This window comes from Nicotiana tomentosiformis, chromosome 6 (genome assembly GCF_000390325.3).
Source record: "Nicotiana tomentosiformis chromosome 6, ASM39032v3, whole genome shotgun sequence".
Lineage (NCBI taxonomy): Eukaryota > Viridiplantae > Streptophyta > Magnoliopsida > Solanales > Solanaceae > Nicotiana > Nicotiana tomentosiformis.
Genome location: NC_090817.1, coordinates 85,649,761 through 85,721,849, shown reverse-complemented (window position 1 = coordinate 85,721,849; position 72,089 = coordinate 85,649,761). Strand labels below are relative to the sequence as shown.

At 36.1% G+C, this 72,089-nt stretch overlaps 4 protein-coding genes, 1 long non-coding RNA gene and 1 pseudogene across 6 annotated transcripts; 2 read left to right on the top strand and 4 right to left on the bottom strand.

Moving 5' to 3' along the window:
- Positions 1-5,033: 5,033 nt before the first annotated feature.
- On the top strand, positions 5,034-15,999 carry LOC104100820 (V-type proton ATPase subunit a1-like). The gene is made up of 18 exons (XM_009608150.4): positions 5,034-5,384; positions 6,413-6,457; positions 7,491-7,613; positions 7,750-7,857; positions 8,148-8,258; positions 8,363-8,536; positions 8,826-8,963; positions 9,369-9,476; positions 9,606-9,713; positions 9,819-9,967; positions 10,518-10,671; positions 10,778-10,938; positions 11,917-12,123; positions 12,206-12,389; positions 13,013-13,096; positions 14,842-15,035; positions 15,134-15,193; positions 15,378-15,999. Exons 1-18 carry the CDS (start codon positions 5,244-5,246, stop codon positions 15,580-15,582), a joined length of 2,454 nt encoding a protein of 817 aa, XP_009606445.1. The 5' UTR covers positions 5,034-5,243; the 3' UTR covers positions 15,583-15,999.
- A 17,321-nt stretch (positions 16,000-33,320) lies between these two features.
- On the bottom strand, positions 33,321-33,995 carry LOC138894349 (uncharacterized). The gene has a single exon (XM_070179041.1). The coding sequence runs from the start codon at positions 33,993-33,995 to the stop codon at positions 33,321-33,323; it is 675 nt and encodes a 224-aa protein (XP_070035142.1).
- Positions 33,996-46,834: 12,839 nt separating this feature from the next.
- Positions 46,835-50,096, bottom strand: LOC104100821 (uncharacterized). The gene is made up of 3 exons (XR_011408718.1): positions 49,561-50,096; positions 49,358-49,461; positions 46,835-49,229 (listed from the first exon to the last, which is right to left on the bottom strand). It is a non-coding gene; the product is annotated as an uncharacterized lncRNA (long non-coding RNA).
- A 486-nt stretch (positions 50,097-50,582) lies between these two features.
- LOC104100823 (uncharacterized) lies at positions 50,583-60,875 on the top strand. Its single transcript, XM_009608153.4, has 11 exons — positions 50,583-50,875; positions 51,427-51,636; positions 51,751-51,956; positions 52,076-52,158; positions 52,278-52,438; positions 52,669-52,799; positions 53,055-53,324; positions 53,445-55,864; positions 55,974-56,082; positions 56,589-56,669; positions 60,481-60,875. The coding sequence occupies exons 1-11, from the start codon at positions 50,749-50,751 to the stop codon at positions 60,553-60,555; spliced, it is 3,873 nt and encodes a 1,290-aa protein (XP_009606448.1). The 5' UTR covers positions 50,583-50,748; the 3' UTR covers positions 60,556-60,875.
- On the bottom strand, positions 60,862-62,868 carry LOC104100822 (protein NRT1/ PTR FAMILY 2.3-like; annotated as a pseudogene).
- Positions 62,869-64,687: 1,819 nt separating this feature from the next.
- Positions 64,688-69,731, bottom strand: LOC104100824 (protein NRT1/ PTR FAMILY 2.4-like). 2 transcript variants are annotated; one of them, XM_009608154.4, is made up of 4 exons: positions 69,520-69,731; positions 69,041-69,258; positions 65,993-66,537; positions 64,688-65,626 (listed from the first exon to the last, which is right to left on the bottom strand). In XM_009608154.4, the coding sequence occupies exons 1-4, from the start codon at positions 69,626-69,628 to the stop codon at positions 64,789-64,791; spliced, it is 1,710 nt and encodes a 569-aa protein (XP_009606449.1). In that variant the 5' UTR covers positions 69,629-69,731; the 3' UTR covers positions 64,688-64,788. The 2 variants fall into 2 exon arrangements, with proteins under 2 accessions (XP_009606449.1, XP_009606450.1); XM_009608155.4 differs by having other exon boundaries at positions 69,547-69,731.
- Between the last annotated feature and the right edge of the window lie 2,358 nt (positions 69,732-72,089).

The following is a 72,089-nucleotide window of genomic DNA, read 5'->3' as shown; positions in this document are numbered from 1 at the left end:
GCAAATCTCGCCCATTAATGAAGGCCTTTACCATGTCAAAAATATTATTTCCAATTATATCCCAACATGAGTGAAAAAATGTACCTGTGAAATCATCTGGACCCCTGCACTCTCACCATTCAAACCAAATACAGCTTGTTTAACCTCCTCCTTCATAGGCTACCTCACCAGCTCTTCATTTTGTTCAGTACCAACCATCATAGGAACATGATCAATGATGCCAAATGAATCTGGCACTCTGTCTTCATAAAACTGTGCCTTAAAGAAGTTGACTGCCTCCTCAACTATGGCTTCCTTGTCTTCAAGCCAATTACCATATATATTTTGAATTCTTTTAAGTTGTAATCTCTTTCTTCTTCCATTAACTAGAGCATGAAAAAATTTAGTATTCTGGTATGTAGGGTGCCTCTCAAATTGAGCTTCATGCACTAACACCACTTCCTCTAGACTTGAAATCTTCTGAAAGATATCCCCATAAGTTGCTCTACTCCAAGTTGATAAAGCCTTCTTCAGTCTCTTTAACTTGTGATTGAAAATAATAAAAGGATCCCCAGCAAAATCAGCTTGCCAGTTCTCCTTAACTACATCAATGAACGTAGGATACTTTGTCCAAAAGTTGAGAAATCTAAAAGCCTTCTTGACTGGTTCTGTAGCAGTGTTACATGACAACATCATAGGGCTGTAATCTGACCCTATTTTTGATAAGTCTGTGATCTCTATACCAGGTAGCATCTGCTGAAACTCCATATTAGCCAGGAATCGATCCAGTCTTTTAAAGATGCAATCCTCTTCAACTCTCCCATTCCACCAAGTGAATATACTTCCTTTAAAACCTAGATTAGTCAGATTACATGTGTTGATGCAATGTCTAAAATCATTAACCTCATTCAGAGATACAGGAAGTCCACCAAACTTTTCCTCTTCATCCTAAATAATATTAAAGTCACCCCTAACAAGCCAAGGCAGTGACATATCTTTGGCCAGATTATACATGTTGTCCCATAATTCAATACGTTAGATGGCATCATATTTAGCATAAAAAAAGTGACAACGAATGAGATTTGAGTATCCATATTTATCATCTTCAAAGTCATATGTTGCTCCATATTAATCAGTACATCTACTTCATGATCATCATCTACAAATACCCATATCTTATTTGAAACATTGGCAAAAGCTTGTACCAATCCAATCATCCTTCTATATCTTTCTAATTTTCTTGACTTCTGCATTGGTTCCATGATCCCTATGAAATGAAAGTGATATTGTCTCTGCATGTTGACAAGCCTCTCAAAGGCTTTCTTTGTATTAACAAACCTCATATTCCAAATGATCGCATTCATAATTAATTGTGAGATTTAGATAGGGTCCTTCTTGTTTGAACCCTAGGAACTAAACTTTGAGACTCTTTTGCTTGCTTTTTCTTTTCCCTTCCAGCTGATTTCCCTCTATCCATGTGCCTAGGTAAAATATCACCTTGCCTTGCCACAATCCTGAAATTTTGTGTTGTAGATTCTTCATCAAAATCTCTTCCTCTGCCATAAGTTTTCTCCTCATCCCCAATATTTTCCTTTTGAGCTGCCAGCTGATTTTGAATATACTTAGGAACCAAATCTGTATTCCCTCTCAGTTGAACTGGTTGGCCTTTGGTTGCACTATGTTTTGTGTGTTTGATTAATTTTGTTTCCCCAGTGGGACTGGATTATATAAGATGTGTGACACCAACATTGGTCTTCACAATCCCATCCTCTTTACTTTCAGTTATTGCCTGGACTCCAACAGCTTCGACAGTAGCATCAGTACCACCAGTACCACTAGTAGGTTTTACAACAGCTATATTTGGCTTAACTGGGGGTAACACATTGCTAGGATTAGGACTCATAATTTGCTTGCTTCCACCATCTTTTGAAGTTATGAGATTCCTTTCACCTTGAGTATTTTCTTCCTCACTGATCCTGATATTTCCCATTGTCTTTTGATCTTTGGCCTTATCATTCACACTTTGTTTTTCAGGATCATTCTCTTCATCAGTTGAATCTTCCTCACCACTGGCACCATCTGGAAATTCCCCCTCTTCTGAATCTTCTTCAACTTGTTTACTCCACAACTTACCTCCACTTAGTTGTAACCTTTCATCACCCTTGGACACCCCATCTGCTGCAGTAATATCCACTGATTGCGAAAGGATCTCCTGGCAGGACTGGTTGGTTGCAACATTACCAACAAAAGTTCCACTTACCCATCGGGCAGTTGACTCTTTAGGTACACCTTGATCAGTTGCTACTCTATCTCCATCCCCAGTCACAGAAGTATTAGTATTGTTACCTCTTTTCGAAGATGCAATCCTAGTAGAATTAGGATTAAAAGCTGCAGCCGCTGGATTCAATTTCCCAGCTTCCTTAGGATTAGGTACAAGATTTTTCTGAACAGCAGTTTCCTCCACTAATGCCAACTGATTGGATTCATTAACCTCACCATCTTCCTCCTCCAAAACAACAAATTTATTAGTTGTCTGAACCTGTTGAGCTGCAGCTTTATCAATTGCAACAATCTCCTATCCAGTTGCAACATTATCATCAGATTGTTTGCCTTTGTTCTGCACAAGATTGTCCCTAACTTCCTTCCATTGTGCACCTACATTCCCAACTACCTTTCCACTTGTAAGGATCATCAAAGGCTCCTTATTCTGCTCCTTGTTATTAACAGTAGCATCTTCAACCTGCTTTCCTTTATCATGAACCATCAATTCTGGATGCAAACACCAACATTCAATCTCCTCATGTCTTTGTAATCTACACTGCTTGCAGTACTTAGGTAGCATGTTATATTGGATTTTAACCCACTCAGTCCTTATCTCCCCAGTATCCTCATTCTCAATATCCATTCTAATTTTCTTAGGAAGATCAGCTAACAAATCAACAAGTACTTTAACCCTTGCACAACTTGGTCGAGTCTTATTAATCGTAGCCATATCAAGATGAAGAGGTTTCCCAATAGCTGAAGCAAGAGAAAATAAACACTCATTAACAAAAAATGTAGGTAATAAACCTGAAAAAGAAATCCATGCCATCGCCATAGGTATCTCTTCCCCAGCGTTAAACTTGGCATCATAGATGAGAGGTCATAACTGATATTCATAGCCAGCTTTATCCTTGACATAATAGGCACCTTTCGATGTAAAATCAATGAAGTCTTCCCATAAAGTCAGTCGAATGAGAACATGCTTATCTCTAAGAAAACCAATACTACATTCTCCCTTGATTCCACATTGAGAAGGTACAATGCGACGTATTTCTTGCAAATATGGCCATCCATACGCAAATTTTCCAACCACAGCATATTGTAATCCTTCTATAACGTTCATTCGATCCACTTCTGCCTCAGTAAACTTAACTAACGGTTGCCCATTCAAAAACGAAACTCGCCTCATAGGAATAGGCTCAACATTGGACGCACGTTCATGCATGGCAGCATTAATGGTGCTAGGTTTTAGTATTTTCGAGTAGTGTAGGGGCTGGGCAGTGGTGTTTGTTGCAGTAGGGATTGGGACAAGGTAGGGAGGAGGCTGACCAGCCAGTAGGGATGGCTGGCCGTCGGCCGGAACGGCCATGTCAGCTTTCAAAATAAAAATCTCCCAGTGATCGCCTCTTGTGTCGCCAGAGCGTCTCTCTCGCTAGAAAGGGTGTTGAATGAAATTGTGTATTAACTTATTTTGTTTACTAACAGACTGATTTAGTTTACCAATAGACTTGGTATAAGGTTTAATGGGTAGGGCAAATATAACGATGTAGTACAACAAATTTAAATTTTCATATATCAGAATCCGAAAAAATAATTTTGACAATTCACAGAAACCAAACAACAAATTTTAGAGGAAAAATCATCACAACAAATACACCCTTTAATTAAAATAGAAAATAAGTCATTAAATCATACCAAAATAAGTACTAGATCATGCAGTGGGACACGTGAATCAATGGTCTATTCACAAAATTAGGTATTTTATATACATATTTTTTAAAATTGGTATAATATTAATTATTGGCACTCATGCTCTAAGAAAGTTGAATGGTCCGCTTGGTTGAAGGTTGAGTTATTTATCGAGGGGAATATGGATCAACTCTACTAGAATTCATATGCACATAATATATAATTAATTTTTTCCTAAATTGTTCCTTTTTTCCCACTGCTTTTTCCTTTTTCAAAATTACTTAGGGGTTGTTTGGTAGCCGGTTAGAGAGGAGTTATCCATGTATTAAAATTAGGATAATTTTATACATTGTTTGGTTAAAAGAAGGGGAAAAATAATCTCCACATAGAAGCTAGCATAAGTTATACAATGTTTGATTGTTTTTTCCTCTTTTCCACATAAAATGTAGCATTGCTAATACAATGTTTGGTTCATGTTTTTCTTTTCCGCATAACTAATACATGTATAAGTTATATGGGAATCTGTGTATTATTTATGTAGGGTAGAAGATGGAATAACTTATACATGTAGTAGTAATACTTGTATTAAAGCACAAAATGACAAGAATACCCTTTATTCAAACTTGTATTTTTTTGTTTAAAAATATATATTTAAACTATACTAATAATTTTAATTAAATAAAGTAAGCTAATAATAAATAACACTCACATTACATTTATATTACTAATCCTTATATAACTACCGCATAACTAATCCCCGCATAACTAATTCATGCATAACTAATCCCAACATAACTCAACCTTGCCTAACTTATCTCTGCATAACTAATCTATGCACTACTTATTCCTACATAACTAATACATACATAACTAATATATGTATAACTAATATATATATATAATTAATATTTATATAACTAATATATATATATAACTAATAGTTACGTTACTCTGACCGGCAACGAAATGATGCCTAAATATCATACCTTAACCATAGACTTTCTCTTTTTGGCCTTTTCCGTTACCTTAGCCATAGACCCAGGTTCATAAGTCAGCGTGTACTTGAATTATATATTATCTATATCTACCTTTAATCTTTATCCCTATGAAAAGTAAGTAAAAGAAAAAAACTGCGAAAGATGCGAGATACCGACCGAATTCATTCCCATGGCAGTTACCTTTGCCGACTGTTAACGAAACTGGAAATGAAGTAAATACACGAGTGCGAGGTGCGAGAAGTGTGAGAGAGCCGAGAGCGCGTGTGTTCCTTTTCTCAGAGAGCAGATCTGAATATAGATCTCTCTCTGTCTACAATGGAGTACATAGACAACATGCCGCCAATGGATCTGATGCGCTCGGAGAAGATGACTTTCGTTCAGCTTATTATTCCCTTTGAGTCCGCTCATCGTGCTGTCACTTACCTTGGCCAACTTGGACTTCTCCAATTCCGTGATGTACTCCTCTCTCTCTCTCTCTCTCTCTCTCTCTCTCTCTCTCTCTCTCTCTTTGTGAATATGATTTTTTTTCGTTGTTTGATTATTGAAATTGATTGATTGGCATGATTTTGACTCGAAACTAATGCTTCAAGAGTGATTTTGGTTATGGTAGACTCAATGTAACAGGAAATTGTTGTTTTTAAAGTAAGTTACAATTCTCTAGTTTTACTAGTCTATGTTTGAAGGACTTCGAAGTTTGATTTTACTTGATGATTCCAGAAGCAATCAAATCGAGTCAGAATCCTTTCCTTAGTCTAGTTGGTTTATTGTTGAGAAATCCCTTTTCAAGGAAGGGCATAATAAGAGCTTATTCTTGAAGTGCCAAAGAGTATCTAAATTGAGCGGACCTTAATTCTATTCGCCTATTATTGTTGTTCCAATAATGAACAAGGGTATGGCCTAGTGGTCAATTAAGTGGGTGAGAACTATGAGGTTTCGGCTTCAAATTCCAGTAGAGGCAAAAAGACACTAAGTGATTTTTCACATATATATGCCCAAGTCTTAGTAGGTAGAGTTACCCGATACCAGTACTGGTGGGAGGTAGCCAGAGGAATAGTCGAGGTTTCAAAAGCTCGCCTGGACACCACCGTCATAAAAAAATATTGTTGTTATAATAATTCATTGTAGTATTTGTGCAAATTGAGGTGAGGTTTCAAAGACATCTAATTTCCTGTGCTGGTTCTTTCTTTTTGGGTCGGGGTGAGGCCGTAAGGGTGGGCAAATCTTGCCACGTTCTTGAAGACGAGATGCTATCAGTTTTTTCATGATTATAATATTGTTGTCTCTTTCATGATTTTGAATTATACTTGTAACTATTTTGCCATCTTGTAGGTGATGTGTCTAACTTTAAGTATTAACATCCTTTTATGAAACATATATTTTAATAGTATTATCTTTTATGATCTCGCTATCCTGACTTTATCTACACTTAACCTGCTTTATTTTTCATTATCAAGCAAATGTACTGACTAACTTATTTTGTGCAGCTAAATGCCGAAAAGAGCCCTTTCCAGAGAACATTTGTAAACCAGGTATCCATGAATATTTGTGAATACAGAAAATCCATCTTCAAAATTCTTATATTGTTACTTAGGTAAAAAAAATGTTGTTACTTATTGGAATTGTCACTTTAGCTTATATTGTTGCCAAGTTTTGGTAATGTGCTTCTATTATTGACAAACCACTATTATTGCTAACTTTTGCTGAAAATGTGCCCTCTGATAGTAAATGAAAGCTAGTTGCTCTAGACAAGTGAAGGTTGCTCTGGTGCAAAAGCATTCCACTTCCGACCAAGAGCTTGGAATTTAATTCAGCAAGGGCGTTAAGTGGGAAAACCACTATTGTTAACTCCTAAGTTTGGGGGGTGGTTTACCATATAAAAGAAGAAGAATGAAAAACTAAAGCTTGTTGCTGTATTCAAGATAGGTACTTTTTTTGATAGGTAAAGTAAGGTATTTTATTGATGGAAATCCTTTATTAAGAGAATGCAGGGAGCGAGTACACAAGATAAGTACTTTTATCCAAGTTTATTATCAATTAGAATTGTAAGATTATGTATAGGATTGTTGTTGGACTTCTAAGGACTAAATAGTTACTAACGAGTTCCTGCGGTGCTTTCACGATTAGATTGGTCTCGATCTCTTAATAAATGCCCCCTTTTTTCATAAATAAAATAGACGTGCACATTTAGTGATATTTTCAATCATACTCTGAAGTAAATGTTAAATGTATTAAATTTCTGATCTGCTGAAACTTCTGTGAAATGGAGAAGAGCATAAGACTTTCTATGTGTTCTTATCTATTAAGTTGGACTAGTATCTCTACGGAGTAAGAAGTAAAATTTTAACACACTAACTTGTCCTTAAGGTCTTAAAACATATTTGCACCATGTTCCTGCTGCTAATTTCAATATCCGATGGCTAAAATTGAAGCTTGTAACATAAGATGATATCGGTTTAACTGTCTTGATCTCTTAGATATACTCCAACTTGACCTTCTATTTTAAGCCTATTATTTTCTTCTTTTTATTGGTTTTAATCTTGTTTTTGGATGATCATTTTGTAGGTAAAACGATGCGCGGAGATGTCAAGAAAACTAAGATATTTCAAAGATCAGATACACAAAGCCGGTCTATTGCCTCCTCCTCTTCCTGCTTCCCAACCTGATATTGAATTAGAAGAATTGGAGGTCTCTTTCTAGTTGATTTGCTTTACTTGCTGATAAATGAACTCTCCTCTGTTTTCTTGTTCAATTTGCATTTATTCTAAAGCTTTTCCACTTCAAGAAAAGCTCATATGGACAATGTGGTTCTTCTGAGTTTCAGATACAACTGGCAGAGCATGAACATGAGTTGATTGAAATGAATGCTAATAGTGAAAAATTGCGGCAATCATATAATGAGCTGCTTGAGTTTAAGATGGTATTGCAAAAGGTACATTTCTACCTTGATTTCTGGCCATTTTATTAATCTGCAGGCATTCCAGGTAAGAAATGAACTTCTGAGTAATTGCTTTGGCTTTATTATCACTGGACATGCTTACCTGGGTGCTCATCATCACATTCTCTTCCAAATTTGAACTTTTCAACTGAAATTTAGGAAGCATTTCAGATCATCTTTTTAGCAGAATTTTATCCGTAGGCCTAATTTTTTTTCTGGGTTCAAATATAATTGTTCCTGTCAGAGATACTCATTTTTTTGGTAATATCACGGTACAATTCCAGGCTAGTGGCTTCCTTGTTTCAAGTAGTCATACCACTGATCAGGAAACAGAATTGGATGAAAATGTGTACTCCAATGATAACCATGCGGATACAGCATCATTACTTGAGCAGGTAACTGAGCAAATAGCAGTATTCTCTTGCAGAGTAGCTATATATCATTAATTATATGATCAAGTTCTTTAACATTTTTCAGCAAAGTTCTTTTCAATCTTCAGGAGATGCGTTCAGAACTGTCAAATCAGTCTGGAGTTAGATTTATTAGTGGCATTATCTGCAAGTCCAAGGTTGTTCAATTTGAAAGAATGCTGTTTCGTGCTACAAGGGGTAATATGCTTTTCAATCAGGCAGTTGCTGATGATGAAATACTGGATCCTTCCTCAAACGAAATGGTCATCTTCTTTCTTTTAAAACTTCTCATGTAATTGAACTCACACAATGATGTTTTGATTGGACATTCCCGCTGCCACCCTTCTAAATGTGGGTCAACACAAAAGGAACTAGTTCACTAAGAAAACATGTGCTCATGAAGAGCTTAACTCATGAAGAAATAAGCTCTAATTTTCTCTGTGTATGCAATGTGGTTACTTATTATTATTATTTCGTTGTTGGCGCCTTGCTGTAAGGCAACGCCTGAATATAAAGTTTATCTTATGGTTAACAGAGATTTTGCTTCTGCAGGTTGAGAAAGTAGTCTTTGTAGTATTCTTTTCAGGTGAGCAGGCAAGAACAAAAATACTGAAAATATGTGAGGCATTTGGTGCAAATTGCTATCCTGTTCCTGAAGACACGACAAAGAGAAGGCAGATAACTCAAGAAGTATGTCTCTAATGGAAACGAGTTTCATTGGCATTATGATTGAATTTTGTCGGGCATTTATTATCATCGCATAAGTTGTTGAAAAAATTGCGAGCTGGAAATGGATAATTTTTATGTTGTTTCTGCATAGTAAGCAAGCTAAGTTTCAGTAGCCTGCATTTTATGTGTTGATTGACATTCAAGCTCATAATATACATGGAAAAATAATGTTCTGTTTTGTTTTCCCCTTAACAGCACTTGTGCTATGTCTGGCTGCCTTCACATTTATTCCACAATCACCTTAGCTTAATGTGCCACATTTGCCGCTTCAAAGTGCTAACCCCAAATCTATTTAGGCATATTATGATGTACATGTAGTATTTTGTTTGTGATCATACATTATCGAGATAAACTTCTTAATTGCAGGTTTTGTCTCGGCTATCTGAATTAGAGACCACTCTGGATGCTGGACTGCGCCATAGAGATAAGGCTTTGACCTCCATAGGTTATCACCTTACAAAATGGATAAACATGGTAAGAGACTAAGAGTGAACAGAATAGTTGGAGTTATTGCTTTATACTGCAGATTGTTATTGTCTGATTCGATTAAGTGGACCTTGTAGTCTTGACAAATGAGTTAATTGCTCCAACTCCATTTTATAGGCTAAAACACAAAAGGCAGTGTATGACACGTTAAATATGCTAAATTTCGATGTTACAAAGAAGTGCCTTGTGGGTGAGGGCTGGTGTCCAATATTTGCTAAAACCAAGGTACGTTTCTCTTTTGTCTTCTCTTTTAAGCAGTTTAATATATGGAGCTTCAACTTGTACTGTTTTATGATACTGTTACCAAGTATTGACTCGTGAAAATTTTAGATACAAGAGGCTTTGCAGCGTGCAACATTTGATAGCAGTTCACAAGTGGGGATTATATTTCATGTGATGGATGCTGTGGAGTCACCTCCAACATACTTTAGGACAAACAGTTTCACAAATGCATTTCAAGAAATTGTTGATGCATATGGGTAAGTTAAACACGCAGTAGCATTTCGTTATGTGAAGAAATGATGTAGACATGATTTATATCCCTTGATCTAGTTTGGCGCCTTAATTCCTTTCCATCACTCTCTCTGATTCTATTGATAGCAGCAACGTTCATTTGAAATTACTTCAACATAATTTAAGTTGGTCTCATATGAAGATGTAAAGGGGAGATGCCGGTAATTGTTGAAGTTTCTTTTAGATAGTATAGTAACTTTATTTGCATTTACTTTTTCATTTTAAGGGTTCATCCATTTTTGCAGTAAGACCTTTACTTTTAAAAAAAAAATGTTTTTCGTATGCATGAAGCCTCTATAAGCAAAATGAAACCTTAATAAAGGAGAGTCTACTTTTCAACATAGGCATGCCATGATTTTGGGTCTTTCTTGAGGATGTTGTAAATTAGTAATGCTTCATCCCTTCAGATAAATTTCAAATTCATTTTCTCTAAATAATATCTGAAAATGAATATCCACGTCTTGTGCACATGCTGGGCCAAACAGAAAGCACTTATACTGTTGTTTTCGCTGGCAGTGTTGCTAAATACCAGGAGGCAAATCCAGCTGTTTATACCATTGTTACATTTCCTTTCCTTTTTGCTGTGATGTTTGGGGACTGGGGTCATGGAATCTGCTTGCTGTTGGGAGCATTAGTTCTTATCGCAAGGGAAAGCAAACTTAGCTCTCAGGTTAGTACTCCTATTGATTTAAACTGCTTCTTTGGGGGGTTGAAATAAAAATAATTATACAATTTATATGTTTCTTTTGTGAATCAAGTATCTTTTTTTCTGACAGAAACTAGGCAGCTTCATGGAGATGCTCTTTGGGGGTCGCTATGTACTCGTGTTGATGTCAATATTTTCAATTTACTGTGGCTTGCTATATAATGAATTCTTCTCAGTTCCCTTTCACATATTTGGTGAATCAGCGTACAAATGCCGAGATGCTACATGCAGGTATAAAAATACTTACCGTGCTACGATTCTTTAATAGAAATAAACTGCTCTTTCTGATATGACAAAAGAAAATCTTTCTACTATTTTTTTCGTAGTTTTGGAATACAATGAAATGCTGATGATAAGAGTGAAAATATGGCTGCTTTGTTGCATTTTGAATCTTGTTATTCCTCATGGATGAGAAGTTGATGTGTCTTCATTATCTTCTTAGAAAATTTGGGGTTGGGATGGTGTTTATTTTCCTTTTCTGCACAGATTTGTATCTGTTTTACTTGGTTGTTAAGGTTGCAGTATCATACGACGTAACAGGTTATCTTAAAACACTTGACTACTTTTTGGGTATTTTACAATGATTTGATATCAGGTACTCGCAGAGGCGGACCTAGGATTTAAGTTTTATGGGTTCAAGTTTTAAAGTTTTTAGCATTGAAACCATTGTATTTTTAAAGTTATGGGTTCATATTGCTATATATTGCAATATTAATTTAATTTTACACATAAATTTATGCTCAGCGCCAAAAGTACTGGTTCAGTTGAACCCGGTGCCGGTACATTGCATCCGCGTCTGGGCACTGGTGCTGCAATTGTTGACAATGTGGTATAGACTTTGTCAGGTTGCTTTTATAATTGTATAATTTCTGGTGAAGTTGGCCAAGTTTCTCTTAGATTTTATATATATTTTTCCAATTAGCAACCATTCTTATGCTCTCAAACATTAGATAGTGTAGCCACACTACTTACTAGGTAATCATTATCTTCTCTCTATTTCTTGAACAATTTAAGATACTGCCGAAATAGTGTTTATGGTGGTCTGGGTTTCTCTTAATTTTTTCGCATTTGTGCTTTTACTATTGCCTCCCTATCTCCGAGTGCATGTAGATCATGAATGAACCTCTAATGCACACTCTCCAGGTACCTATTTTAATCACTTGTTATCTTTTTACAACTATCTTGACATTACTGTATGTACCTTTACAGTGATGCACGGACAGTTGGTTTAGTAAAATACAAGGATCCATATCCATTTGGCGTGGACCCAAGCTGGAGAGGCAGCCGTTCAGAACTTCCTTTCTTGAATTCTCTTAAGATGAAGATGTCTATTTTGTTGGGTGTGGCCCAGATGAACCTCGGAATTATTTTAAGTTATTTCAATGCACATTTCTTCAGCAGCTCAATTGATATTAAGTGTGTAATCATTTCCTTTTCTCTCCGTTTCATGGTTTGCCTGTAAATAGTTATTTATTCTGTTATTGATTTTTTTTTTCAGGTATCAGTTTATTCCACAAGTGATCTTTCTCAACAGCCTCTTTGGATACCTTTCGCTTCTCATTCTTGTCAAATGGTGCACTGGTTCTCAAGCAGATCTATATCATGTTATGATTTATATGTTCTTAAGTCCTTTTGAGGCTCTTGGTGAAAATAGGTTGTTCTGGGGCCAGAGTGTGCTTCAGGTATGAGGTACCCTTCTCTTTCTGCAACATGTGCTCTTAGAGTTTGTTTGGTTCCTAAATGGGCTAAGGTAGGTTTGTACTACCGCTAAATTATATTGAGAATATTGTAAAAAATGAAGTATAAATGGGTTTCTAATACCTGCATCCCACGTTTGGTATTTTTGGAGGCGAGGGGTCTAAATTCTTTTGATAAAGGACTTTGGCATAATTTTATTAAATATCTTACAATGGTTAGTTCGAGATAATTCTAACCAAGAGTTATAGTCAGGCATGGGAGTGAGTTTCTATATATATATATATATTGAAGGCTAGATATAAAACAAATAAAAAGAACAGGTAACAAAATAAGGAAATATGAAAAACAAAAGTATTAAAGAGGTCGGTGGATGTGCATGGGGAGAGGGTAGAGAGGAATGGGTGAAGGGTTAAGTCCCCCTTGATTCCATATTTATCCCATGATGAAGGGATTATAATCTCTTTCATTATCCAATTCCATACTTAATAAAAACCTAAATTATGAAGTGTGTTTCTCCTTGTCCCTCACATAATCCAATACCAAACAACCCTAAGAATAGTAGAATGCATCTACTTCCTGGTACCTCTGTTAACAATTACTGTTGCAGGTAATATTGCTGCTTTTGGCACTTGTTGCTGTTCCATGGATGCTCTTCCCAAAACCTTTTATTTTGAAAAGACTTCATATGGAGGTATTATGCCTGTTTCATTCTCATCTTTCTTACTGATGATTGAATACTATGTTGACTTTTCTGATTCAGAGAAGATGAAAGTAGTGGAAATAGCTTTTGTTTTTGCTTAAGGGACATTTTAGTGGCATAGAATGGAGATTCATTTTTTGTTTTTTTATTTTTAATTTTATGCATTTTTTTTTTTTGAAGAAGGAGGGGTCTTAAGCTAGTAACAACCAAGGAGGATCTAATCAAATATATTATTTATTGAAATTAGATATGATTAGGAATGACGTTATTCGCGACAAGGTGGACCCTATTGAGGACAAGATACGGGAAGCGAGGCTTAGGTGGTTTGGACATGTGAGGACTGAGGAGGAGGAGCACAGATGCCCTGGTGAGGAGGTGTGAGAGGCTGACATTGGAGGGCCTACGGAGAGGTAGAGGTAGGCCGAAGAAGAAGTGGGGAGAGGTGATTAGGCAAGACATGGCGCAACTTCAGCTGACCGAGGACATGACCCTTGATAGTAAGGTGTGGAGGTCGAGGATTAGGGTAGTAGTGGGGTAGGTGGTCTAGATTGTTCATACCGGTAGTATTAGTACGCACTCTCGCATTCTGCCGGTAGTACATTTCTTTGACTACCCTTCGTTTTCTTTCATTTTGATCATCTCATTATCGCATTGTTTATGCTGCTTTTATATGGCTTTTTGGTGTTGTCCCTCCTTGTCTATCTTTTAATTAATGCGGTGCTTATGTTTTCCTGAGCCGAGGGTCTATTGAAAACAGCCTCTCTTACCCTCCCTAGACCCCACGATGTGGGATAATACTGGGTATGTTGTTGTTGTTGAAGATATCATTGACGTCTCCTCTTTAAGCATATCTTCACTCTTGATATGTTGCTAGAATGGACTTCTAAATCTATCTTTCCATTATTCCTGGGTTAAATTAGTTAGCCTGTCAATTTTCGAGAGTATATTTTTCATCAAAAAATAGTGGTGAAAAAGGAATAACCAAAACTATAAGTTTGATATACTTGTGGACGTATTATTGCTTTCAGTAAGTAATATGTGAAGAGATATTAGGCTTCTTAAAAATAGAGGTTTGTGTCATTGAGCCTCTCGTGTCCGAAGATGAAACTACTTGGTGGAAACTTTTAGTGTGGAATATGAGCTGTGTACGTAGGATGACTTCTCTATTTTAGCTGCTTGTGCCTTTAGGTGACTGCCTGGAATTGCAATCCCTTTTCCAAATGTTTTATTTTCTTCAGTTGTTCGTTATTGCGAGAAAAGTTGGGATACCTAATTGCTCGTTATTCAGAAAATCCTTTTCTAGTGTACTTTTTAGGACCCTCTCCCCTGTTCCTCAGTCTAGCAATCCTATTCCAATCAGACTTTGCATTTTTTGCTTTTATTTTCTCCCATGTTTTTTCTCAAACATGAAAATTGGTCAAAGTTTTTATTCAGTCGACATCCTACCTAAAATGAAAAGCAGAGGTTCATTCTCTACACCAAACGGTAAATTCCTGTATAGAAGCTGTTAAGGTGTCTACTGATGTTACTTGAATTAGCAATTTGGTTTTATATCTTCTTTTCTTTTTTCTTTTTTCCTTTTTCTTTTTTGGGGGGTTGGGGGTGGGGGTGAGTGGAGAGAGCCTTATGCTTTATTTATTTGGTATTTAAATCTGACAATGTCATGTACAGCCTATCAATAGATAGACTTAGTAGTTTGAAGGCTTGATTTCTCTTGCACCTTTGACGATTCTCAGAGATTTCAAGGTCGTACATACGGGATACTTGGAACCTCCGAGATGGGTATTGACGAAGAACCAGGCTCTGCCAGGCAGCATGCTGAGGAGTTTAACTTTAGTGAGGTTTTTGTGCACCAAATGATACACTCTATTGAATTTGTACTTGGTGCTGTTTCTAACACTGCATCGTATCTTCGGCTTTGGGCTTTGAGGTACATCCATTAGTTACTTATTTTTTGTTATCAAGATGTATGTTCCTTCAAAAGTTGCTATATGCATATATACACATGCATTGTTGGTGTTGGTGCAGTTTGGCTCACTCTGAATTATCTACTGTGTTCTATGAGAAAGTTCTCCTCCTTGCCTGGGGGTAAGTTTTCATGTGACCTTTAGCTATTTCATTTTCTTCTTGCTGGTTGTTCAACTTTCTCCAGTTTGTAGCTATGGTTTCTCAGAAAAGATAGATAAATAATTATGATTTGTTGTAAAAGTTGATTTCGTTCATAATTTACTCTTAGCATTCTCGGTGTTGAATTTATTCATTCTAAGTTCAGGTATGATAACATCGTCATACGGCTAGTGGGGCTGGCAGTTTTTGCCTTTGCGACAACTTTTATACTACTTATGATGGAGACTCTTAGTGCATTCCTTCATGCATTGCGTCTTCATTGGGTGGAATTCCAGAACAAGTTTTATCATGGGGATGGTTATAAGTTCAAGCCATTCTCCTTTGCCTTGTTAGCAGATGATGACGATTAGTACATAGCTTTTCTTTCTCTCTTTTTTCTTTTGGGGAATTCTGTGGAGAAGAAGAGTTTTCCATCTGGAGAAGAAGCCTGACAAAAATTTCGAAAGGACCCAATTTTGACTGACTGGCACTTTGTACACTCTTTATTTGGATCAGCTGGATTATGTAGGATAGAATTGTAAAGTTACAGCACAGAATCTTTTGGTATAGCAGTATGAAAAGGGCTCTGAGGTCGTAGTTAGCTGTTGAGGAAGAGATCTGTAAAGTATTCTCATTCGTATATTTTTATCGTATTCTCCCAAACAGGGATTCAGTCATAGTGATTTGTGAAGATGGAATGTTTTATACCACTGTATCTTCAGAGTTGCACATCTTTTTGTTGCTGAATCTAAAACTATACGTATAACTCATATACGTTTTTGTGGGTAGTTGTCCTTCCAGTTTTGTAATAATAAAGCCTCTTTTACGGTCTAATGCTTCTGACCTGACTCCAGATGTTTCATCTCCGTTAAATTTCCTAATTGAAATCGTTGGCAAGTGCTCCGGAACAAACAGTCAACTTTTATAGTTAACAATTGGAGGTCTCCTATCTTAATTGCCTCAAACATCCTGGCATCATAACTGAGCTGGAGTAAGGTTCTCAAAAACTAATGAAACCCATCAAGAAGTCATAGGTTTAATACGTAGCAATTTATTTACATTTAAGTTGAGAATTTCTTTTTGGTATTCCATGAAAAGTTCAGTGGTTTTGAACTGAAAGAGGGAGTAGGTGGACATGAGTTTATAGTTGACAGCGCCAGAAAATAACGAGGAATATGTTTTACTTACAAGTGTATCTACCAGGAACGTACGCTGTTTCTCCTTAACTTTTCCCCTTACACATAATGCAAAATACAGTTTCTTCCGGCCTGTAATACTTGCTGCGCCTAAAGTAAAACAAAGGCCAGACCTCGTACTAGATAAAGGTTACATGTCTCAAATAGCAATCATGCTAATAGTAAAACAAAAGAAACAAACTATAGGCTGAGTATTAGAAGTCTGTTTTCTAGTAATAAAAGAAGAAAACATACACTACCATATAGTATATTATATGCCGTGCATTCCTATCAATAGTAAAAATTGCACAGGGCGCCCTATTTGGTCGCCCCCATTTAACCTATACCCATTTTAAAAAAAAGTTTTAACTTGTACACGCTTTTTAAACAACTTCAGGCTTCTTTCTCCTCCTCCTCCTCCTCCTCCTCCTACGTTTTCTTCTTCTCCTTCTTCTTCTTCTTCTTCGGGTGACAATGATTTTATATGATGGTTGTGAACATATTTTAACATAGTTTATGATGTTTTACAATGGTGAGCTGTTATGACGCTTTATTTTTTGCTATTGCTTAGGGTTTCTTCTTCTTCTTTTTCTTAATTGCAAAATGGGTTCATTAGATTTATTGTTGTTTTGACAAATTGATGATTGAGATTTGTTCTTGATGATATTTGGAGGTTATGTTTCAAATTTGAGCTCATTTGGAGTTGATTTAGGTATTAAAATTGCTATAATTCGAAGAACAAATTTCTGTTTCTGAACAATTTGCACTTCAGGCCTATTTGGCCTTAAGTGCATAAAAACGTTGGTTGTACTTTCAGATCTTTTGGCCTTAAGTGCATCTGAAGTGCAATTTTTCACTTCAGACTTATTGGCATTAAGCGTAGCAAAATGTTTGTTGCAGTTCACACCTTTTGGCCTTAAGTGCATTTGAAGTGTAATTTTTCACTTCAAACTTATTGGCCTTAAGTGTAGCAAAACGTTTGTTGCACTTCAGACCTTTTGGCCTTAAGTGCATCTGAAGTGCAATTTTTCACTTCAGACTATTGGTCTTAAGTGCATCTGAAGTGCAATTTTTCACTTCAGACTTATTAGCCTTAAGTGCATGAAACCATTGGTTGCACTTCAGACCTATTTGGCCTTAAGTGCATTTGAGGTGCAATTTTTTCACCTCAGACTAATTTTTTGTAACTTCAGACCCGATAAATCTGAAGTTGATCGTAAAGTAAGTACGCTTGTAAACTTTTTTGCAAAATGGGTATATGTTCAATTGTGACCCCAAAATCGATTACAGATGGAAAAGCCCTCTATCAATACGAGCATCCCATGAAATTATCCGATCATTGTGGCTCCTTTTGATCAAACAACTTAAGACTGTCCAACACGAGATCTTGGGAACCTTGGCCTTAAGAGTGAACCAGAGACATTTATTGCGTAAATCTATCACTTGTACACTGATCCCACATTCAATTGAAAATTCTTTATGATCCAATAGTTAATTAAGAAAAACATATCGGTAGAGTAGAGACATAGTAGCTCTATTAGAAAAGGAAGTTGATAAGGGTTTTCCAAATTTCGACCAAACCAAGATATAATCTTTTTAAAAATATACTATACCCTAGGTTAAGAGTATGAACGTCAAACTAATTAATTTTGTCTTAATTTGAATATCAGTTGTCTAACAGCTTGTTTGGATGGTTGTTACAGATCGTTTTATAATGTATCGTATCGTATCGTATCGTATCGTATCGTATTGTATTGTATTGTATCATTTGATGGACACAATGTTTGGATACATTGTATCGTTTGCTGTTATTTCATGATATCACGCAACAACAATATGAAGAATGAACTTAATATTATAAAGAAAAATTATGATATGGGATAAATTTATTATATAAAAAGGTAGGGTAAATGATAAAATAAAATTATTTAATAATAATGAAGGGTGAGATGAGAAAAAAAAGATAAGATAACGACGCAACCACACCAAATCGGTTGTTGCATAAAGTGGCACATTTCGTAACAACAGATTTAACGATACGATACAATAAATTTAAGTAACAACCAAAACAAACACCATATTTAAAGTAACAATACGATACAACAACCATCCAAACAAGCTGTAATTCTTTTAAAATTAAATTTTCATACTTTGAAATTATATAAATAAAACTACTATTATAAGTTACTGAATTTTATAATTTAAAATCAGTAAAAATATATTTTTTAAAATAAAAAGTGTTTACTTTCAAATAATAGTTCTGTTCCATTTTAAGAGCCTATTTGGCCAAGCTTTTAGGAGACCAAAAGTACTTTTTTTGGTCAAAAAAGTACTTTTCTGAATATTTAAGGTGTTTGACAAAAGTAAAAAAGTATTTTTGAGCAGCAACAGAAGCAGTTTTTCTGCTTTTGAAGAGAAACTACAAATTCTAGCTTCTTCCAAGAAGCAGAAGTAGAAAATTAATTTATTCAAGACAAAAAGAACCTTATGATAAATTTATATTTTCTAAATTATCTCTCATTAATTTAACATTTGTCTTTTTCTTTTCCTTTTTCTTTTTATTTCTAATGTACATTTCTTCTTTTTTTTTATTTTAATCATATTTTTATTCTCTTTCTTCTATTCCTAAAAGTAGATTTTAAATTTATATTGAATGATGTATTTTGACATATTTAAATTATCATGTACATAATAGGTAATACCAAACACTCAATGTTATTGCTTTGGAATAACTAACATTGATTGAAATTTTAATTTATATTTTTACTTTACGTTTTATATTTAATTGAATTCTTTTATAATAAATATTTAAATTTTTTTCTTTCTAAATAATACTAATCATAAATTGAATATTTATTATCTTTTTTTGTAGTTTGATACTTAAAAGTGCTTTTTGAAGAGATTGGTCAAGCACAATGAGCTTACAAAAAGCACCACTCAAACGAATTGGCCAAACACAAACTGTTATTTTGCAAAAGTACTTTTTCAAAAAATACTTTTGAACAAAAGTAATTTTTAAAATAAATAATTTTTGACAGTTTGACCAAACGGACTTTAGGTGTCCTTGTTGCCGTTTTATCCGAAACAAATATTATTTTAACAAACAAAAGGCATTAATTATTCTTTTCAAATTTACCTTTTCCCTATAAATAATTTACAAAACTTTTTAGAATGTCTTTTCATGCTTAACGAGAGATACAAGGTAATTCAATTAAATAATTCTTACAATTAATGTTATCAACTTTTATGATTATGTATAGGAGAAAGGGAAAAAGAGGAGAAACGAGAAAAAAATTTACAAAGTGGGCGCTTACCAACAAAGTAAAAATTTAGGCAGAATACATACACAAATACTTTAACTATTACAGAAATTCCACTTGAACACCTCAACTAAACCATTTTTCATCGGAGCACTTTTACTATATATTTACTGCATCATTTTAACACTCCGACTGGCATGGCAAATAACGTGAACATCACTACTTTTGAGCGCGTGAACATTAAAAATATGCTAACAAAAACTATTTTAATGGTACAATACAAACGGTAAAATATGCCATTTTCCTATTATATAATTAAACCCTCATCCCTTTTTACCAGTCTCGTTCTTCACCCTTCCCTTAAATCCAACCTATTTCTTCACCCTTTTCTTGATTTTCTGGTTTAAAATTTTTATTCGTCTTCCCAAATTGAAAGTAGTCTCGTCGTTTGTGTTCAAATTTTGGCTTAAGCTCTCAATTATGTCTCTCACACCAAGAGTCGATTCATGCTGATGTGGTCATGAATGTCAATTGAAAACTTCATGGTCTCCATCTAATCCTGGAAGGAGGTTCTATGGATGCAAATTTAAAAATGTAAGTGATAATTAACTACAATTAATTATTTTTACTATGTTATCCTCGATTTTAGTTTGAATCATATATTTTTTTGAAGGACACAAGTGGATGTAATTATTTTAGGTGGGTTGACGATGAGTTTCCTAGCCAAGCGGATAGGGTTATTTGGGGTTTATTGAAAAGGGTCAAAACTTTCGAAGAAGAAAGGACTCGAGCAAGAACATAGAGGAAGAAATTGGCTTTTATTATAGTAATAATGCTAATTATTTGGGTTTGAGTTTTTTACTGTGTCGACGATCGTTGAAGTTGTTGTGATTTTGCTGGTGGTTGGAGTAGCTGTTGTATTTTGTGTTTTAGCTATTGTACTTTGTGTTTGTAATGGTTGTTGATATATTTTGGGTGTATCTAGTTTTCTTGAATGTAATTGTGGCATGTGGCCTTATTTCAATGAAATGAAGAATTTTTCTGCAATTGCCTTTTATGTATTGGTTCAAATGTGGAATTCAAAGTACTAAAATATTGAAGTTGTAACATGAACTCAACCGATAAGTCTTAACAAACAACCATCGCAGCCTACCATCCTCCAGATTTACCAAGCATATACAGTCCAACTTATGCAAAAAAAAAATACTGCAATTGCATTCATAACTGATGCAAAAGGTTGCTGATGCTACCGACTGAATGCTTTAAATTGAATGCTTTAAACTGAATGCTCCATAAAAGAACATATATGAATGCTTTAAATTGAGGCTACCAATATCATTTAAATTACATTCACAACTAAAGTGTTTACAACACCAGTCACAATTTCAAATAACTAAAGTGTTTACAACTTAAAGTAGTGCCAACTAGTGACCCAAAAAAGACACAATAATCAATTCAAGTCTGGATACTTAGCAAAATACATAAACTCAAACTCAAAATAGCACAATCCTAACACAACTATGGTGCTGGAGGGGCTGGACTTGCAACTGAATAGGTAGTTGATGAAGATCCAATTTGGTTTCTCCTGTTTGCACTTAGTTGTTATAGCTGGGAAGTTGTTATAGTATTTTTGCCTTTAAACTTAAGGCCAGGAGATTTAAAACCAAGATCAATATTGACTGCACTAGTATCCTTCACAACCTTAGTCCCATATGATACAACTCTTTCACCTAAACTACCAGGCTAAAATTGACATAAAAGCATATAGATTAGTCATTAAAAAAATGGTAGTAATAACAAGTTGAAGTTATGAATAGGCAGTCCTTACATTAATGACAGTTATTCCAGTTGTAAGATTGGTGTTGATGTTTTAACTTCAATACCACACGGAGGGGGGGGGGGCGAGAGTGATTTGTGTGGTGTCTATTTTTTTGCTTAAACTGATTGTGGAAGGACGTGGTTCTTCTAAGTGTTCCTTAACCTACTATTGCTGAAATAGTAAATGTGAAAAGTAAAGAACACAAGTATTTTACGTGAAAAACACCTGGCTCAAAAGGTGAAAAAAACACGACCTACTTCTCAGTAGGATTTTTCCAAACTTTTCACTAAATCACTGAGCCAAAAACTGTATTTACAAAATACTTTTGTAAACCTAGGATTAATTCTAACCCCGTTGTGGCAACCAGCCTCTAACTGCTGCGACAACTTCAAGTTAACTCTAACTTGAATACTCTGTGTACCTATTACAATTGCCTCTAGATAAAGCTGAAAGGTACAATATGAAAACACCTTCTACAATTGAACGAGAATAAAAACCAGACACTTGGAACTGGTCCTTCTATCTGGTTCATGTAGCTTCAGGTTAGCACACTTGAATCACACACGAATTACTTGCAAAATACCTTGCTATTTTGCTCTCAATTCACGTTTAACTTCTTGTTTTGTGCATCCCTGTAGAATGAGAACATCCTGCAATATATAGAGTTAGTAGATGAAGAAATAACTAGAGTTCTAATGCTACTCTTCCTTGGTGGAAGAGTTCTAGTTGATCTCAACTTCTAACTCCTCCCTTATCTTGGATAGTGTTCTCTTTCAGTAATGAGTCCTTCTCCTTATCAATTATGCAACCTTTTCAATCAGGAGTTATCAATTATACTAAGTTAAGCTTATCTCCTTCACGTGCATCCCACATGCTCAAATCTGCTTGTGTCTATGTACATAAGGGATGGACCTGGTTCATGCCTGAGCTTCATTTGTCAATATTCAAAACTAACCTTCACTTGGGCCAATAAATTCCCCCTTTTTGATGATGACAAACCATGTGCTTTTCATAAGCTTAGGCCCTATTTCAACTTAGCTCAACATCAATACAATGTTAGAAACATTTTTCCTTTTAATCACTTATCATCAAAGATCAGGTACATTAGGTTATAAACATCACTGTTCAAAGTGTAAAGCACAACTTTTTTTTCCCTTTTGGCATCATCGAAAAGTTGCATAAATAAGTAAGATAACCAGATTTTAAAACTTACTCATGGCCACTGGGGCTACTTCAAATGCAATCATGGGTTAATCATCATAGATCAAGCTATGAATTTTAACCATCAAAGAAATATAAACAAACAGTTAGAGCAAAAGACAGTAAATTTCATTGATGATTGATAAGATTCTACCACAAATCATAAGAAGAAATAAAAACACTGAAAACATGAGCAAAAGAAACAAAAAATCCCGAACTAGGTCACTGGTTGATCTACACTATGCTAGGAGGCTGGGAAGAACTAGATGCTTAGTTTTTGGCTTGGAGAAGTTTCAGTATATCCTGAAGAATGCCATCATTCTTCTCCTTTTCTCTTGCCAGTTCAGTTCTGAGAACATCTCTCTCAGTCTCCATCTCTGCCAACCTCTTCTTCAGCCTCTCAATCTCAGCATCCTTAACTTCACTTTCTTGCACCAAGGCTCGCACCTTGCTATTCACTGGTACCTTCTTGGATGAACCAGGTTCTTTAGGAGTGGCATGGACTTCATAGTCACAAGCAATCAGAGTATTTGCCCTAAAATGATCCTTACTTGTACCAACCTCCCACTTCTTCATAGGTACCTTGAAATGTGCAAGCACATCTGTGAGAATGAAGCCATAGGGAATAACATGAGTCTTAGTGCCATTTAGAACCCTATCAAGAAGCTGGATTATAAATCCAGGCCAATTAATCTGCCTCCAACTATCTAAACACTCCATAAGGACCAAGACCATGAAGTTTGCAATGTGCCTCCTTTCCTGCCTTGGCAGAACACATTTGTTGACAAATTCGAACATCACCTTGTAGGGTGGCTTCATCTCACTTTTGCACACAACCTTAGGCTCAACTTCCTCCTCATTGTCACCGAATTTTCTGGTAATGGTAAGGGCAGTATGAAGATTTTCTAGGCTTGGCCACTTAAGCTTTGTATAGTCATTTTACCCCTCAGCAGGTATACCTAGAATTTCTCCCAACTCCTTCACATCGAAGGAGACTTGCACTCCTTTCACTATACTGGTAACCCTTCCATCTTTCACCTCACCATTTTCCATAAACTCAACAATTTTATTCCTAGACAACTTGCCATCTATCTGAAGGACCATGTCCTTCTAGCCTTGCAACTCCAACTTATCCAAAAGCAACACCAATTCTTGCTCCTCCAAGTCCCCGAGGAGTCTGCCCTTCAAAATTGTCCTCTTCCCAAACTTGGCCATCTTGTCTTTCTCAGTGTCAGAATCATCTTCTTCATCTCCACTCCATTCCTTTTCTTCAACATTTTTTGCTTGTTTTGACTTCACAACAGACCTTGTTCTTTTTGCCAAGGTGGATGGTTTAGCAGACTTTGACTCTGAAACAAACTTCTTAGTGGAAGTCTTGGCTTTCTTAGCTTTGGGAGTCAGAACCTCCACTTCTTTAGTCTCATCTTCATCTCGAAGGACCAGGTCCATCTCATCAATGTCAACAGCCTCAACAGGCTCATCCACCTTCTTTTTCCCTTAGCAACTGCTTTTCTTCTACTTTCTTCTAAGGCTTTCTGCAGTTCTGCCTTATTCTGCTTTAGCTGACTTCTTGTGGCTCTTCCTCTTGTGGGAGGAATTTCAACAGTAACAAAAGGGGCAACCTTCCTTTTCTTGTTAGCCCTAGCAGTGCCAGGGATTTTAGCCTTTGAACTTCCTTTCTTCTTTGGATTATAACTCTCAGTCACTCTTTTTAGTAGGTCTGCGAAGGTTTCCTATTCAGATGAAACAGGTTCATCCCTATTTTTCCCAAGTTGAACCAGCCCTTCAGCAGCTTTGCCAGACCCACTTCCCCCTGTTTTCTTTACACTCTCCTCTACTTCAGCAGATTTCTCTCCCCAAACAACCATTGCACCTGTGTCTTTGGTTAAACTAACAGGAGTGGGTAAAGAATCAACCACTCTTTTACCCTTTCCCCTCACAATACTCCTAACTCCCTTGCTCTCTTTTTCTTTTCCCTTTTTATTTTTACTACCAACTTCTCCAGACTCTGTAGTTTCAACACTTGCTATAGACCCTACCAGCACAAACCTATTTTTCAAATTTGTATCAACTTCAGAAATTGTCTCAGGAGTAGCTTTAGGGCTAGAAGATACCTGTTCAGTTTTAGAAGAAGCCGTTTCTTCCCCCTCAGTAGCAGATTTAAATGAGTCTTCAGATTTTTGAAGTTCTTGGACCTGGCTATCCTTCAACTGTTTATCTAATTTCTTGGATAATGCGCTCCCTGCTACAGTCTAGTGAGCAAGCATCTTAGTTCTTCCTTTCTTAGACAGAGGTGTGGTTGAAGGTGTGATAGATGGTGTGGGTGTGATTTTCTTGGGTGGGGATGAAGGATTTTCAGGAGTGTTAGCCATTTCTGTGCTTGGGTATGGGAGAGAAGAGAATTGGATTGTGTTTGGAAGATGAGAGAAGATGGAGAGTATTTGACGGCTTGAAAAATATGGAGTGAAGAAAACAATAATGCTGATCAATTTAAAGAGGAGTAATTAATGGGGTAACGACAACTTTTCAGACTTTTAGAAGTCTAATCAAATTGAATTTCAGTTTTGAAAAGACTTTGGAGTGTATCCCTAGAATCTAGGTACTTCAATTCGGTTAGGAGTCTTTTGAACGGAACTGGTTCACTTGTAACAGATAAGTCCAAAAGAGTTTGGAATTAAGTAGAACTCTGCTCATGGTCCAAATATTATTATTTCAAATTATGTAGAGTAGAGAAAATATACCGAGTAATCTTGATGAACCAGGTTCTTCACTGAGAATTGTCTTGTACAAGTCTAAATTTTCCAAAATAGAAAAAATATCATTAGAGATTAATGAATCATTTTATCATATGGTACAAGAGTATACTATTGAAAGTATGAGACTGAGCAAAATCTAATCTAATTATATACAAAATTTACAGATTTTCTAACCAAATATTTTTTTTAATTTTTTTTTTCATTGTGAATTTTTGAACTGGTCCTTTTAGGTGATCTTAATCATCCCTAATTCTAACTTGTTCCTTTCAAAGTGATCTCTACTTAGAGCTTTTGTGAATATGTCAGCTATTTGCTTGTCAGTAGCACAAAATTTCATAGTTATCAAACCCTTTTCATTGTTATCCCTCAAAAAGTGATGCCTAACATCTATGTGCTTAGTTATCTTGTGATGAACCGAGTTTTTGGTCATACTAATAGCACTAGTGTTATCACAAAAAATGGGGATACAACCAACATCAATTCCAAAGTCCATTAATTATTGTTTGATCTATAATAATTGAGCACAACATGAAGCAGCAACAATATACTTAGCTTCAGCAATAGATAAGGCCACTGAATTTTATTTTTTAGTAGCCCAAGACACAAGACATGAGCCAATAAAGTGTGCCATACCTGAGGTGATCTTTCTATCCACAAGAAAACCTACATAATCAACATCAACATATCCCACTAGATTGAAATTACTACCTTTTGGATACCATAGACAAAGATCAGTGGTGCCTTTTAGATATCTCAAAATTCTCTTGACAGTAGTCAAGTGAGACTCCTTTGGATTTGCATGAAATCTTGCACAAAGGTCTACACTGAAAACAATGTCAGGTCTACTAGCAGTGAGATACAACAATGAGCCAATCATTCCCTATACAACTTCTGATCAATAGATGAACCGAGTTCATCTATATCCAACTTTGTAGCTGTTGCAATATGAGTGTCAATTTTTTTTGAAATCTTCCATTTTAAACCTTTTAAGAAACTCTTTTACACACTTCTGCTGATGGATCATAGTTCCATTTGAATTTTGTTTAATTTGTAAGCTTAAAAATAAATTAAGCTCACCCATCATGCTCATTTCAAATTCACTCCCTATTAGTTTAGCAAATTCTTTACTTAACTTATCAGTAGTTGCTCCAAAGATTATATCATCAACATATATCTGAACTACCAAGAGATCTTTACCTTTTTCTTTCAAGAACAAAGTATTGTCAATTTTACCTCTCTTGTAGTCATGATCAAGCAAAAACTTTGATAATTTTTCATACCATGCTCTTGGAGCTTGCTTGAGCCCATAAAGTGCTTTGTCAAGTTTGTACACATGATCAAGACTCTCAGTGCTTTCAAACCCCGGAGGTTGCTTGAAAACACTTCTTCCTTTAGATAGCCATTGAGGAAGGCACTCTTGACATCCATCTGGTGAAAGGTGAATTCCATGTAAGCAACAAAGGTTATGAGGAGTCTTATTACTTCCAACCTTGCAACTGGAGCAAAGGTTTTATCATAGTCTATGCCCTCCTTTTGGCTATATCCTTGAACCACCAATCTTGCCTTGTTCCTTGTAATTGTTCCATCTTCATCAAGTTTGTTTCTGAAGACCCATTTTGTGCCAACTACTGATCTATCCTTGGGTCTTGATACCAGATGCCAAACTTGACTCCTTTCAAATTGGTTGAGTTCATCTTGCATTGCATTTACCCAGTCTGCGTCCTGCAAAGCCTCAGCAATATTTTTAGGTTCAATAAGAGATAAGAAAGCATCAAAAGCACAAAATTTTTTTAATGAAGATCTGGTTTTGATTCCAGAGGTTGGATCAGTAATTATGTTCTCAATGGGATGAGAACTTTGATACTTGTAAGATTTCACAACCAACTGGTTTTCCCTTGATGTTCCTTCAGTATTTTGTTGTTGTGGAACAGGTTCATGGACAGGTTCCATTGAGGTTTGGGGATAATTTCCTCTTTGTTATATTCCCCTTGTCATGTTGCTCTAGGTGGAAGAACCCGTTCCATCACATGTTCCTTCTTCCAATGCAGCTTCAGTCTGGGCTGTGGTTTCATTTAAGTTTCTTACCAGCCCAATTGCCTCATCATCACGTTCCTGTCTCTCAGAAAGAATGTTAGTTTCATCAAAAATCACATGAACACTTTCTTCAATACACATAGTTCTTTTGTTATAGACCTTATAAGTTTTGCTATGTGAAGAATATCCCAAGAATACTCCCTCATCACTTCTGGGATCAAACTTACCTAGGGAGTCTTTACTATTATTGTGCACAAAGCACTTGTATCCAAATGTCCTAAGATGGGATGTATTTGGTTTTCTCCTTTTAAGTAACTCATAGGGAGTCTTCTCTATAAGAGGTCTAGTCATGCACCTATTTATGATATAGCATGCAGTATTTACAGCTTCTGCCCAGAAGCTATGGGGCAGTTTACTAGAAAGAAGCATAGTCCTAGCCATATCTTCAAGTGTCCTATTCTTTCTTTTAACTACTCCATTTTGCTGTGGAGTCCTAGGAACAGAGAAATTATGATATATGCCATGCTCATCATAAAATTCAGCAAATTTAGCATTCTCAAATTCAGTGCCATGATCAGACCTAATTGATGCAAGTTGATTACCTAGTTGTTTCTGTGTTTTTCTAACAAAAGAAGTGAACATGTCAAATGCTTCATCTTTAGATGTTAAAAACAATGTCCAAGTAAACCTAGAGTAATCATCAACAAGCACCATCACATATCTTTTACCACATCTGCTTAATGTTCTCATTGGACCACAGAGATCCATATAGACCAATTTCATCGTCCTGGTGGTGCTTACCACTTTCTTGTATTTAAAAGAGGATCTTACCTGCTTCCCCCTTATACAAGCCTCACACACTTTGTCTTCCTTGAACTTGATGTTAGGCAACCCTATCACTAGGTCCTTGGAGACTAATTTGTTAAGTTGATTCAGACTTGCATGTCCAAGTCTCTTGTGCCAAAGGAGGGGATCATTGTCCAATACACTTAAGCAAGTGAGTTTATTTTCTGAAAGTGCGGACAGATCTACAATATATATATGTATATATATTGTCCACACTTTTTTCCTACAAAACAATCTTGTCAGTGGTAAGATTAATCACAAAACATTTGGTAGAGGTGAATGCTACCAAGTTACCTCTATCACACAATTGTGATACACTGATTAGACTGTATTTTAGGCCATTTATCAAGTAGATATTCTCAATAGAGTGAGGATCAGTCTTACCTACCTTTCCAACCCCAATGATCTCACCTTTCTTCCCATTTCCAAAGGAGACATTATCTCCTTTGAGATCCTCAAGTGAAATGAATTGGTTCTTTCTTCCTGTCATGTGCTTTGAGCAGCCACTATCCATGTACCATATTTGGCTGCTCCCCTTCACTTGGACCTGCAAAAGGAAATCAGGGGTTAGACTTAGGAACCCAGACTAGTTTGGGTCCCTTTCTATAGGCAAAATGATGAATCAGATTCTTTTTAGCGCAACTTGGTAGCCTATTCTTCCCTTGAACAAATTCTTTGTTCTTTTGGCTTGCCTTTTCTGTTGCATTGCATTCACTTTTATAGTGACATGTTTTACCACAGTGAGTACAAATCTTGTTCTCAGGAAGTGTAAGGTACTTGCTTTTGGGATCCCATTTAGGTGGCATATTCCCAAAGCCAAGTCCTCTTCTATTGCTACTATGATGTTTCTTTAGCCATGAAAGTGCATCGGAGGACCTGTTCCATTTACAAGTTCTGTCTAGTTCATGCTTGACTTTGCCTAGATCCTCTTTTAAAATTCTAACATGCTCATCCTTCTTATACAACTCATCTTTTAGTTTACCTATATTTTCTTCTAGAGTGAGTTGTGTGCAATCAGTTGTCTTCTTACTTGTTCCTAATTCCAGTTTTAGGTTTTCAAATCTAAGTTCTAGGATATTTGATTCAAATGCATGAACCTGGTTCTTTAATGCAGTATTTTCACTTATAGTCTCACTAACCCTAAGTTCCAGGTTCTTACATTTTCTTTCAAAATCACACATTCCTTAGACAGCTGTTTGTTTTCATTGTTTACATCCTCAGATTCATCAATGAAATCTAGAAGTAATTCAGATAGCCTTTCTTTAGATAAAAATTTAATCTTGTCTTTGAGATGAATTACACTTACCTCAGATTTCTCATCAGATTCTCCAATGGCCATAAGTGCTTGTTCATCTCCATCTTCATCATCTGAGCTTTCATCTGAGCTTTCTCCCCAAGCAGCAACCATAGCCTTTGTTGATCCTTTGTTCTTCTTGGGTTAAACATGTTCCTTCTTCCTGTTTCTTCGTTCATCTTTTTCCTTCTTCCATTCAATTTCCCATTGAAGGCAGTTCTTGATGTGACGATCAGTCTTACAACACTTGTAGCATCCCTCATTGGTTTGCCTTTCAGGAGCCTTTGGTTTGCTATAGCTTCCACTTCTTGAAGGACCCTTTCCTCTCTTTAAGTACTTCTTGAAGTCTTTTGTGATCATAACTATTTCATCATCTTCTAGATCAGAACCTTCAGTGATTCTGAGTGCCAGGCTCCTTTCCTTCTTGGGTACATCCAACTTCATGGTTTGCCTTCTAAGTTCATAAGCAATGAGATTTCCAATTAGCTCATCCAACTTAAGAGTGGCAATGTTCTTTGATTCCTGAATGGCAATGATTTTGCTCTCCCAAGTAACTAGTAGAACCCTTGTCAAAATCTTCTCAACTCTGTCTTCTTCAGAAATAATCCTTCCAAGAGACTTAAGTTCATTTGTCAGTGTGGTGAACCTTGTATACATCTCTTGGATGGTTTCCCCTTCCTTAATGGTGAAATTCTCATATTGAGAATATAGTAGTGTTCCTCTGGACCTCTTCACTTGAGGTGTTCCTTCATGGGCCATTTGCAAAGTGTCCTAGATTTCCTTAGCAGTGGTACAACTTTGGTTTCTATTGTACTCATCTGGACCGAGTCCACAAATAAGCCATTTCTTGGCTTTAGTATTCTTCTCCCATTTTCTCAAATTGTCAGCAGTGCAGCCAGCTCTTGTCTTTACCACCTCTTCTCCTTCGGCATTTATCTTCATGGTAGCCAATAGGCCATCTGTGACAATGTCCCATAGCTCATAGTCTTCTCCTATGATGTGATCTCTCATCCTGCTTTTCCACCAAGAGTAATACTGGCCGTTGAAGAGTGATGGCCTAGCAGTGGATTGCCCTTCCTAATTTTCAGGTGGTGCACTCATCTTGATCTTCTCCTAAGGTGTTAGCCTATTCAAGGATAACCTGGCTCTGATACCAATTGATGTTTTAACTTTAATACCACACAAGAGGGGGGGGTGATTTGTGTGGTGTCCAATTTTTTGCTTAAATTGATTATGGAAAGACCTGGTTCTTCTAAGTGTTCCTTAACCTACTATTGCCGAAATAGTAAATGCGGAAAGTAAAAAACATAAGTATTTTACGTGAAAAATACCTGGCTCAAAAGGTGAAAAAACCACGACCTACTTCTTAGTAGGATTTTCCCAAACTCTCCACTAGATCATTGAGCCAAAAACTGTATTTACAGAAACACTTTTGTAAACCTAGGATTAACTCTAACCCCATTGTGGCAACCAGCCTCTAACTGTTGCGACAACTTCAAGTTAACTCTAACTTGAATACTCTGAGTACCTATTATAATTGCCTCTAGATAAAGCTAAAAGGTACAATATGAAAACACCTACTACAAATGAACTAGAATAAAAGACAGACACTTGGAACTGGTTCTTCTATCTGGTTCATGTAGCTTCAGGTTTGCACACTTGAATCACACATGAATTGCTTACAAAATGCCTTGCTATTTTTGCTCTCAATTCACGTTTAACTTCTGCTTTTGTGTTTCCCTGTAGAATGAGAACATCCCGTAATATATAGAGTTAGTAGATGAAGAAATAACTAGAGTTCTAATGCTACTCTTCCTTGGTGGAAGAGTTCTGGTTGATCTCAACTTCTAACTCCTCCCTTATCTTGGATAGTATTCTTTTTGACTAAGGAGTCCTTCTCCTTATCAATTATGCAACCTTTTCGATCAGGAGATATCAATTATATCAAGTTAAGATTATCTCCTTCACGTGCATCTCACGTGCTCGAATCTGTCCGTGTCTATGTAAATAAGGGATGGACCTGGTTCATGTCTGAGCTTCCTTTGTCAATCTTCAAAACTAACCTTCACTTGGGCAAACAGGTGTAACATCCAAAACCAATATTTCTTGGCCTCTTCTGTCCATCAGATGGTTGTGCAGATTTAGCACTTCTTCCCCTTTTGCTTTTAACCCCAACAGTAAGTTTTCTAGGAGCAGTTGTTGGAGGTGCATTTTGCCAAATCTAGTGTTGTTTCCCCTTCCTCTGCCACTGGTTGTGCTTGTATTAGTTGCTGGAGGTGCATTTTGAAATGCACCCCTGCCAAATCTAGTGATGTTTCCCCTTCATCTGCCACTGCTTGTATTAGTTGCTGCAGATTCTTGAGTTGCTTGACTTCCTTGGCTTTGTTGAGTTGCTTGAGTTGACTATCTACTTGTAGACTCTCCCATTCCACCCAAAACAAATTCCAATTATAACACATATATAAGTCAACATTTGAAGTGAATAAAAAGGTGAAAAATATTACAATTTACCCTTGATTGGCAGGTAGACTTGTTATGGCCTGCTTGATGATATTTTGAATGTGCCATCTTAACTCCTTACTTAGAGAGCTTGCCATACTTCTATTTCTTAGGCTCATTCTTAGCCTTTCTTCTTATTTTTGGGGGCCTGCCTGACATTGGCTTTTGTGCATGAGGCACAATTACCATGTTATTAGTGTCAGGCCATATCTTTATATTGGGGATTGGTTCAATAAAGTATTGATATGCCTTGAGAAATGTCTCATTTCTATACCAGTGATCCACATAATTGTATGGTTCTTCTTCTTGGTGATAGATTTCACATATTGCATGTGCACAAGGGTTCCCTCTTAACTGCCAGGATCTACAAATATATGTTCTTCTCCTAAAGTTCACTATATATCTGTATTCATACTCATCAACCTCAAACCCATCAGTTCCAAACCACAAAACTTTGCATTTCCTAGAAAACTCCTTATTTTTTTTCTAGAATCACCCTTGCCATAGGACAAATGTCTGTAATCCAAGTATCTCCAAACATTATCATATCAACATGTCTTCTAACTACTTTATGTCTAATGTCCTCTAACATGGTAATAATAGACTTGCACCTAGGTACCAATATCCAAGAATTAAAGGTCTCACACATATTATATTCTACAATATCACATTTGGAGTGTTCAAGGAAAAAAGCTCTACACCAATACTCTTGGTTATACTTCAATAAGCTTTCACATATACCTTTTCCAAGCTTTCCCAAAGCAGCCAGTTCTTCTTTCAACTTCACCTCAAAACTAGCCTTAGTATACCTCCAAAATTGCTTTCTCATCTCCTCACCTCTCCAAGATTTTGACCAGTTAGATCATATGTGCCTAGCATACATTCGATGCTCACAATTTGGTAGTAACACTTGAATGCTTGGTACTAATCCCTACAAAATATAAATGAATCAAATAGAAACCCAAAAAGTTGAGATGAAGTAGAAATTTAAAACAGAAAGTAGAGATGACTTAGAAAGTTAAAACAGAAAGTTGAGATGAAGTAGAAAGTTAAAATAGAAAGTAGAGATGAAGTAGAACTTTAAAATAGAAAGTAGAGATGAAGTAAAATACCTTTTGCATATCAGACATAACTGTTAATTCAGCTCCATCTCCTAACTCCAAATCAGATATTAAGTTGTTTATAAACCAATTCCAAGATGCTTTTGACTCATTGTCTATCACAGCCTATGCAATAGGATATATTTGTTGATCTCCATTTTCCCCAATAGCTACCAACAATTCACTCTTACATGTTCCCTTTAGAAAACACCCATCAAATCCAATGATCTTCCTGCATCCTTCCAACCAACCTTTCTTCAATGCATTAAAGTAGACATAGAAATATTTAAACAGATTCTTTCCAGGCTCTGAATTTCTGTTAATTTTGACCAAGGAAGTGCTACCAGGATTGGTTTGTGTAATAATATCAGCATATTCACATAATCTAGCAAACTCCAACTTCCAATCCCCCATAAACTTCCTAAGAACTATCTGGTTTGCCCTGTAACAGATGGTTCTACTAACATATAAACCCAATTTATTTCTAACCAATTCTTGTATTTCCCAGATCCTAATATAGGGCTGAGAAGTGATCCTATCTTTGAATTTGTTAGCAATATACTTAGAATTATAAAGCTTGTTCTTGTTCATTAGAGTGCACTTGTGAATAGGATGATACTTCTTAACTATAAAATTTGAATCCCTGTCAAGACTTGCAAACATCTCCCACTGGCAAATCTTAGATTTACATTTCACCCTCACCCTAGATGGCTCATTAGGTTTGAGTTTTAACTGTCCATGGTATTCAATAGCATAGTCAGTCACTGCCTTCCTAAATTGATTGACATTCTCAAATATCATGCCAAGTTAAAAAATAGCCACAACACAATCTGGATCATATCTTAACTTTGTACTCTTCCTTCTTCTTAGCAAATCAACACCAATTTCAGCTTCCACATCTAGCTCATCATCAGAATCATCACTACCTATATCAAAACTATCAACATAGTCCTCATCCCCCCCTAATTTTCCAGCATATTTTTCTGCCTTGTTCTTGCCAATGTCTTCAAAACCTCTATCTATTTTTCCTTCTCCTAGAGGTACTTCTACATGAACAATTAGTTTTTTCCTTCTTCTCGCCTTTAGCTTTGTTCTCTTTTCATTCCTGACAGCTTTTAATTCTTAATCAGCATCATTAATTCATTATCATCTTCTTCTAGTACAACATCAAAATCTGAGTCACTACTACTCTCCTGATCTGAAATAGCACCATCAAGATCTGTAACATCACCTTCTATAACCTCTTCCCTCCCCACACCACTTAAATCAGCAGAAATATCTTCCCTAACAACCTCCTCCCTTCGCACACCATTTAAATCAGCAACAACATCTTCCCTAACAACCTACTCCCTCCTCACACCATTTACATCATCAGCAATATCTTCACTTACTTCATTTTTAGCCATAACATCTTCCCTCACTTTATTTTCAGCAGAAACATCTTCCTTCTCTTCTATGTTTGTTTCCCCAGATGCACCATTCACTTCAGTTACACCTATTTTTGGACCACCAACAAGTCCAGTAGGTGCCACATCATCCACTAACCCAGGGTCTAGAATAATATGCTAAATATATAAATATTTCTCATCTCCATTTTCTAGGTTACACACCATATTAAATAATTGTGCATCATTATCCACATAGACAAAATTCTTATTTTCTAGGTCTTGGTGATAGAAGTCACCCACTTTAGCATATCCCATTTTTTAGTGTAATATAATAGTTTCGGAATTGAAAAGTGATCTTTGTCAATATAAGCTATTAACACCTCCTTTTCTCCCACATATTTTGAGTTATGGTCAAGGGTAAAGTTACACCATGGTGAAAATTAATAGCAATAAAGTTTGACATTATTGTTTTTAATAAAAACCCTAATTGTGGCCCCAAATCAGTCCCAACTCGCACGGAAGCCCACCACTAAAATGATTACAATACAAAACACTAAAAAAACTTACCCTTTTAGCACTTCAATGATAAGTATCAAGCGGTACTTCAATATTTCAACACTTCGATTGATGATGGTTCTTCAAGCACATAAGGTAAATCGAACAAATATCAACTTATAACACTGGTTACCACTGAATATCGAATGAAAATGAAGTAGAATCAATGGATATGCATCGCTTTGGACGGATTTTACTTGAATCGAATTTGGGACTTAGTTTTTTCTTTTGGTAGTTTGTCTTTAGGAATGTGTAAAATGAGTGGGTTATTAGGAAGAAGATAATTTGTCACGACCCAAAATCCCACCACAAACGTCGTGATGGCACCTAGTCTCTAAGACTAGGTAAGCCAATTTCAATTACATTTTTGAATCCATTTTTTTTTAAAAAGTAATCAAAACTAATAGCGGAACAAATATAAATATACAACCTCCCAAGACTGGTAGTACTGAGTCACGAACTCTAACTGAATACATGGAATGATCACGAGGACCGAATATACAATACTGTTTGATTACAAATTAACAGTACAATGAAATGAAAAGACTCTAAGGGACTGCGACGGCCAAGCAGCTCTACCTTCAATCCTTACGATCCCGCTTTAACTCTGCTCAAGGCCGATATCTCCTATACCTGGTTCTGCACAAAGATGTGCAGAAGTGTAGTATGAGTACACCACAGTCGGTACCCAGTAAGTATCAAGACTAACCTCAGTGGAGTAGTGACGAGGTACAGTCAAGACATTCACTAGCCTAATAACCTGTGTAGTATAGCATACAAAAATAATAGAAAATAAATAACAATGATGGCAATAATAATCAACCAGAAATATAAACAGCAGGGCGACAAGAACACCATAAATATTGTGCAACAAATAATGAATACAAGTACAACCAATTAATCAAGTCATTCCAATTTAAATCTTTCGCCTATATTTTTTTCAAATAGAAATCTTGAGGATATAATACTTTCAAATAAAATTCTTTCAAATAAATATCTTTCAATAAAAGTCACCCTGTGACACAACATTTCAAAATCATAAAATATGGGTCTCAACCCACCTTCATATTTTCACGACACCTCATGCCAATTTCTCTATCACAACCGCACGGGCAATTTATTTTCAATAAAGTAAGTTTATATTTTTTAAACCAAGTGAGAAATCATCAAGAAATGAGTTTATTTTTGAACTCGTTTGGGTGAAGAAAATGACATTTCAATTAAAATGAAGCATCTGATGACTACTAATTTGGATATAAAATTTATTAAATTAAAACATAATAGCAATTTCTCTTATTCGAAACAACTCAATTCTCGAAAACCAGTAAAAATCATAAACACAAATCTGCACAATCTTGTACAAAGAGCCAAAGCCAACACAATACAACAAGGAATACAGAACATATAATAAAATCAAATAATATATCACGGAAGAACACAAGAATTTACATATCACGAAAAAATAAAATAACCAAAGGCAAGTGCATCCATAGAAAAATATCAACAAAAGGGCACTCCCGAGGTACCGCCTCGTAGTCCCAAAAGTAAATATGCAAGATATGGGGATCTCCCGGAATACCATTCTGTAGTCCCAAAGTAAATATACAGGGTAAGAGGATCTCCCGGAATACCGTTCCGTAGTCCCAGAGTAAATACGCATGGCAGGGGGATCTCCCGGAATAATCTTAACAAAAATATCCGGGAGTGAACAACTCAACAAAATAATATTTCACATAAATTCAAGATGGCAATCACACCAAATCATCATATAAAAGCAACTTCAACAAACAAGGATCTAGGCATGACAAATAGAGGATTTAATAAGTACCAATAATTTCCAACTTAATACATAAGGGCATCTAAGAATTTTAACCAATGTAATTTACACATATAAACCAAGTACGTACTCGTCACCTCGCGTACATGGTTTTTAATTGCACAATTTACACATAAGACTTAATGCCTAAGGGGTAATTTCTCCCACTCAAGGTTAGGAAAGATACTTACCTTTTTGAATTTATGCCAATATTCCATAATCGCCTTCTTGCTTGAATTGACCTCCAAACACTTCGAATCTAGCCACAAATAATTTGATTCAATCAATAAAATTTATTAGAATTAATTCCATAAAAAATACTAATTTTTCAACAAAAATCCGAAATTATCTCAAAAATATCTGTGGGGCCCATATCTCGGAATCCGACAAAAGTTACAAAATTCGAAAGCCCATTCAACCACGAGTCTAACCATACAAATTTTACCAAAATCCAACCTCAACTCGACCTCCAAAACTTCAAATCTTATTTTTAAATCTCTAAGTTCAAACCCCCGATTTACACCTCAAAAACATGTAATCTAGTCGGATTAGTCGATGATAATTCAATATTATGGAGTAGAAATGATCACAAATGACTTACCTTAAGTTTTCCTTGAATTCTCTCCCCAAATCGCCCCAAAAACCGTGCTTGAAGGACCAAAAATGGCAAAACTCGGAACCCTCTGTTTTTAACATTCTGTCCAGGATTTTCGCACCCGCGGTGATTTCTTTGCACCTGCAGTCTTCGCACCCGCTGTGATTTCTTCGCACCCGCGGTGATTTCTTCGCGCATGCGGTCTTCGCACCCGCAATGATTTCTTCGCGCCTGCAGTCTTCGCACCCGCGGTGCCTGGCCAGCCCATACATTTTTGCTTCTACGAATCATTCCTCGCATCCGTGAGCTCGCACCTGCGGCCCTTTTTCACGCAGGTGCGATCACACCAGATGCCCGGCTGCTTTAGCTCCTCCTCCAAATCGAAATTCGATCCGTTAAGCATCCAAAACTCACCTGAGGCCCTCGGGACCCCGTCCGAACATACCAACAAGTTCCATAACATAACACGGACCTAATAGAGGCCTCAAATCATATCAAACAACATCAAAACGAGAATCGCACCTCAAATCAAAATCAATGAACTTTGAACTTTCAAATTCTATATCTTATGCCGAAACATATCAAATCAATCCAGAATGACTTCAAATTTTGCATACAAGTCATAAATGACATAGCGAAGCTATTCAAATTTTCAGAATCAAATTTCGGCCCCGATATCGAAAAGTCAACCCCCCGGTCAAACTTTTCAAAATTTAACTTTCGCCATTTCAAGCTTACTCCCACTACGGACCTCCAAATAATTTTCTAGACACGCTCGTCCAAAATTACCATACGGAGCTATTGACATCATCAAAATTCCATTCATGAGTCGTTTACTCAAAAGTCAACTCTCCGGTCAACTCTTTCCATTTAAACTTCTAAATAAGGATTGTTCTTTTAATTAAATTTCGAATCTTCAGTAAATCAAACTCGACCACACCCGCGGGTCATGATACATATTGCAAAGCTACTCGAGACTTTAAGTTACTGAACGGAGCGTAAATTCTTAAAACGTCAAGTCGGGTCGTTACATTCTCCACCTTTTAAACAAACGTTCATCCTCGAACGTGCTAAGAATCTTTCTGAGGACTTTAAATTACTAAGTATATTCTTGCACACGTACTTGTGGGTGATTCTACATCCCCGCAATTTAACACGGGTCCGACAACACCATCTCAATTGAGATTATTTCTTTTCTCCATTCTTATAAGCTTTAGAGTTTGATCCCTAACTCTCCAATCATTTCCAAAATGACTGATTTTCACTTCGACGCACGGTATTAGTCTCAACTGGCTATAGCAACTCGTGCCTATGCACACATCAACTTTCTTGATAGTGTTGAAGTACTTTAAAAAAATTTTGAGGTATTTCATTCTTCCCCGCCTAGGATCATTTGCCCTCAAACACACAACATAACTTATCTCTTCTTTTGCACATCTCAATCCCCCAAATTTTACTAACTCCCAAATTTTTTTCAGAAAATTGCGGCAGAGTCTCCCCTGTAATTGGGCCTAACCACCTGTCAAAGTAACACCAAAATAACTCCTACAACACATCCTCAACCCAACAAAACACCACAAGGTATATATCAATAACACTAATCTCATCATTGCATTATCATAATGATATTAGGACATGAAACACATCATATGTATGCTCATCACCATATCTCTGATCTTAAAAGATGTTCATAATTAATTTCAGCATTATCAATTAATCTCATATTAACCACCACCTCATTTTGAATTTTTACAACACTGACAACAGAATGTGAGGCATGAAGACCTCATGATTATTTACTCGGATTAATGAGTCACTTTTAACGCCACCTAGGCACTCACCTCATAGGCTAAAACTCAATGTTTACAACACGAAATGGCTGAATATGAACAGAAAATATAAAAGAATTATCAAATAAGCCTAACAGGCATGACTCCCTATTAATATTATTGTACAAATTAAATTTCACAAAGGAAGAATTTTAAACTCATAAATATTTCACCACAAGGACCTCGTCCTTATATAACTTTCACCGCGGCTTGTAGCCCGATTTAAATATTTCACATCATATAAAAATGCGAGGATCTCGTCCTCAACTCCGAATCACAAGTATTTTGCACATTGAGCCAACTGAAATTTTCAATTTCCTTTCTTTTCTTCTGTTCAATATATTTCATAAATAGTTTTCACAACACATAATGAACCCTCATATCGGTAGGGTATATAATTCATAAAAATTAGAATCAATTATTCCGAAACACATTAAACCCGTTGTGATGAATAATAAAAAATACTTTTGGACTTATAGCCCTCAATGGTGCACAAAAAAATAAAAATGACAGACACAGGCTCACATCCTCAATTCTCCCAACAGGGATAACATATAAGTGGGTCACAAAATTACGAAGCTTACCCATAAGCAGAGCATAATAAGAGGACCCACCTCAATATTCAGAACCGAATCAAATTAAGGGAAAATATCCTTTTATAACAAAATCAGGATCGTACTTGTAACGACACCATTTAGTGTATTGGCCTCAGCCAAATCATAGCAATTATATCAACGGGTCGGGCCTCCACCTCTTAGGCTCCCACTACCCGTCTGTCCTCTACCTCTAACTGACTGTGCATGTGAAGTATTAACTGGAATAAAGCTTGTAGTTGGAGTGTTCTGATGAAATCCACCCCTCCCAAGTCTGGGACAAATTTCTCTTGATGTGTCTAGTATCACCACACTCATAACAACCCCTCTGCAGGTTCGGCTGCTCACAGAGTCTGGGCCGGATAACTGTAATAACCATTATAGGAACCCCGTGCCGGTGGTGTATTAAAAGAACTTACTGGAACACCCCGAGTATTCTGAAATTGTTTCCATGACCCCGTTGATACTGAAATGTAGAATTATTAACGACGCGGGAATACCGCAAGTCCCAGTATCATCCCATACAAATCTCAGCTCTTAATCATATACAAGTTTCGGAGAACCTTTCAATACCACATAAATACATCTCAGGCCAAAACTCATATAGCACATGACCCCGCAATCTGATCGTTGATAGTGGGCTCCCTCACTTGGCACGAATCCATAGGACACATTTCGATGATCCACAATACTAATCTTCATCGCTCGTAGGACACCGGTCATAAGACACCTCAAGCCATTTATTTAGCGCATGTCATCCTCGTGACAGTTAAACTCGCTTCCTCCAGTGCCTTCGTTGCGTATATACCCTTTGCTAAATAGAAATCCCATATGAACTACATAGTCTTTAATACCACCAACTATTTAAGATCTACATCCACCTCGTGACCCTACCACAATTGTGATAATTAGGCAATAAATTAAACCTTCTTAATATCATACTTATAAACCAAATGTCAGAACCTGATGTACCTCAATGTGCACAACTGAATAATCACTCAATACTTCCGCATCCTCGATCTGGACGACACATTGTAATAATGGTTGAGCAACCCTGGCCCCCTTATAACCCCTCTATAGTATCATGAACTGTTAGCACATAGTTGATACCGAGTGCGTAATTTCATACACCAGTGGATGCAAAAGAACATAAGATATATGCTTCAAGCTGAATAAATGCCGCGCGATAAGGAATGAAAGAAGTGAAATTTCCTAACAGTTCTGTAGCCTCTCGAAGATAAGTACAGACGTCTCTGTACCGATCCGCAAGACTCTACTAGACTTGTTCGTGACTCGTAGAACCTATGAACCTAGTGCTCTGATACCAATTTGTTACGACCCAAAATCCCACCACAAGCGTCGTGATGGCACCTAGTCTCTAAGACTAGGTAAGCCGATACAATTATATTTTTGAAGCCATTTTAAAAAAAAAAAAGTAATCAAAACTGACAACGGAACAAATATAAATATACAACCTCCCAAGACTGGTAGTACTGAGTCACGAACTCTAACTGAGTACATGGAATGATCATGAGGACCGAATATACAATACTGTTTGATTACAAATTAATAGTACAATGAAATCAAAAGACTCTAAGGGACTGCGACGACCAAGCAGCTTTACCTTAAATCCTTACGATCCCGCTTTAACTCTGCTCAAGGCCGATATCTCCTATACCTGGATCTGCACAAATATGTGCAGAAGTGTAGTATGAGTACACCACCGTCGGTACCCAGTAAGTATCAAGACTAACCTCAGTGGAGTAGTGACGAGGTACAGTCTAGACACTCACTAGCCTAATAACCTGTGTAATATAGCATACAAAAATAATAGGAAACAAATAACAATGATGGCAATAATAATCAACCAGAAATATAAACAGCAGGGCGACAAGAACACCATAAATATTGTGCAACAAATAATAAATATAAGTACAACCAATTAATTAAGTCATTCCAATATAAATCTTTCGCCTATATATTTTTCAAATAGAAATCTTGATGATATAATACTTTCAAATAAAATTCTTTCAAATAAATCTCTTTCAAATCTCTTTCCTTCAAATAAATATCTTTCAAATAAAGTTCTTTCAAATAAATCTCTTTCAATAAAAGTCACCCTGTGACACAACATTTCAAAATCATAAAATACAGGTCTCAACCCACTTTTATATTTCCACGGCACATCATGCCAATTTCTATATCACAACCGCACGAGCAATTTATTTTTAATAAAGTAAGTTTACAATTTTTAAACCAAGTGAGAAATCATCAAGAAATGAGTTTATTTTTGAACTCGTTTGGGTGAAAAAAATGACATTTCAATTAAAATGAAGCATCCGATGACTACTAATTTGGATATAAAATTTATTAAATTAAAATATAATAGTAATTTCTTTTATTCGAAACAACTCAATTCTCTAAAACCAGTAAAAACCATAAACACAAATATGCAGAATCTTGTACAAAGAGCCAAAACCAACACAATACAACAAGGAATACAAAACACATAATAAAATCAAATAATACATCACGGAAGAACACAAGAAGTTACATATCACGGAAAAACAAAATAACCAAAGGCAAGTGCATCCATAGAAAAATATCAACAAAAGGGCACTCCTGAGGTACCGCCTCGTAGTCCCAAAAGTAAATATGCAAGGCAGGAGGATCTCCCAAAATACCGTTCTGTAGTCCCAAAGTAAATATGCAGGGCAGGGGGATCTCCCGGAATACCGTTCTGTAGTCCCAAAGTAAATATGATTTCAACAACTGCACATCAAGTACTAACATATCACAAATGGCTCATCAAGTGCTCAAATATTACAACATATCACAGAAATCAACAATACATCATTTTTCACAATAAGAAGCCCATGGCTCGACATAATGTGAACAAAATCTTAACAAAAATATCCGGGAGTGAACAACTCAACAAAATAATATTTCATATAAATTCAAGGTGGCAATCACACCAAATCATCATATAAAAATAATTTCAACAAACAAGGATCTAGGCATGACAAATATAGGATTTAATAAGTACCAATAATTTCCAACTTAATACATAAGGGCGTCTAAAAATTTTAACCAATGTAATTTGCACATATAAACCAAGTACATACTCGTCACCTCGCGTACATGGTTTTTAATTACACAATTTACACATAAGACTCAATGCCTAAGGGGTAATTTTTCCCACTCAAGGTTAGGCAAGATACTTACCTTTTTGAAGTTATACCAATATTCCATAATCGCCTTCTTGTTTGAATTGACCTCCAAACACTTCGAATCTAGCCACAAATAATTCGATTCAATCAATAAAATTTATTAGAATTAATTTCATAAGAAAATACTAATTTTTCAACAAAAATCCGAAATTAGCTCAAAAATCGTCCGTGGGGCCCACATCTCGGAACCCAACAAAAGTTACAAAATCCGAAAGCACATTCAACCACGAGTCTAACCATACTAATTTTACCAAAATCCGACCTCAACTCGACCTCCAAATCTTCAAATCTTATTTTCAAATCTCTAAGTTCAAACCCCTAATTTACACCTAAAAAACATGTAATCTAGTCAGATTAGACGATGATAATTCAATATTATGGAGTAGAAATGATCACAAATGATTTACCTCAAGTTCCCCTTGAATTCTCTCTCAAAATTGCCCCCAAAACCGTGCTTGAAGGACCAAAAATGGCAAAACTCGCAACCCCTCTGTTTTTAACATTCTGTCCAGGATTTTCGCACCCACAGTGATTTCTTCATACCTGCGGTCTTCGCACCCGCGGTGATTTCTTCGTGCCTGTAGTCTTCTCATCCACGGTGATTTCTTCGCGCCTGCGGTCTTCGCACCCGCGATGATTTCTTCGTGCCTGCAGTCTTCGCACCCGCGATGATTTCTTCGCACCCGCGGTCTTCGCACCCGCGATGATTTCTTCGCACCCGCGGTGCCTGGCTAGCCCATGCATTTTTGCTTCTACAAATCATTCCTCTCATCTGCGAGTTCGCACCTGCTGCCCTTTTTCGTGCAGGTGCGATCACACCAGATGCCCGGCTGCTTTAGCTCCTCATCCAAATCCAAATTCGATCCGTTAAGTATCCGAAACTCACCTGAGGCCCTCGGGACCCAGTCCGAACATACCAACAAGTTTCATAACATAACACGGACCTACTCGAGGCCTCAAATTATATCAAACAATATCAAAACGATGAATCGCACTTCAAATCAAAATCAATGAACTTTGAACTTTCAAATTCTATATCTTGTGTCGAAACATATCAAATCAATCCGGCATGACTTCAAATTTTGCACAAAAGTCATAAATGACATAGCGAAGCTATTCCAATTTTCAGAATCAGATTTCGACCCCGATATCGAAAAGTCAACCCCCCGGTCAAACTTTCCAAAATTCAACTTTCGCCATTTCAAGCTTTCTTCCACTACGAACCTCCAAATAATTTTACGGACACGCTCCTAAGTCCAAAATTATCATACGGAGCTATTGACATCATCAAAATTCTATTCAGGAGTCATTTACTCAAAAGTCAACTCTCTGATCAACTCTTTCCATTTAAACTTCTAAATAAGGATTGTTCTTTTAATTAAATTCCGAATCTTCAGTAAATCAAACTCGACCATACCCCCAGGTCATAATACATATTGCAAAGCTGCTCGAGACCTTAAGTCACTGAACGGGGCGTAAATTCTTAAAATGACAAGTCAGATCGTTACATAATTATATTTGGTTTTACCGGCAAAGAAGTCTATGTGGCATTGTAAAAAATGTGGAATTTTTTCAATGGTTAGATTATCCATGCTGGCAGCGCATAATAACACGTGTGAATTGTTTTTATATGCTCAGGTTGGACGTGTTAACATGGTGTAGTAACGGTATAGTAAAAGTATTCCGATGGAAAATGGCTTAGTTGAGGTGTTCAAGTGAAGTTTCTGTGATAGTTAAAGTGTCTGCTTATGTATTCTGCCTTTTTATTTACCCAAGATGTTGAGATGGATGTGCGGGCACACTAGGATGGATAAGATTAGAAATGAGGATATTCAGGAGAGAGTGGGCGTGGCTCCCTTGGATGACAAAATGCGGGAAGCGAGACTTAGATGGTTTGGGCACGTGCGGAGCAGAAGCCTAGATGCTCCGATTACAAGGTGTGAGCGGTTGGATCTGGCAGGTACGAGAAGAGGTAGAGGGCGGCCTAAGAAGTATTGGGGCGAGGTGATTATGAAGGACATGGCGTGACTTCAGATTTTCGAGGACATGGACCTTGATAGGAAGGTGTGGAGGTCGAGCATTAGGGTTGTAGGTTAGGGGGTAGTCGAGCATTTCTCCTCGCTGTGCTGACTAGTTTGATAGTGTTTTGTCTAGGACAACTAGCGGTTTCTATTGTATTTCACATTTTTGCTATCTTTCACATTTTGGCCTTTCCATTTTTTTGCGGTACTAGTGAACTTGCCGCGCTTCGCGCGGTTTAGGAAAAACTTCTTTTTGGAATGATCTTCTAATATTCGAATATTAAAAATAATAAAAATAGGTTATATATACCTAATTGTTTACCTTGTTATTTTATATCATGTTGGGTTTCACAAAAGAAAGGAGAAAGATAAAGAAGAGAAATTTCTTTTTATTTTCTTGGTATAAGCTATTCATAATTTACTCTTTTAGTTGCTTGACACGGGTACACACTTTTTTATCTTTATCTTTTGATGTGATATAAAAAAATTAAAGTGAATAGGTATTTTTTTTCTATTCATGAAATATAGAAATCTTATTATGACATACATGTAAAATCCACGAATATACACAAATCTTTGTGGGGAGAAACCATTACCACTGTATGTCTACCACCTGTCGTTATCACAATCACTTTAAACCCCGACTATTTTTTGTTCGTTTGAGATCTCTCCTCATGTAGATTTGATATGTCCAAAAGGAATAAAATATTGGAGGGTAAAAACTTGAATGAGAATGGTGCTCTATCAAAATGAAAGGGTGTTACTTCTCTATTTTTTGATGTTGCAAGTTGCAACCACATTAGGAACATATGGCAAATATTAATACGTAAAAAGCAAAGTACAACTATTTATATTGAAGGGAACTACTAACAATTTCACTTTTGGAGATGAAAATTTTAATTGGACCACATTAAAAATATTATTAAATTGTATTTTAATGAATTTAGCTAAAATAGGAAAGATAAAAATATCATAAGTAGCCAAACATAAATAATTTCTATAAATTGATAAAATCTCAATTTTTTTTCAATGATATCTATGAGTGCAATTTTGGTCCTTCAAGCACCATACATGACACAACCTATGTATGAGGGCGTGCAAATGTTTCAACTTCTAGACAACCTATTAAAATATGGTCCTAAGTACCCTGCCTTACAATGATCCTCATTGCCGTTATGTAGGTCCACACCTGCCAAAGGAGATGTCTTTTCATTCTTCATAGACAATACTTGAGGAAGAATATTTAAACTTATAGTATAAAGTTATCTTTGAAGAAAAAAAAACGAATTGGTTAATATCCTCAATACGGAGTATTTAGCCTTGGCAATAGGAAATATGAGCATTTCAACAAAGAATGATATTACTATGAAACGTTCCATTTACATTAAATCTTTAAAGCTATTAAATGCATGTAATGGGTGATGCATTTTCCTTCTGCATTTATATATCTTTAATCTCCATAAATCTTGACAAAAAAATTCCATAAATGCACCTCCTCATGATAAATCCCACCATATTATAAAGTATAAACAGAGGTCAAAAAGGCATTCAGCCTTATTGAACAGTTCCTCCATCACAGTCATTTTTTAAGTTAAATACAAATTGAGAAGTAGTTTAAATATATCAAATAAGTAGTTTAAGTCGTGGAAATGGCAATGTATCATTATTGATGATCCAAGACCATACATATTGATTAATTAAAAGAAATGCTATTTATTTAATAAATAGACAGGTAGATTGAAAAAATTATGACTATGCTTAACAGAAAGCCCACATAAGTTTGTATAAGCTCACCAGTATACAGTCTCCCTCCATATCTTATTTAGGCACAACATTTTATTTTCCAAACTTTTTGCTATGAACTTCACATAATTGCCAAGTGATGCCATCTGAAGGTTTTAAAGTCCACCAATCCATTCTTAAGATACATCACAGATCCTTGTCCTGAAAAGTGAAACCCGTTGAGGTTGAGAAGAGCTTTCCTCAAAGCGGCAACTTAATCACTTCACATTACCAGCCTCATTTCTCAATAGAGTCCTGTAAATGTCTGGTGTCCTTCTAGTTTAAAATTATACAGCATATACAAAGCATGTAGATTTTCTGTATTTCATTAGAAAAGAGTATTGTAAATTTTAACTTATATGGAACCGCTATATAAAACCCAAGAAAATATATGATTTAACATTATTTTCATACCTTTATCGAGATGTAATTTATGTCAGTAAACCTTTGTAAGTTTTTTATGAAATAATGGACACAATCTGGAAACTGAAGGTCATTACAATGCAAATAAGCTTATACAAGTCAAAAACTGTGTGAAAGGAAACTTAGCCAGGGAAAAAGGAAGAACTACTATTTGCTAAATTACCTAACAAAAGATCAAATGTAATTGCGACAGAAACAAAATCTTAAGCCAAAGCAATGATACATTCAGACTTAGTCATGTGCGAAATACTTAGGCAAGAGGATAATCCAACCTATCAATAAAATGACAAATTGAACATAACACATTCAAACTTTAAGAAGAATATTGAATAAGCGGAAGATTCATTTAAACATCACCAAGAAACAATCGAAGTTAATGAGGCTTTTAAGTTAATAATACTGATATAGCAAGAATTTTGTATAGTCAAATGAAAATGAGAAGTAACAGGATCTATCCAATATTAATATCTGAGATTACAATGAAAATCTAACGTACTCTAAACTCCTTATCAGTAAACTATAATCAATATTTATAGACATAAAATAAGTCCAATAGTCATCAGTCATCACTATTAAATTAAAACTCTTGCCTAACCCTTAAAAATGACAAATTGCACTTAATTCTGCCTATGTCGCCTCCTATATGTGTTTTTTTGTGAGCATCTTCTTCTCTGGCTTTTGTGCTTTACTTTCTCTCTTATTTCTAGCACTATTTATGTGATATTAATTTTGTATTTTCACTACCTTCATTCCTCTCTTCATCGCTGCTACAACTGTTGGTGAATCTTAATCTTCGTTTGTTTTTCCTTCATATTTTTTCCAATTTGGTATTTACATGGATATGGATAACAAGGTAGTTAGTTTTCTTCCTCCTTAATTTTATTCAACCATAAATAAATTATATACACATATATATGATCAATCTTTATCAAGTTGAGCTAAAAGGCATGAACAAAGTGCTACTGATTAGGGATAAATAATGACCAATTTATAGTATAGCAATTAAGCAATCATTTATGCCACATAAAATTGTGTCGTGATTAGATAGAAGTTTTAGATGTTTCTTATTGCAAATTCTCTCACAAATTTTAAGTTAGTTCAAGTGCGTGTTCTTGAAACAAATTGCTGTAATCAAAATAAGGAAAGAACTTTGGTAGAGCAGAATAGATTTAGGCAGTATCATAAGTTTTTTAAAAAAAATATAATTTACGCCATTAGGAGGCGTAGTCCTTATATTGCTAACCAAAATTACAGCATAACAGAGGAGGGCATCAACCAAAATTTCAGTATCATAAGGTTTTATAGGAAAATATGTTAATTTTGTTTGGTTCTTGGCAATTTTGGAGTACTATTAATTTTATAACCTCCCATTAATGCTCTCTGACCTTGAGTTTTATTTTTTCTTTAGCCTTCTAAGTTACGTGTTTCGGTGTCTACGTCAAGACGATCTTATTTTAAAAATTAGTTCGTAATGTTTTGAGTTTTAACACCAATATTTGAGGCTATAATGACATTCTAATATAGTTTAAGCTCCATATCAGTAAACTACAATCAACATTTGTAGACATCGTTGACGAACACTTTTACCATTAAAAGTATCAGTAAAGCAAAATTTTTGTACTCCATATCGGACACACCCTCAGTTATCAATTTTGAAAAAGTTATTTATATTAGAATCTTTACACCCTTACGCAAAAAGCAAATAAGTTAAGAATCTCCGGAGCGTACCTCAAATACGAATGGAGAAAGGCCAAACTGAAATTTTTCACGGCCTTTTGTTGGTTTAAACTACCATCTATCAACCTAAAAAGAAAAATAAAACATGTGCTCAACTCAATTGTTAGAACTTAAAGGGTCTAACATTTAAAAGGCTGAAAATATATGGAAATAAGGCATAGTTGGTAAAGATTAACTTTAAAAGGATTACATACCAGCAAATGTTGAGTAAATTTACAGCATTTTATGAATCCATGGGCAAGGTCAACCTATAGGGCATATTTTCGAACACTTCATGGCGTCATAAGCAGTTGTTATGCTGGAAAATGAGTGAGTCAAGACATAGCGAAATTAAAAATCAAAGCGAAAGTAACTGGTAAACGCAAATTGGAAATGACCGTAATGAAGGATTACATACCGGCAAGTGTTGAGTAAATTTGCAGCATTTCCTGAATCCGTGGGCAAGGTATTGGGCATATTTTTGAACACTTCATGGACGTCAAAATAAGCAGTTGTTATGGTGACAAAGGAGTGAATCAAAGTCAGAGGGGAATTAAAAATTAAAGTAAAAGTAACTGGAAAACGCAAATTGAAAATGATCATGAGGAAAGAATTTAGAGATTAGTGGAGGAACTAAAGTAAATCAACAAACGTGAAGCAAAAGCAGTGTAGAATAAAAAAGAGTGAGGAGAAAGAGTATAGAGAATTTTAACAAAGGCAAACGAAAAGAACAATAGGAAAATAGAAAGATAAAGGAGGATGAATACTGAGATAGAGGGAGGAAAGGAAACATAGAGAGTAAAGCATCTGTTGGAAAAGAAACAGTTATTTTTGAAGCGTTGTATATTTTTGGTTTAGGGTGACTTTTGGTTTTTGATAGTGAAAAATTAGAGAAAATAGCAAAAAATCATAGAAAAAGATAATTGCAGTCCCTATTGAATAGGAGCGTCGAGTAACGATGTTAGGGCCCTCAAATATAGAAAAATTAGAGAAAATAGCAAAAAATCATAGAAAAAGATAATTGCAGTCCCTATTGAATGGGAGCGCCACGTAACGACGTTAGGGCCCTCAATTCTAGATATATATAGATTTTACGATACTGATACTATTTTTCTAGTTTCTGTTATTGTTACAGATCTATTGTCTCTAAGCCGAGGGTCTCCCGGAAATAGCCTCTCTATCCCTCTGGGTATGGGTAAGGTCTATGTACACTCTACCATTCTCAGACCCCATTAGTGAGATTTTACTGGGTTGTCGTTGTAATTGGACTACCATTCTTCAAATGCTATCAACTTATTTTCTACTTAAACTAGTCATCACTTTGTCGTCAATATTTGAACCAACCAAAGAGATGGAAAGAAAAGAAAATAAAACCTAGATTTGGCATTGGCACGTGTCAGTTGTCTCCTTTGTCCTACATTTGGGACCCCTTCCTCCCGCTTGCCCCAATTTCAAAACCAACAAATAAAATCCCCATCTCCCTTAACCAAACAAAATTTACCTCCTTCGTAACCATTACATAATAATAAACCCAAGATTTGATGATTTCTTCAGTACGGGATAAAGCAAATTCAACTATTACTAGCATTGAATTAAAGGAAGAAACATGGAGTCGGATCTACGCCTCCTTGAAATCTCCGGTGAAGATGATTCTCTGCTTACCCCACTCCCTCATATGGAGGATACCAATCCCAACGATTTCACTCCCTTTTCAAATTTCATTTCCCCATTGAGTCAGTTCTTCCACTTTTTCTCTTCTATTTTTGTGTCTTTCAAGTTTTAATTGAGATTCCCTAAAAAATAAATTCTAGAATTTCGGAAGTTTCATCTTGTTTAGTTATATCTGAACTTTTCCATTTTATGAAAAATAGGTCATAATGAGTTCGTAGGGTTAATTAGGTTCCGCATTTTTAGCCTGTTTAAATTACTTCCATCAAGTATAGTTTGTTCATGAATACTCCCTCCGTTCACTTTTACTTGTGACGTTTAGCTTTTCGAAAGTCAAACTACATAAACTTTGACCAATGTTTTTAATATGTATTTTTATACCGTATTGATATGAGAAAAATTACAAATTATAGTATTTTTCATATAGTTTCCGAATGTTTAAATTATAATTTTAAGATATTAAGAAAATTTAATGCAAGTTAGCTTCAAATTGACCGTCGAAAAGCGAAACGTGACAACTAAAAGTGAACGGGAGGGAGTACAATTTTTTCTGCATTGATACATAGAGTAGTATAGTTGGTAGTAGTAATTATTTACAGATTTCATCATGTTGCAGGAGGGCTAGAGGGTCGTGTTGATCCAGTAAAACCTGGCTGTTCCTCTTCCTATCGTAGAGGTTGCAGCAATAAAGAGAATATCAATACAGACAAAGCAGAAATGCCTAAACTGAGCATTGAGCCGCTGCATATGAAGAGGAAGAAAAGGGGTGGTGGTTACATTTTGCGGAAAAGTTTAGCATGGGATCGAGCCTTTTCTACTGAAGAAGGTATATATGATTACAGTACAATTAGTATCTCTTTTTATCAATGTAGAACAATTTGTTAAATACTGCAGGGGATTGATTACAGAAAAAACCTACTTTATTCTTTCTTCTGTTTAGGTGTTTTGGATCCAATTGAACTTTCTCTGCTTAGCGGAACATTAGTTAACACATGCGGAGAGCCCTTGTTCACCATCAATGAAGAAGAGCGAAATCCAACTTCCAATGACTCCTTACTTGATGCTAGTTCAGCTTATTTGAACTCGAACAAAAAGAGTACGCTTAAAGAAATTCGATCTGTAGCTTTAAAAGAAGATAAGCGGAAGGTCAGATCTCAGCTTAAGACTAAGCGACTTTTCGGCTCATAAACTTTGGCCGTGACTTGTGATGATGCTCATCCTATTTCAGTTTGTTGTTTACTTAGTTTTTTCTTGAATGGTTTCAGGCCTCAAGTAAAATGCTAGCATCTCGTAATGGTAGAAATGTCTCCAAATCTAGTGGCTGTTCTCGACCTTTGGCTTCACCTTCGTATCCTTGCACATGTTAGATATATTTGGGATTCAACTATTTTCCAAGAAGTGGTTGGTTTTTTCTTTTGTTGCTATATATGGAGGTTTTACAGATGATGAGCCTTAATGTCATTTTAGACTAAAAAGGCCTGCAAACATGAATCACGGAAAATCTGCAACCAAGGATTCCAAGTTACCGAAGTTTCAAGTTTCAAAGCCAAGTTCTTGTTCGTTGCCCGCAAGTTCTAAGAGTACTATACCAAGAACAAGTCATTTGAAGCATCAAGTGACTGATTCTGGTAATCTCTTTATTATATATTGTCTATCCATCTGGTTTCTGCTGAGCGTAATTGTTTCCATTTCAACCATAGAAACTGGATGTTTCAAAGTGTGTTGTAATAACTCAAGCAAGTTATACCCTTGTCAAACTTTTAGAAGGCATAACAATCTACTATGCAAAAATACTTTTTGTATTTGCGCCACAGATAAGAGCATCATCTTTATATTTTCATTTTCCTTTCTCATGCAGCTGTTAGTACTCAGAAGAATGCGGGATTAAGGAGCTCTTCTAGAAAAGTGAGAAATAGCCAAGAGAAAGCAAAACCTGATGCTGAACCTTTAAAGGATAAATCTTCATCATGCATTTTCAGAGGAAATGATGTAAGCATCAGTTCAAGTTTAAGCTCAAGGTTTAATTTCTATTACATTTTTAAGGGGAAATGACGTAAGAATTAAAATTTGAACTCAAAATTTTAGAAGAATTTGGTGTGATTAAGAACTCAAAAGAACTGTTCAAAGTTCACACAACACAATACTAAAGAATTTAGCTCTGAGTACATTCAATATATTTGGTAGTTAACCAACAGAATCATACAATCTTGCCCCCTCCTTTTTGCTCAATTCTAATTTGTGCAGAAGAAATCAACATCGAAATTACATGCATCAACTGAATCTTCTCCACCAGTTAATAAAGCTACCAGTACTGCTCTGGAGATGAATCCAGATGCCACAGTACCATCTAGCCGAGCACATTCATCTCAAAGTCACGATGGATGTACACCAGTTGCACTTCGTCTTCCTCAAAGCACTCCTACTGCTGTTAGCAGTATGCAATACCTGCCTGCACAAGCCATGAAACCATCGGGTCTGCGGATGCCTTCACCTTCATTAGGATATTTTTGTCAGGTATTACCAGCACTATTCTGGCAAAGCATTAGTTTTTTTTAACTTAAGGTGCATAGGCTGCTTGATGCTCACAACATAGCATTTTGTTTAAAGACATGACAACCAATATGGTGATTGCAGACAAAAGCTTCAGATACACGTCGCCTGTTGAAAGCCGAGTCTAGTATGTGCCTGTCGGAAAGATCTGGTGATCGGAGGCCACCAGAGGCACTAGCAACACAAGAAAGCAAGGTCAACTTAGCAAATCTAAACTGTAGGATCCTAGGATTGGAATCAGAAAGCTCAACAGCATCCTGCAAAGTAATCAAAACAGGCTTGGAAGGAAACAGTGTGGAAAGATCGAATATACCAAGTGTTATAATGAAGCTTGATCCAGTCAGTGATAAGCTCAGAAATCCTGCTGATAATGTTGACGAAAAAGTACCGCATCACATCGAGCACCAAGAGAAGAAACTTCAGGATGCAGAATTGCTGACGAATGGCAAGCAGAATCCACCACAAACTGGAAAACATGAACATATTAACAAAGATGGTGATCTCATGAACTCCATCCCTGGTTTTATAGAAAATAAAAGCTCTGCCGGATCAGATTTTAGAGAGGCTTATTTTCCACAAGCTAGATACAATGCGCAATCTCTAGTTCTATGTGGATTGGAAGGTGCCACTAGCAATCCAAATGAAGCAGAAGAATCTGGCATTTGTTCAGTAACTGATGGTTCAATTTGTAATTCACAGTATGGGAACATGATTAACTTTAGTGGGGAGGTGAGGGAGGACAGTTATGTAGGAGGCTGTAATAATTTACCTGGTAAAGAATTTGAAAAGGTCAAGTCCTTTGCAGCTGAAGATAAATGGATGTTTGATAACGATAAGCAGATTATGAAGATTAAGAGCAATTTGAATGAAGCACATCGAAGTGGAAATTGTGAGTCCTTGAATCTCACATGTTCGGACTTTAGTGAAGAAAAGATGGAAAATTCAGAAGTTGCATCTCAGCATGAAGATTGTCAGAATCCGAAACAAGATTTTACCAAGCAGATCACTGATAAAGCACAAACAGGAGGTTTAGTAGTAGAGGTCTCAAGTGAAACTTTATCCGATGAAAATTGCAAGACTAATCCTGGCGGGCTTTCAATTTACTCAGATCATAAGTCCCAGGGTAGGAATGTATTGCATTCAGGTGATCGGTCCCTTAGTAAGCATGTGAGTATAGATCAAAGCCAAGATGGACAGATTGCTGAAACTGGTTTATCTGCGCCACCATATCGACAAGATGAACGTGGTTTTGATAGATTTGATGTAACAAGTGCTCAGCCAGAATTGGAGAGTAATAACATTACAGCAGGAGAAGATCCTGCAGATATCTTATATTTTGGCCCTAGCAAAGTTACTCTAGCTGAAAATTGTAATCATCCAACAGATGAAGAGTTTAATAATAATAAGTTTCTTGGTAATTTAACTTCCTGTCTGGAATTTGGTTCATCATCTAGTGTAACAAGAAACGAAATGGTATCAGCTGTAACTGGTTCAATTGGCGAATGTAGAAAACCAATTAAAGAGTCTGTCTTGGAAGCGGTGGATGAAGCTGAAATTCGCGATGCATCAAACTGTCAAAATGAGGGTAATTTAACTTCCTCTGCGGAATTTGGTTCATCTTCCAGGGGAACACCAGATGTAATTGGATTAGGTATACTTGGTCCAATGGGTGAAGGTAACAAACTGATCAAAGACGTGTTTCTCTTGGAAGAAATGGATGAATTTGAAATTCGAGATTCACCTAACAAGCCTAATGATGGTGGTCAGATAATCAAGATGAAGCATGGTATGCTGTCTCCATTAAGCTTGAATGTTGAAGAGTCGCAAATGTGCTGCCATACGCATTTCATTCCTTCTAGTCCAACAGAACTGGGGTATCACAAGGTTGTTTTAGAGAGTCTTCCTACTCCACCACAACTTGGAGATAAAATGCAAGCAAATGAAGTTGGAAAGACAATAAATGCACTCACGAATATCTTACAGATGGAGGATACACATCTGGAGTTACATGCCGATGATGCTCAGTTGTTGCCTGGAAAAGGCCCTATCAAATGCGAAAGTAGCAATGCCTTGGAGAATTTTCAAGATGCTCTTCCAGCACAAAGAAGTTTTTATAAAGGTGCATTAGAAAGCCCAAGCGTTCTGAACAAGGAGTCACCTTTGATTCATGGGAGCAGCAACATTGCTAATGAACTGGATGTTATCCACGGTGTTGAGGATCGACTATCATATCCCGCGACAATTGAATCTTTATCTTTGGAACTTAATTCACCGACAAGTAAAATCCATACAGCAAGTGTCACAAATGATTGCATAGAACTTGTTGAAGGGGATCAGACCTCATCAAGAATCAAAAGAAAGGTAGTTGACATATTGAATCAAGATATTGTGGTGAAGGAATCTGAAACTGGAAAACCTAGTGGAAGTGAGAATTCTCACAATGAACTTTGCCATGGACTGCAAGATACCGAGCAGTGCAGAAATGATAACACCAATTTGCCAGTGTAAGTATTTCAAAGATTTTTCTAACCCCAAAGAACTCCTCTGGTTTTTCTAGACTTAGCCTTTCACAAATTACAATCTTTTATAGAATTGCTATTTTATTGATGGCAGCAAGAATACAGAGAACTGTCTGAAGAAAGGCAACATTTTGATATTACCCCCACAGGATGCAGTTCCATTTTCTGATGAATGGTTGGCAGCAATGGAAGCTGCTGGGGAGGTAATTTCTTTCTGGAAAATGAGCTGTATGCTGTGATCTGTCTGAAAGAAGCCAAATATAACTAAGCTTTGATTTCCTGAATCTGTTGTGATCTCCAAATTATTTGAAGCATACTTTTATTAGTTCCAGGACATAATCTTCACTTTCCTGAGCAGTTTGTTTCCACACATTTATCCAGAACCTTCACTTTTAGCTGGTGCTGTTAAAGAACAACTGACAAGATATTAGCTGTTCATCATATCCTCTAGTGAGCATACCTCTGTATTCATAAAATGAAAGCCTAAATCATCCACTAATAGGTCCAGAGCAGTCAGCTAGCTTGACCTCCCTAAAAGCTACGCAGTTAAAGTTTAGTTCTGAACCTTAGGTTAGGCAGTGAGACAAACTTGGCTTGAGTGTCAAGCTCCACTGCTCTGAATCTCTATCGGAAAAATGATTGAGCTTCGTTCAGTGGTGATCAAATATCTGCAGGTTATGTAATCGACTCTTGTACTCTGATTTTACAGGATATCTTAACCATGAAAGGTGGTGCTGTACAAAATTCACCCCAAGAGAAATCCTTGCCTGAGCCAAGCCCATGGTCTCCGGTATGTCACTATTTATAGATTATCGTTTTCTTGTTTGAGGTTGCCTATGCCATATCTAACATGTATTCTACTAGCTAGAATGAGAATGCATTCAACTTTATTCTGTCTCATTATAGATAAACACATTTCTCTGGCATATGCTACAAATTAGGGTGAGAACAGTTAATCTTAACCTTGTAATTGATAATGGTGCTGAGAATCATTTTACAAAACTAGAAATGTCTTTTGGTAAGGCTATGTACGATAAACGCTATGTGGTTTGGCCATTCCCTGAACTCACGCATAATAGGAGCTTAGTGCACCATACTATCCCACAGAAATGCCTTTTGGTACTTTCTGGAAGAAGTTTTAATCACTTGAAGTTTTTGTTAGAAAGTTTTTTGATGACTATAGTAAAATGCATCTTAATTCTAAATGATAAATTGTATAGTCGTTTGTTCGGTATATTTTCATGTAAGTGATAAAGTAATGTTATTATGCAAACAGTGTTTTTTTCTTGCATATTTTTCCTTTATAGTAGAAAAATACTTTTTAAATGAAAAATCATTATCCAGTTCCTTAACCGGTTAGGGCTCAATCATAGGATTGTAGGATCTTGAAAACTATGATTAACCTTTCACAACACTTATCACACAATGAATGGTCATCAGCCAAAAATATTTTGATAACTGAATGTTACACTAAACAAAGCCTCGACGTGATGCGGTAGTCTCTGATAGGAAATCTATAAAAGTAACAACAAAATAATAAAATCACACTAAGTTGCCTCTAAAAGTTTGATATAACGTATTAATTTGTCCAGATTTCTATACAATTCAACACATCTTTTGACAGTAAATGCCAGTACCAAAAAAGGAAAAAAGAAAAAAAGAACTACACTATTTCGGCCTTTAAAATGATTGGCAAAGCTAACATGAAAAAAGATATTAGAAAATAAATGGGGTTTATGTGCTATAATGTTGTTCAAATTGTTCCCGAACTAATAAAAATGCTGGGGTTTGTCATTAGTGTTAAAGATTTAATTTAAAAAAAGCCGGATGCTGGGAGGACATCAGGAATATCTTGTTTTACTTGTGATCCTGATTGCAACTTTAACAATATTATTTAGGTGGTATTTATTCTTTTTAATCTTGTAAAAATGTTAAAACCAAATTAATTATTTCTGGATGTTCCAAGAGTAGAGATTTAGGAAGGTATGTGTATACTAGAAACCATCATCAGAGGCGGATTTACAGCTTGTTTGCCGGAAGGGGGTTCCTCTTTGCCGGAAAGTTACACTGTACATATAAGGCAAAATCTGTTTTGTGCATCTATATATTATATTTTGAATCTCCTTAACACAACCCAAAAGTATAGCTCAATGGTTAAGGGGGTTCAAAACCTTTGTGAGGTTGCTAGCTCAATTCCTATTGGCCACAATCTATTTTAATTTTGTAACTTTTTCTTTTTTGGACCCCCTTAGCGGAAATCCTGCCTCCATCATTATTTATGTCCTAAATTCATCGCTTGAAGTACCACTGGTAAAAGATGGTAGCTTTTATTAGGACTTCCCCAACTATGTTTCTATTTTGATTACTAGGAGTATAAGAGCCTGTTTGGCCAAGCTTGTGGGAGGGCAAAAGTATTTTTTTTTTGGTCAGAAAAAGTACTTTTTAGAAATTTGATGTGTTTGGCCAAGATGGAGAAGTGCTTTTGAGTAGCAGCAGAAGCAATTTTTCTGCTTTTGGGAAGAAGTTATAAATTTTAGCTTCTTCTACAAAGCAGAAGCAGAAGCAGAAGCAGAAAATTAAAATTTTTAAGACAAAAGTATCCTTACTATAAATTTATATTTTTCAAATTATCCTTCAAAAATTTTATTTTTTCCTTTTTCTTTTTTGTTTCTACCATCCCTTTCTTTTTATTTATTTTATTTCTATTGTATTTTTATTCTCCTTCCCCTATTCTTCTTTCAAATAGTCTCTCCACCATAAATAGATCTCTTTTTTTATTATATAGGATTAATGAAGTAGATTCTAAACTTATATTGAATGACTATTTTTTCATATATTTAAATCATCAATATAAACAATAAGTAATACCGGATACCTAATATTGTTGCTTTGTATAACTATTATATTGATTAAAATCTTTAATATATATTTTTACTTTATATTTTATATTCCAATTAAATAAAAAGAAAAATTAATTAATTTTTTATAATAAATATTTAAATTCATTTCTCTTTTAAATAATATGCTACTTGTAAATTGAATATGTACAGTCTTTTTTCGTAATTTGACACTCAAAAGTACTTTTTGAAAAGATTGTTCAAACACAATTTGCTTATTAAAGTTCTTCTCAAATGAACTAGCCAAACACAAATTGTAATTTTTCAAAAGTACTTTTTAAAAAGGGCAAAGGTCCAAATATGCCCTTGTACTATACGAAATTGAGCACATTTGCCCTTCGTTAATACTTTAGCTCAAATATGCCCTTACCGTCACATAGTTGGTCCATATATGCTCTTTTTGAAACGGAATTCACCCAAACTAATTAGCTCTTTCGTTAATTGTATTAAATTGTATTACAAACACTATTTCCTTTTTATTAGTTCTTTTTTTTCTTTACCTTTCTCTTTTCTTTCTTCTTTTTTCTTTTCTTCTCTTTTTTTTTCCTTTTTCTTTCTCCTTTATCCGTTTCTTCCATTACTGATGTTTTCTCCATTTCGTCACCAATTTTACTTGACAAAACTCATGAATTCCAATTACTAAGAAATTCTCCCATAAGGTAATCAAGTTCCAATTTCACTGGCCTCTAAATAAACGAAATTAAATTATTCCAAAAATTATGGTTTAAACTGTAAAATAATAAAAACATCTCAGCCTTCAACAATATTCAAAAGACCAAAATATTTAAATTGTTTTCAGAAAGATAATATAATGATTAAAAGCCTAGAGTTCAAGTTGTAGTGTTATAAATTTGAGTTGTTAGTCTTTTTTCATCTTTTTTCTGGACATTTTCTATTTTTTTATTAACTATGTAAATTAGTGGTATACATGGAACGGGATGGTTCAGTTTTTATCAAAACCAAACCAATTATATTGGTTTGGATTGTTCGGTTTTGTTGGATTTTTTTGGGTTTTTTGTTACATAAATATTATTTCAATCTTACTTTGTTAAATTTTTTAGAACTAAATATATGTTCAGTAAAAATTAAAAAATTGACAAACATATGATCTATAAAAATATTCTTATGAGAGAATTTTCTTAGTAATTGGAATTCATGAGTTTTGTCAAGTGAAATTGGTGACGAAAATGGAGAAGATATCAGTAATGGAGGAAATCGGATAAGGGAGAAAGAAAAAGGAAAAAAAGAAAAAAGAAAAGAGAAAAGAGAAAGGTAAAGAAAAAAAGTACTAATAAAAAGGAAATAGTGTTTGTAATACACTTTAATACAATTAACGAAAGAGTTAATTAGTTTGGGTGAATTCCGTTTCGAAAAGGGCATATATGAGCCAACTGTGTAACTCTAAGGGCATATATGGACCAACTATGTGACGGTAAGGGTATATTTGAGCTAAAGTATTAACGAAGGGCAAATGTGCTCAATTTCACATAGTACAGGGGCATATTTGGACCTTTTCCGTTTTAAAAAAGCATTTTTGAGCAAAATCACTTCTCAAAATAAGTAGTTTTTGGCAGCTTGGCCAAACGGGATCTAAGAGTTATTGCTTGGGCCATTGACTGGTAGAAATGGTAAAATAGCGCTGTTGCATATCATTATCTTGCATGGTTGTGGTTTCTTAAGCTGTTATCTTTCTTTGATTTGCAGGTGAAAAAGAAAAACAATCAACTTGGGCCTTTTGACTGTACAAAGTTCAACCACAATATGCCTCCGGAGTCCTGATTCCTGTTTGGCTAAACTTGGTCTCATCCAAATTCTTTCATTCACCACTAACATGTTTCTGATTTAGCTTAACACTGCTTAGCAAGAAAAGTTGCTAATTGATACATTATTCCAAATACACGATTTACACCCTTTATATGTAATTCTTTGTACACCGACTTTAAAAGATTCCTTTGTTATTTCTTTTATGTAAAGAGCAATATCTCATTCATGAAAAGTTGATCTTTGTTGAAAACAATAAGCTAAGCATGGAAATCTGCCGCGGAGCTTATCAAATCCATGCTTCTTGAATTGTACTAATAAGTATCATTTACTGGGCGCATCATTTGGTTTGTCACCTATATTTTTATACTTGTAGAAGGAGGCAAACACGAGGTAATACATGAAATTTGCTGATCCCTAGGAAACAACAGAGCCAGAAGACGTTATCCATTCTTCCATCATTGATATTGTCTGGCAACCATCTCGTTGTTCTCTGAACCAGATCAATCAGAGTATTCCCGATGTAGAACCCGATACCAATGAACATTGCAACTACTGCAGTTGAGGTGCTTTTCAAGGATGCAGGAAACTCTTGGTAGTAAACCCGAGATGTCCCGGAAAATCCTTCTCCAATACCATTAAAGGCTAGCTGTGGCACTAGCCAGAGGACTGACATTGGAATAATGGCACCATTTTGGCCTTGGAGATGGTGGGATTTCACGAGCCTCAGCCGCCTTGACTCCACCAAGGCAGAGATGGCCATGCTAAGAATCGTTAGTACATTGCCTAATCCCAATGCGCCGAAGAGGTGTAAGAGAAAATGGGGAGCATTTAGCTAGAAAAGGGTAGGGCAATCTGTCAATGAAGGGTATTGATATAGCAGTCCATATAAACACAGACTGACATAGAACCTGCTGGGATTTTGAAATGGTGTCCCACCTGACGATCCATCTTTAGAGCCTGGAGTACTAACAGGCTTGACTGAATGATCAGAGGAGTGGATAAAAATAATCCACTACCCCACAAAGGAGCAAGCTTTTCAAATCTTCTACTTGTTGGATTGTACATAGTCTCCAGGTATTCTCAATGGAGCCATCTGCTTTAATGTCTCCCACAGTAATGAAGGCTGCTCGGTTGAGGAACCTATATAAGAGAGCTTCATTAGCAAATGAGTATGACCAGAGGCGAATCTAAGAGTCAGGGTCAGTGGATTCAGGATAATTGTGATCTTATTATATGTATACATAGTTCGAATTAAAAGTAATAAGTTCAGTTGAATCCATATAACCCGTCCTAGATCCGCCCTTGAGCATGAGTAGTAGCTCAACCACAAGAAAGAATAAATATAGTGATTTTACTTGAAGGTAGGAGTAGGAGAGGCCATATTTTTGTGTTTATCACTTGGATCATGATAGTAATTGTGACTTTGCTCAAACAGGGGGATTTTCCGTTTCTGAATGGCTGCGACAACGACACGATCCATATTGATAAAAGGGCTGCCTTCTTGTTCCTTAACATGGCGATACAAACGTATCCCAGATAGAAAAATGGCTAAGGCGAGGATGTTAAGACCTAAAGAGATGGCAAAACCCCAGGTCCAACTAATATTGTCCTCAATGTAGACAATGGCTGTGGAGCTTACAACAATGGATGCGTATAAGGTGAATGTGTACCAATTAAAGAAAATTCCTTGGTGTTTTGGCTTGTCAAACTGATATGCTCCCATGGATCCAATAGTAAAACGTGTACCTGCAGCTCCTAGAGATGCTAGTGCAAGAGCAATTTATAACACTGCATATTGAGTTGTTGATGGGTTTGTACAGGTACTGGAGCTATCATCACATACCGCAGGTCTTAATTTTTCAATGGCTGCTGTGAATACTAGAAGCAATATACCCTGAAATTGCAAAGAAATTTTACACTAAGCATATATTTTAACCCCTAGTAGCTGGTATCCTGCCTTGTTTCTAGGTTATTAATCCCGTTTTTATTGATGGTTACATGATCGTGTAAAAGTTCTTATACTATCCGTATAGAAGTTGGACCCTTTTGTGTGTGTGTGTTTAACACTATTCCTTAGCATGTGACCCTTCCCCGGACCCTGCGTGAATGCGAGATGTCTTGTGCACCGGGCTGCCCTTTAATTTTTTTTTTTGGTGCGTGTGTGTTTGTGTTTAATAAGTTTTGGAAGCCAAGAAGATGGAATCTAATGAAAAGGAATTAGTTTTAACAGAGCAGAGATAAGAGAAGAAATCCAAATGACAGAAAAACAGCCAAGAATGGAGTCAGCACTGATTCCTGAGAGAATGGGGAAAATGGTGATGCAGCCATTCACCACATTATATACTTTAGCAGCGCGGACATTGGTATTTTTATGACAGGATAAAACAGGACCAAAATGCATCTAACAACTAACAGTAAAGTGTTAAGAAAGACCAAAAAAAGAAACAGACCTATGATAAAGGGGAAGGTTATCCAGCCACCATTTTTGCGGCAATCTGAAGAGGAAAGTCTTGCTCTTTCGTCATCAGAACTAGCTGAATTATCCATTGAAATTAGTCAAATTGATAGCAGTGATGTTTGTTCTTTTTGGATATGGAGTTCAAGTTTTTATAAGTAGGCAACTTTATGCAAGACTGCTTCACCCCAGGTCACTCATTTATAGGCCACACTGTTCATTTAGTTAGCTCTTTTGTCTTTGTTACGTTCATGTAAAGTAAATTCGACCCGTTTGTGTTTAAATTAGAAATTGTTATTATTTATTTTAAATGAGATTTAAGTATTTAATATCACACATGAATTAGGTTTTTTATGGTTAGAAAAGAATAAAGAAATATTAATTACAAGAATTTTGAGGGAATCAAGAATTTTTTCCAGGGAAGAAAAAAAAGGGATCAAGCTTAATTAAAATATCCAACTTTAATTAAATGGTATTTTTCTAAGCAAGATGAAAAACCTGTCATCTCATTTGTTGATAGGTAATTTACCTGTTTGATATAGTATTTCAAACCAAAAGATACTCGTATTTCGAACCGGAAAAGCATGATTTTTAACTATTTGATCGTTGATCAAGTTTAAATTGCCTTCACCTGCTGGTTCTTTGGTTATTTTAACCAAATTAATCACTAGAAAGTGACTTGTGACAGCTATAATGGTATTTTCATCTTCAAATTAAAGAAAACAATCTGAAAAAGGCATCACAAACAGCTACAACTTAGAATCGACATTTCACCTTGTTGATTTGTCTAGCGGTCTCCATTTGGTAAATTTTCTGCTCGTGTTTTTAAGCTGACGAATAAAGGCACGGAAGATGTTATTTCATGTTTTTTTTTTTTGAAAGAAATGATAGTAGAAACCTTGAAGTAGAACACATATCTGCCTTCCTAGTTCCTAGTGGAACTTATAACTCATACCTTGATATTCACATTAAATCATTAAATGTACAACATGTGCCTTTTTATATTCCTTTGTCTCACTTAACCAAGATCAGTTGGTGAATGTCCCTACATTTTTTATTATTTAACAACGATAAATTAATGTGATTTGCTTAAAAAGTTAAGGCAGGTAAATTAATTCAGGAAGTGTTGGCACGAAAATGTAGATAGATGATCGCTCAAATGAAGGTTAATTCTACACATGTGGCTCGAAGAATAGAATTTTTAATATTGAAAATTTAATTTTCTGGTGAATCGTATTTTATGAGAAGTTAACGCACAATTCAGAGATTTTAATGTTACAAAAGCAGTTTATGACCTTATAGGTAACGGGCAAAGCTGAGTGACTCATGAACCACCGTCAATGATAAAGGCAAATGCAAAAATGATTTGCTAACAACAAAAGTATGCACAAAAAAACTAACTGGAATAATTGAATAACTTCAGGTAGTATAAAAGACAAATTTGAACATTTTCCCTTTTAGGAATTCCAATACAAGCTTAGCATGAGAAACTAGAAGCAAATTGAAGTTTCAACGCGAGGAGATGGATAATTTCAAATTATGACACTTTCTCGTACCTCGACAAGTAAAACTAGTCATCATCGGCGCACAATAAGTCAATATTGTGGATAAAAGCAACCCTTTATGCACATTATTTTGACCTTTTTGTTTTCCAATTACTCTGTTATGCTCGCTAAAATATTGATACCAAAGTGGTACAAATGCAATATCTGATTGTTTATACCTTAAAGGGTCATGAACTGAGAATCACTGGTTGTTCAATTTTACATGAATCCAGGCCTACTTCATTTGTGCTAATTGCTATCTATTTTGTCAATACAATCATTTGGTTCCTGGTCAACATTTTTATACTTGTAAAACGAAGCACATACTAGGTAATACACAAAATTTGCAGCTCCTAAAACACATATCACGCAGAAAACATTATCCAACCTACCATTATCAATATTCTCCGGCAACCATCCTGTCACGCTTTGAACCAAGTCCATCACCCCATTCCCTAAATAAAATGCTGCGCCGACAAAAACTGCCACGACCGCCGTGGACGTGCTCTTCAGGGACGCTGGAAATTCTTGGTAATAAAACCCTGCATATCCTGGAGAATGAAAAGCTAGCCCGATGCCTGTAATTGCTAGCTGTGGCGCCAACCAGAACACGGACATTGGCGCCACCACAATGTTTTGATGGTGAGATTTCACTATTTTTATCCTCTTTGACTCGACCAGGGCGGATAAGGCCATGCTAACGACTGTTAGCAAGTGGCCTATCCCAACCCGTCGAAGTGGTGTTAGAGAGGTGCGAATGCATCTATTCAACAAAGGGAATAGGACTCGGTCCGTGAAGGTAATGGTTATGCATGTGGAGATCAATGTAAAGACAACAACAGAACCAGCTGGGATTTTGAAATGGGATCCGAAACGTCGGTCCATTTTTAGAGCTTGGAGGATTGCTAAACTGGCTTGTATGACTAATGGGGTATAGAGAAACAAACCAGTAGTCCATAGTGGGAAAAGCTTTATCAAGATTTTGAGATCTTCCACTTGTTGCACTGTACATAGTTTCCAAGGCTCAGCAATGAGGCCGTCCTGTTTCTTATCTCCTTCCGTGACCAAAGCGGCCCTGTTCAGGAACCTATTAAAACATAAAATTAAGAAATTAAATTCGCTTCTCGTTTGAAAATCATTCACTTGAATCTTAAGGGCCAGGAGAATAAATTTTGATTATGTACTTGACTACCACTCCACTTAGTAGAGGAACCAGGATTTCTTAAAATAGGATTTAAAAATATGCAGGAATGTCACGCCTGAGATTCAAACCTACAAATTAAAATACTACAAAGCTACTTTTATGTCAGGGGTTTCAATTGAACCTATTCCTACATTATAATGTTCTAACGATAGGGATTAAATTGAACCCCTATCAGATTATGTAGCTCCACCCCGCCCGTGCTACTACTCGATATACTTTGAACCATATGTTTGGGAAGAGTGGTCTTACCTGAAGAATTTGGAAGGTTTTGGGAAGTCGGTTCTTGTAGCACTGTCCTGTGATTTCGTGCCATGATAATAATCTTCACCTCCTAAAGAGAATGGTTTCTTCCTAATGGCAGCAACGACGACCTGAGCCAAACTGATGAAGGGGTTTTCATGTTGTGTCTCAATATGGCGATACAAACGTTGGCCAGACAAGAAAATAGTCAAGCCAAGAACGTTGAACGCGACACAAATGGCGAACCCCAATACCCAACTAACGTTGTCCTCAATGTACAAAAGGACTGTGCTGCCAATGACATTGGATGTGTAGAGTGCAAACGTATACCAGTTGAAGAAAATTGCTTGATGCTTTGGCTTCTGAAATTGGTTTGCTCCCATTGATCCGATAGTGAAACGTGTACCCCCATTGCCCAGATATGCTAGCGCTAGAGCTGCATATAAGAATGTAAGTTGGGAGGTTGATGCATTTCTGCAGTCGTCCGAACCATAATCGCATTTTTGAGGTCTCAATGTATCAATTGCTGCTGTGAATGTGAGAAGCAGTGCTCCCTACCAGCCAAAAAAAAGTATAAAGCATGTTCTACAGTTCAATGAAATGAATGCAAGAAGAAATTGGAAAGAAATTAAAACATTTGTCGTTTCCCCTTTGAATTGTGAAATTTTCACCGAATGGTCGAAATATCCATTAAATCCCACTCATTAAAAACTGTCAGGACTCAGGCAGTATGTTATACACAGTTCAATGAAATTAATAAAACACTTGTCGTTTTTCCTTTGAATTGTAAAATTTTCTCGAATGGTCATCACCGAATGTTCGTCGAGATATTCATTTTAATGGTTTATAAGTAGTTTGATATATCTACAAATATTAATAGGTTCGCATCTAAGGAAACAAATAGAATCACATGCCCTGCAATATTGAGTAAGGGAAACAACCCACTAAATTGGTTGGTCGTCATTTTACAAAAATAAGTGTCTACTGCTTCAAAGCATCTCTAAGTTAATCTATTTAGAGTACACCCTCCGTTTCAATTCAGATGAGTTAGTTTGATCCGGTACGGAGTTTAAGAGAAAAGAGAGAAACTTTTGAACGCCACGTGGTTATAAAAATTTCTCATTAATAATAAAATAATTAAAAATTTAAAATTAAATTATTTTCAATTATAGAAATGTATCATTCTATTTGAAACAAACATATAAAGAAAGCGTGTTATCTAAATTAAAACAGAGAGAATAATAATTTTCGAAAGAGTTCAACTTCTATATACCAATCTAAATAAAATTTATGCTATCAAATCGTCTAAAACAGAATATGTCATTTTAGGTAAGTTCCATTTTCGAGTTCCAACTCCTAATGCATAGTGTCATACACACGAAATTTAATTCTGGTAATTAATTGTCATACTAATTAAGGGAAGGGCCCAAGAGCAAGGTGATGAGTTCTTTTGGAAGGACGGAGCCGAGGGTATATTGGAAACAACCTCTCTATCTCAGGATAGGGGTAAGGTCTGCGTACACACTACCCTCCCTAGACTTCATTAGTGATATTATACCGGATTGTTGTCGATAAATGGTTGAATGGGACTCCTCTCCCCAGGAAAAATCATTTTTCTGTTGAATTTTTTGTGTCAGTTTCGTTCTGACAAATGCTCAACTCCCATATCTATCCATCAATTACGGATATTGTGATAGCTAAAATGGTCATGTAGGCCCAATATATAAGCCGATGGATAACTCTGTTGGAAAGCATTTATATAAGTGGAAAGTCTTGTACTTATACAGCAATTGCCTAAAAAACAGCAAAAGATGAAAAATGAATCACAGAAATATTAATGAGGTGGCCACGCTCAGGCAAACTGTGGGAATACAAGGTATTTGCGTGTCTCTTTCTACAACTGCCACTTGGAATCTGAGATAATAGCTCAGTACTACTACACTTTTTCTTTAAATAAGTGCATCGGAAATAATTTTTAATTAGATAAAGTATTGATCAGCTCATCTTATCCAGTTTTTAACATGTCTTTTGGAGGCATTTTTTAAGATAAATATTTAGATTTTTTTTTAATAAAGTTTCCACTTATGGATATCTAACAAATCTTAAATTCTTTACCGTGAAAAAGATTACGCGCATTACTACGTACAAATTAAAGACCTCAACGAAGTACAAAGATTTGTTTTAAGCAAGCTTTAGTCCAAATATTGTGGCCAATCAATACTAAAGCTATTCGCGTTAATAAAGATGGTTATATAATCGAAACCAAGACAAGCAGATAAGTAACCAACTTCTACCAACGACAAATATCACAACAACAATATAACGATAAGATACTGGTTTTCTTTTTATCGTGAATTGACATCTTTTCAATCGGACAAAAGAAAAAGGAGATAAAGAAATTGATAAAGGAATCAAAGCTACCAGCCGAGAGATAAGAAGCAATGCTGAAACTATTTGGGTGAACCCATGAAAGAAAAGATAGAGTACCACTAAAATAACCAATTTACACATACTATTTAGCCAACCTCCCACAAAATGATCGTTAATAAAAAAAAAATGATGAGTTAATTTCATATATGGTTACCGAGTTTGTTATTACGATAAAATTCCGTTTCAATATTTGCGACAAAAATTGGATAGGCATGGAACTTTAAAAAGGTGATTTTGTTTTTTACACTTGATCATAAACGTGTCATAATAATTGTATACTTATAAAAATTTTAAAACTTTGTCATCTAAACATTTCCTAACATGTGTATCGGTATATAGAACTCCTCATCGGTAAATTAGGAAAATGTAAGCTAAGTCATTTCGAATTTAAAAAGTTGTAGAGAAAATATTGCCCATAAATTGAAACGGCAAGAGTATTTTAATTTATAAATATAACTTAATAATTTTACTGTTAGCGTGACTAAAGTTTAGTTATCTAACGAAATTCAAAACCATGACAAGATAGTAGCTTCTTTTTTTCTTCTGGTGAAATGACATACCTGTACATGAATTAGACAAAAAGAAAAAGGAGAAAGCAAGCGGGGAAAGGGAATCAAAGTTTCTTACCAGCAGAGAGATGAAAGAAGAAATCCAGATGACGGAGAAACAGCCAAGAAAAGAATCTGCAACTACTGCACCCAAAATAGGGAAAATAGTGCTGCACCCATTCGCCATATTGTAGACTTTCGCAGCACTTACGCTATTCATGTTGAATTCTTGTATTAGATACACAATCAAATTGTTATTCCATCCTGCTGCTGCTAGTGATAAGCCTGCCATGCTCCCTAATAATTTCAACAATAAAAGTTCAATATAATTGTCAATGGTCGGCGGAGACAGTATTTTTATAGAGGGGTTCATTAAATTTTTTTTAAAAAAAATTAAGGCTGATTCAATATATAATATATATAGATATATATAAATAGTGATCTTATATATACGGTATAATTTTTTGACGAAGGAGGTTAGGATGAAATCCCTTCCGCCCCAAGCTCCGCCTCTAGAACTAATAGATATCTTTAAAAGAAGAAGAAATGAAAAAGGACCTATGATGAAGGGGAAGGATATCCAACCGCCATTGTTATTGCTGCGAGCAGGAGAAGACTGCACCTTTGTTGCAGCTTCATCTACACACTGGACAGCTGGTTTCTCCATTGCTGCATTAACTCAACTGTTTATCCTGATCTCTTTTAGTTTCTCTAGGACTGGGATACTTTTTTGTTTTTATTCTTTTCAGTTTGTTTGTGGGTTCAACTTATGATGTCAAACTTATAGGGAGTATTTTGTTTGCAAGTGCAAAGGGTATTTTGGTAAATACCTAAATTGCATAAATTCTGTCTAATTATGATATTTTTTCCTTTTTACTCGGTCCTAAAAAGAATGACACTTTAATATATTTAATACTAACAATTTAATTTTCAAAGGTCTATTTTACCATTAATAAGATGATTTATAACCAAACAAATATTCATGGCTCATTGTATATAAGAAGTGTCAAAAATCTTTCCTTTTTCTTAAACTTTATGTCTAGTCAAATATTGTCATATAAATTGAAACAGAGTTAGTATTTAATTATGTGTGATAAATACTTATTTATTGATCAATAAAGTCTGCGGTTTCTCCTTGGGGTTTGATCCGGTAAACACTGGACGGTCTAGATTAATAAAATCACGAACTCTCGCACTAACCGATTTATCAACAACACTAGTATTCTGCCTGTGAGCCTTAGCAGCTACTAATCTAGTCAACAACTGCACCGCAGTGCGCATATCGTGGTTTGTTGTGCCAGATGGAGGAACTGGAGGTGCTGGGTCCCTCCTAATATCCTCTTGAGAAGACGGAGTAGATGAGGTATGAAACGATATCTCGTTGAGAATCTCGGCACGTATTAATGAGGAATTGGCAATCGGCAAATCAAGAGATTTTTTACCTTGGTTGTTTACCCTTTATAGAATTGTACCTAAAGTATGACTCCTCTACTATATAAAGGGGATGTGATAATTCATTTAACACATTGTAACACGCATTCCAAAGCAACACATTATTATTATTCTCTTTAACGTCTTATTCTTTTGAGTCTTGATACCGATCGAAGTGCATTCAGCTCGAGGGTGGCTAACTTTCCAAGGCTGAAATTGTCCAATTCGTGTGGTTTGCATTAACTTTATCGTTATTTATTTTAATTGCACTCTAATTTATTATTTTGTGCCAAGTTAATCCACGTATCCCTAAAACTACTTACAAATTCAATTGTTATCCGATTTTGAGGGTAAACAGTTTGGCGCCAATCGTGGGGCTAAGGATAATAGTGGTTATTTGATACAAATCTCCATAACACACACTACTTTACACTTGTTCTTTGAAGTGTCTCAAATTTTAGGTTAAAGCTAAAAATGTCAAACTCTCAGTAAACACCACTACACATTGGCAATGAGTCCGGCCATCACGGCAAAAATAACAACATAGTGCCCAATGACGAGGTACCGTCCGTTGATCCCGTCGGAATTCTGATGGCGGACCCAATTGACGCTAACTCACATGTAGCTATCAACACAAATCTTCCTATCGACCCCGAGAATATAATCCGTGGTGGATCCCGATCAGCAGCTCAAAATACACAAAATATTGGAGGAGACGGGATCATTTTACGGATGATGTTCGAAATGTTACAGGCTCAACATGCGGCGATAGCTCAGTTACAGAACCGAAGCCGCGCACCCAACAGAATCGAACCTGATCCGTCCCAGGAAGTCGCCCTCAGGGATGAACCGGTCGCAGAGAGGTCGAATAAAAATGAATCAAGGACTAACCCCGAGATCATAAAGATGCTCAAGGAACTGACAAAACGGATAGAATCATGGGAGAAGAAAATCGAAGCTAATGACAAAAAGGTAGAAACCTACAATTCCAGGGTTGACAAAATCTCGGGCGCACCACCAATATTGAAAGGCCTGGATTCCAAGAAATTCGTGCAAAAACCTTTCTTCCGAGCATGGCTCCAAAGCCGATCCCTAAGAAGTTCTGCATGCCCTAGATCCCCCAACGGAACGACCGACCCAAATGAGCATGTTACCTCCTACACGTGTGCCATCAAAGGGAATGACTTAGTTTATGGAGAACAACCGGCTGCCAAGGAGATGTTCGCGGTCGATGAGGTGATCCCGACATCCACACTCTCGACATAGGAGGATCCGAATCGGATGGTCAAAGACGTGGCCAAATAGCAATCACCGATACCAGCCTCGACAGAATAGGAGGAACAAAGAGTAGACGAGGACGACGACTACGGAGTCCCCAGATCTTTCATAGCCCCCGATGATTCCGACGCTACAAAATCAATGCTCGAGGAACTGGAATGAGTCATACTAACCGAACACTTTCCTGATCGAAAGGTATACCTGGGCACAAGGTTAATCCCCAAGCTCAGGAAAAAACTCATTCAATTTCTTATAGCTAACGAAGATTGTTTCACTTGGTCCCACCTTGATATGACAGGGATCCCGCCGGAGATAACCACTCACAAGCTAAGCCTGGACCCAAAGTTCCACCCGGTCATGCAGAAGAGGAGACCCAGTCTGAGGTCAAACATGCTTTCATCAAGGACGAGGTATCTAAA

Excerpts from the sequence above, each read along its gene's own strand:
- LOC104100823 (XM_009608153.4), top strand. The coding sequence starts at position 50,749 with ATGGAGTCGGATCTACGCCTCCTTGAAATCTCCGGTGAAGATGATTCT. Across the intron at positions 51,957-52,075 it reads TAAAAGAAGATAAGCGGAAG|GCCTCAAGTAAAATGCTAGC; the intron begins GTCAGATCTCAG and ends GAATGGTTTCAG. Across the intron at positions 52,159-52,277 it reads CGACCTTTGGCTTCACCTTC|ACTAAAAAGGCCTGCAAACA; the intron begins GTATCCTTGCAC and ends ATGTCATTTTAG.
- LOC104100824 (XM_009608154.4), bottom strand. The coding sequence starts at position 69,628 with ATGGAGAAACCAGCTGTCCAGTGTGTAGATGAAGCTGCAACAAAGGTG. Across the intron at positions 69,259-69,519 it reads ATCCTTCCCCTTCATCATAG|GGAGCATGGCAGGCTTATCA; the intron begins GTCCTTTTTCAT and ends TGAAATTATTAG. Across the intron at positions 66,538-69,040 it reads CTTCTTTCATCTCTCTGCTG|GGAGCACTGCTTCTCACATT; the intron begins GTAAGAAACTTT and ends TTTGGCTGGTAG.
- LOC138894349 (XM_070179041.1), bottom strand. The coding sequence starts at position 33,995 with ATGATATTTGAGAATGTCAATCAATTTAGGAAGGCAGTGACTGACTAT.
- LOC104100820 (XM_009608150.4), top strand. The coding sequence starts at position 5,244 with ATGGAGTACATAGACAACATGCCGCCAATGGATCTGATGCGCTCGGAG. Across the intron at positions 8,964-9,368 it reads GAAGGCAGATAACTCAAGAA|GTTTTGTCTCGGCTATCTGA; the intron begins GTATGTCTCTAA and ends TCTTAATTGCAG. Across the intron at positions 10,939-11,916 it reads TGCCGAGATGCTACATGCAG|TGATGCACGGACAGTTGGTT; the intron begins GTATAAAAATAC and ends GTACCTTTACAG.